This window comes from Triticum dicoccoides, chromosome 7A (assembly GCF_002162155.2).
Source record: "Triticum dicoccoides isolate Atlit2015 ecotype Zavitan chromosome 7A, WEW_v2.0, whole genome shotgun sequence".
Lineage (NCBI taxonomy): Eukaryota > Viridiplantae > Streptophyta > Magnoliopsida > Poales > Poaceae > Triticum > Triticum dicoccoides.
Window position 1 is genome coordinate 643,018,780 of NC_041392.1, and position 72,089 is coordinate 643,090,868.

The 72,089-nt window shown below is 46.5% G+C and overlaps 2 protein-coding genes across 2 annotated transcripts; both read left to right on the forward strand.

The window, feature by feature from the left end:
- Window positions 1–10,581: 10,581 nt before the first annotated feature.
- Window positions 10,582–11,472, forward strand: LOC119334424 (germin-like protein 5-1). The gene is made up of 2 exons (XM_037606995.1): window positions 10,582–10,735; window positions 10,820–11,472. The coding sequence occupies exons 1-2, from the start codon at window positions 10,618–10,620 to the stop codon at window positions 11,350–11,352; spliced, it is 651 nt and encodes a 216-aa protein (XP_037462892.1). The 5' UTR covers window positions 10,582–10,617; the 3' UTR covers window positions 11,353–11,472.
- Window positions 11,473–20,299: 8,827 nt separating this feature from the next.
- On the forward strand, window positions 20,300–21,187 carry LOC119333695 (germin-like protein 5-1). Its single transcript, XM_037606508.1, has 2 exons — window positions 20,300–20,450; window positions 20,535–21,187. Exons 1-2 carry the CDS (start codon window positions 20,333–20,335, stop codon window positions 21,065–21,067), a joined length of 651 nt encoding a protein of 216 aa, XP_037462405.1. The 5' UTR covers window positions 20,300–20,332; the 3' UTR covers window positions 21,068–21,187.
- The last annotated feature ends 50,902 nt before the right edge of the window (window positions 21,188–72,089 follow it).

The following is a 72,089-nucleotide window of genomic DNA, read 5'->3' on the forward strand; positions in this document are numbered from 1 at the left end:
TTCAGATAATAGACTTCTGAATTTTTAATTTTGGTATAGAAAACAGAAACATATCTGCTTCTACGGATCCTAAAAATAAAGGTGCACCTCCTTCAGTCCTGCTAACAATACCATACATATGCAGATATGCTCTCTGTTTTCTAAATTTTGGTACATAAACTAATCACATTGATAATTAATAAGATAGCATTAGCCATTTTAGCCATTGTACTTTGGCCCGGTTGATAAATAATAAATTGTTTTATACGCTTTACAGTCAAAAGTTTAAATTCCACATAGATTGCTACAACTGTTTTTGGAGATAGTTTTTTTGGACAATGCAAGGCAGATGTTCTACGGATTTCATTGCGATTGGTTTTTCGGAGATAGTTACTCAGTCATAAACTATTTTCAATGTAGTGCCATTTTCAAGGTACTATTTTGTTTTATTCGCCATAAAGATGGGCTTATAACTCATGTAATGTTTCAATCATGACTTTTGTTTTGCTTTTTGGTAGAACATGTGTTTAGTTTATCACTTGTATCACCTTTACTCTTTTTGCATTAGTTTTTTTGAAATATTTCTAAATATCATACGAAATTGCATACATTTGAAGTAATATAATTAAATGCACATATGTCTTAGTCATATGAAAAATTTCCAAATTTAGGGCCACATTTTGCATTTCGCCCTGGGCCCCCAAATTTTTGGAGACGGCCCTGATGCGGACGGTTTGAGGGTGGCATTTAGATGCCCTTACACAATATATAACTTCAAGGGCATTCCTATTTTTTTTTCTTACAATACATTTTACATTTTAAATATTACTACTACAACTTTGTACCTTTTTTTTTAGGGTAACTACAACATGGTGGGTTGGGATGAACAGTCCGCTGCTCTACTCAAAGGCAAGTCGCGTGGCCCACACAAACATCTCCTTCCAGCTCGTCCCACGCAATTCCTCGTCGGAGCCGCCGCGGAGCGACCAGCACTGCGTGTTCCGTGCCAGCGCCTTGTACCTGGGCAGCCAGAGCTCGCGGTCTCGGTCTCGGCCGCCCACAAGGCGCCTCAGCTCCGTGCAGGTGCTCTCCACCCTCAAGAGGTCCTTCCCGTCCGGGAGCCTCGCCAGGATCGCCAGCATGGCGTCGCTCGGGAGGGACATGAGTGTGGGGGCTCGTCCCGGCACCACGCCGTGCTCGCGGCATAGGTCCGAGAGGAGGCGCCGGCAGAGCCCGTCGATGACCGTCCTCCAGAGCGTGGAGGCCGTCCCGAGCAGCTGGCGCCCCGTGTCGTCCAGACCGCCAGATAGGAGCGACGCGGCGGAGAGCACGTCGAGGCACGCCCAGTACGTGCCGCCGGTCCTCCGGACAGAGCTTACTTGCACGTAGAAGAGGAAACACTGCCCGTCGGTGCATATCCTCAGCGCGGCACCGTCCATGTCGTGCCGGGGCAGCAGTTGCGGCGCAGTGTACTCCAAGGACAGGGTCGAGGCCGTCGCGCCTGCCTCCGTCGGAAGCCGGCAACGCGACGGGTCCCCGCGGCGGCGTACGATGAAGCCCGCCTCGAGGAAGGCGGCGTGGACCACGATCACTAGACGGCCCAGGAAGGGCTCCGCGTCCCACCGGCGGGCGTCGACTACTCTGTGGAGGGGAGAGATACTTGACGACATGGCTATACCTACACCTACGAGGTGAGCCGTGAGCGTGGTCAGGTGATTTCCTTGATTGTTTTGCGGAAACAGTAGACGAGTGTGGTGAGTTTTCGATGGCAAAGCCGCGTTGATTTTTTTTTTTTGTCTTTTTGATTGATTGACGAAGTACATTGCAATGGGACACCTCAAGTCCCCATCTGACATCCTGGGAATTGCATTTCCGATTGCCGCAAATTCCTTGCTTTTCCCGCAGTGGAGATTACGACCGACGATCCTGTCGATGCCGATTCCTACTTAGGCTCAAGGACATGGACAGCCCGGGTGAATGGGAAAATCATAAAAAAAAAATGAAAAACAATTCAGTATTTTCTGTGTGTGTGTGGAAAACATTAACAAATGTTTGGAGTGCTTGCAAAGTTTCATCTTGGAATTACATTCGTAAAAGTCACGGCAAAAAGATAAGATTGATGCTACTTTTGAAAGCATTTTGGAGCGCTGATTTTATCCTTTTGCCACGACTTCCACAAATGTGATATGATGATGAAAATTTCACTCAGCACATTTCTAAATGTTTGCCAGAAAAACAAGAATATTTTGAATGCTCTTTGGTTTTATTTTTTGATTTTACTACTCATGCTAAGAGCATTTGAGCTGGAGCTCATATTAGGATTTTTGCTTAAACCACCACTCCCTTCCATATCTGTAACATACGCACACGCTCTATCCTTCACTAGCGAAATAGGCCGCCCCAAGACATGTCCCAAGATTGGTTTTGGAAACTTTCTAGAAGGTCTCCTCAGGGTATTTTGGTTGGGTTCTTCTGCTTTTCGTGTTTCACAGGCTTTTGTCCAGTTCGGCCAGTTTTTTTTTTTTGCTTTTTCCATTTTAATTTTGCGGACTTTTTTCAAAATTGTGATGTTTTTTAAATTTCTGATTTTAATTTCAAATTTAGGAAATTTTCACAAATCTAAAATTGTGAAATTTTGTCGAATTCTTGAACTCCTTTTCGATTCCGCAAATATTTTTTTTGAAGTCCATGATCTTTTTTAAAAAGATTTTTTTTGCCGAATTCTATGATTTTTTTCATATTTATGAACATTTTCACAAAATTCAAGAAAAAAGTAAGTTTCTTTCTTGTCAAAATTCAACCATGGACCAAACAAATGGACTCGCTACCAATTAAAGGACATATTTGCTCTTCTGAAGAAAAAAAGTCCACAAAATTAAATGGCGCCTAGCTGAGACGGGTGTGAGCGCTTGGTAACAAATGGCCTTTAAACGGTGCCTGAATAGGCGTTGGGTGGGAGCACTCCCTACTTGATTGGCGTTGTCTCTGCGCTGTGTTCCTTGGATCAGGGCGGTCGAGGCCATCGCTATCTCTGTATCGCTCTCGCGAGGGAAGATTGGATCCGGGGATGGCAAGTTCTAGCTCGCAAGGACGGCGGGGGAAGGAAACCGCAGACGAGTTGTTGGCACGGCTGAACCTACAGGAGGAGGAGGATGATGACTTTGTTTGGGAAGAAGAGCTGCCGGACTTGGGAGAGCCGGCGAAGTGGCTAGCTATAGCCCGAGTGCATACACCGAAAACTTTTAGCCCTAATGCTCTGTACGGGGACATGCGTGCGGTGTGGAATCCCGCGAGGACTGTGGTTTGGAGGAAGATCAAGGATAATCTGTTCACGGTCCAATTTGTTTGTCTTGGTGATTGGAACAAAGCAATGGTGGAGGGACCCTGGTTGTTCAGAGATCATGTTGTAATCTTAAAGGAGTATGATGGTTTTAAGAAGCCTGAAAGTGTCGTCCTAAACAAGCTGTCAGTCTGGGCTCAAATACATCTTTTGCCGGATAACTTTCTGATAGAACGGGCAGTCAGGGGATTGGCTTCCCGCATCGGGGAAGTGGAGGAGGTCCAGTTGAAACTCCCGGCGGGCTTCTTTGGGGAGTTCGTCAGGGTCAGAGTGAAAATTGATATAAACGCCAAGATTAAACGCTTTGTTACAGGAACGAAGGGAGAGGATAGGGTAAGGTACCAGGTGAAGTATGAGAAACTTCCAATCTTCTGTTATAATTGTGGTGAATTTGGCCACTGGCATGAGGAATGTGGAGATGGAGTTCATGATGAATCCACCTTTGGATGGGGGGAGTTTGTTCTGGCTGGTAACGGGAATTTTAGGCCGGGTGGCCGGGGGAGTTTTGGCACCCAGCGAGGCAGGGGAGGCCCTGGAAGGACGGGGGGCCAAGGCAGAGGGAGGGAACCCTATAATCCCAATCAGAGTTGGCGCTTCAATGCGCAACAACATAACTAGAACTTTGCCAGGGCGCCAACAGAGGAAGGGACAGAGCCGGGAGTTCAGGTTGTGACAGTAGAAAAGCCCAGAGATTATCCAGAAGTGGCAGATGAAACGGGGAATAGCCGGGACAAGTCGAAGGAGGGCGTTCTTGCTTCATACAAGCGCCCGTCAGTGGAGAACAGCTCGAGGCCTAGCTCGTCCTCGCATGCGGCAGGTGTAGAAGGTGGCCCAGTGGACAACTCCCTGACGATGGTGGTCACCTCTTCGGCGGTGCCCCCATTACCACCAGTGTATGTTTCACCCCGGAAACAGAATAAGAGGCACAAACAACTGCAAGATATGGGAGATGAAGATGAGCAGGGTAGACATGAAGGCCTTGTTAATCAACCACATACAACATTATCGGCGGGCTCCTTCGAGGAGCGCCGCCGGGCACAATGAATGCTTTGTGCTGGAACTGCCGCAGTTTGGGCAACCCCGCGACAGTTCATGAAGTCCGTGATCTCACGGCAAAATTTGCCCCGGCGGTGTTGTGCCTGGTAGAAACACAATTACCTAGTGCACACGCTGAAATTTTAGCACAATCTTTTGGTTTTGATAAATCGTTTGCTGTTGGTAGCTCTGGTAGGAGTGGTGGCCTTGTAATCTTCTGGAATGATGCAATAAAGTTAGAGATTAATGGTTACTCGCGATATCATATTGATGCAATTGTAGGAGGGTTGGGGCCTACACCTTGGAGGTTGACGTGCGTATATGGAGAAGCACAAGTAGCTCATCGTCAGAGGACTTGGGACACTCTATGTTCTATGGCTGGTGCTTCCAATATCCATGGGTAGCACTTGGTGACTTTAACGAAGTTCTCACTCAAGCTGAACATGAAGGAGTTAATTTGAGGGGGCAGGGCCAAATGGATGGATTCTGTAATGCACTGGATATATGTGGCCTAGCGGACCTGGGCTATACTGGACGTAGGTGGACTTTTGAAAAAAGAGTTGCAGGAGGGACTTTCACAAGGGTGCGCTTGGATAGAGCTGTTGCTAATGCCGACTGGAGCTTAATATTTCCACTTGCAGAGGTCGAAAATGCTACAGCAGCGAGTTTGGATCATGGTCCAATTATTCTTAAGCTTATGCAACAGGAAGCCGGTAATAAGCCACCAAGAATGTTCAGATATGAAGTGATGTGGGAACGACACCAAGACCTTATTCCTTCATTGGAGAGAAGTTGGAGTAGCAGTCTGAGCTGCTCTTCTGTAGGCGATGTCCAGCAGAAGTTACAGAGTTTGGGAGAACACTTGTCCAACTGGGACAGATTGACTTTTGGAAGTGTGAAGCGTGAGATAAAACAACTGGTTCGGCAACTTGAAGCTCTAAAGAATATACCAGGCCGAACTGGCCCAAGCCATTTGGAGATTAAGGTGACAGACCGACTGGTGGAGTTGTACCAGAGAGAGGAAATCCTCCAAAGACAACGATCGAGGGTGGATTGGCTCACATATGGCGATAAAAACACTAAATATTTTCAGCAGCGGGCCTCGATGCGAAGAAGGAAGAATAAGATCACATCCCTGACTAGGGAAGACGGACAAATGGTTGTAGAAGCAAGCGAACTGGAAGCGATGACATCTGAATTTTATTCAAACCTGTACACGTCGGAAGGCTGTACAAATATGCAGGCAGTATTAGACTCGGTACCCGAGAAGGTGACAGATGAAATGCGTACGATGTTGGATGCCAAGTACACTGAGGAGGAAGTAAAAAAGGCTTTGTACCAGATGTTCCCTACGAAGTCGCCGGGGCCAGATGGGTTCCCAGCGCACTTCTTCCAGAAGCATTGGGGCGTTTGTGGAACCGAGGTGACTGCTGCTGTTCTTAAAATTATTGAAGGACGTGAGAGTGCAGAAAGCATTAATCAGACTTACCTGGTTCTTATACCAAAGGTAAAAAATCCATCTTTGCTCTCACAGTTCCGCCCGATAAGCCTTTGCAACGTGTTTTATAAAATTGCTTCCAAAGTTATAGCTAACCGTTTGAAGCTAGTTTTTCTGGAGATTATTTCTTCAGAACAGTCTGCCTTTGTGCCGGGACGTTTGATCACAGACAACATCATTGTGGCATATGAATGTTTACATTTTATGAAACGGAATAGAGCAGTTAAGCATCGTCATTGTGCTCTCAAGTTAGATATGATGAAGGCGTACGACAGGGTGGAATGGGATTACCTGAGAGCCATCATGTTAAAGTTGGGTTTTTCTTCAAGATGGGTGAACATTGTTATGGATCTGGTGAGCTCAGTATCTTATTCTGTGTTATTCAATGGGAAGAAGCTACAGGAGTTTAAACCTAGCAGAGGTATCCGTCAGGGAGATCCAATCTCCCCTTACCTGTTTTTGTTGGCAGCGGAGGGCCTTTCTGGCCTCTTGAAAAATTTAAGTGAGTCATCTCAACTTGGGGGGATCCAAGTGGCGCCTTCGGCACCACCTGTTAATCACCTTTTATTCGCAGATGATAGCCTGCTGTTCTTCAAAGCATCTGGTGGAGGGGCGACAGAGGTGTCAAACCTATTGGAAACATATTGCCAAGCGTCAGGACAGAGAATAAATGCAGCAAAATCGTCTATTTTCTTTAGCAAGAGATGCCCATATAATCTCAAGGAAGAGATAAAAGGTATTCTGAATGTCCCCAATGAAACACTTAATGACAAGTATCTTGGCATGCCCTCAGATGTGGGAAGTTCGAAGTTTGGAGCTTTTAAATATCTAAAAGACAGATTATGGAGCAAAGTTAAAGGGTGGATTGAGAAAACTTTATCTATGGCGGGCAAGGAAGTGCTGGTTAAATCAGTTGCACAAGCAGTACCGGTATATTTTATGTCTTGTTTTAAATTGCCAAGGGGACTGTGCGAGCATCTTAATAAACTCATTCGGCAATTCTGGTGGGGAAGTAAAGATGGGAAAAGAAAACCGACATGGGTATCTTGGAAGGCTATGACCCAACCAAAATTCATGGGAGGCCTTGGTTTTAGAGATTTCGAGATTTTTAATCTTGCACTCCTGACAAGACAATGGTGGCGAATTTTGCAACACCCGACATCTTTTTGTGCCCGGATTTTGAAAGCAGCTTACTTTCCAAATGGCACAATTCTTACAGCTGAGCTGGGGAGCAGGCCGTCGCAAGTATGGCGAGCAGTTTTAGAAGGAAGGGATGTGCTTTGTCAAGGCATTATCAGGAGGATTGGGGATGGATCAGCTACGAGGATATGGGCCGACAACTGGATCCCAAGGTACGCTACTATGCGACCTTTGGCATGCCTCTCGGCCAACCCACCGACTCTGGTGAGTGAACTAATCGATAACACATTAGCCACATGGAATAGAGCAGCACTGGACCAGACTTTCTTGGCAGCAGATACTAATGCTATACTGTTTATCCCCTTGTGCACCTCACGGATGGATGATTTCTGGGCATGGAGCTTAGAAAGGAATGGTAATTTCACAGTCCGTTCAGCGTACCGAATGTTAGCAGATACTAAAAGGCGAAGGGAGGATTGGCTTGAGGGTAATGCAGGCATGTCTAACTATGAAGCGGAAGCCAAATCTTGGACATCGCTTTGGTCTGTCCAAGTGCCGGGGAAGGTTAGAAATTTCCTTTGGAGGCTTGCTAAACATTCCATTACCACCGAAGATGTTCGACACACAAGGCATATGTCCGATGATGACAAATGTCAGCTATGTGGGATGCAGGATAGCTGGCGGCATTCACTGATGCAGTGCTCTGTTGCCCGGTGTGTCTGGGCCCTTGTGGATGATGACGTTGCTGATTATATTTAGGCTTCTACAGAGCAAGATGCTAAGCGCTGGTTATTCTGTATGTTTAATGATTTACCACATGCTAGCATGGTCAAGCTGGTCGTGACTTTGTGGGCATTATGGACGGCAAGGCGTAAAGCTATCCATGAGGGAGTCCTGCAGAGCCCTCATGCTACACATGCTTTTGTAACTAGCTTCATCTCTGAACTAGATTCTCTGAAGACCCCAGCGCATGTTGCACAAAATGTGGCTGCGACTAGCTCGGGAGCAAGGCGTACTAGTACATGGCTGGCCCCTGCTGTGGGAGTTGCGAAGATACAAGTTGATGGAGGCCAGGCGAGGAACGGTAGGAGCGGTGCAGCTGCGGCACTCTGCCGAGACCATAATGGCGTCTATCTGGGGTCGTCGGCTATGGCCTTTTCAGATATTTCTGACCCAGGGACGCTAGAGGCGCTAGCTTGTCGAGAAGCGCTGAACCTAGCTTTGGATTTATCAGTTGAACACATTATCATCGCATGTGATAACAAGACTGTGGTGGCGGATATCAATAACGGAACTGAAGGCCCATACAGTGCCATTATCAAGGAGATTCGTGCCAGGGCGAGGAGTTTCAGAAGCTATGAGTTTATTTTTGAAGGTCGGGCGAGGAACATTGATGCCCATAATTTAGCTAAATTTTCGTCTTCTTTAGATGTTGGTCGCCATTTGTGGCTGGGAGTACCCCATGACCAGTTTGTTATTCCTGTAAACCGTTCGGCATCGCCATAATAAAGCTTTGGTTTACCACTCAAAAAAAAAACTTGATTACATTTTTTTAGAAGCCCTACTTAGTTCCTGAATGTACTTTCTTGTCCTACGCTTGGTTTTATGGCTATAACGCACACTCAACTGTGCTTTCTTTCCTAGACTAAAAAAATCTTTTCTTATTTCCTTTTCTTTTCTGTTTGTTTTCTTTTTATTTTTCTCTTCTATTTTTTCATTTTTAGTTTTATTTTGTTTTTAAAACGTTCCCTTTTTTGTACAGTGTCTACTTATGTGTTTGTATTTTACTTCTCTTTTTGAACGTAAACGCTGTTTAAATTGTATGAACATAAATTCAGGCATTAAGGAATTCTTTGCTTTCAGTCTGTGAACATTATTTTTACAAATGTATGAACATTTGAATACATGAATATAGATTTTTTTTTTCATTGATCATATTTTTAAATATCATATATGAACATATATATCGACATACCTTTTCTACAGTATATACCTTTTCGCCATTGATGGGCCACCCACCCGTCAATAGTGACATAGTCACCGCTGATGGATAATAACCAATGGGCCTTTTTTTTCTTAAGAAACACACCCAGACGGCATCGTAGAACTGATAATTGTCTAGGAAAATGACCAATTCAATGAAAAGATAATTGGGCGTGGAGCGACTAGTAAAAATTAAAATAACAATGAAAATTGTACTAGTCTTCTTTTTCCCCTGATTGATTGCTTTACTATGGTTGTTTGCGTATTATGATCTTGATTTCGTTTTCTCGATTACTTCTATCTTGAGCTACTCTTTCACTTTAATTAACAGGACTGAGGCAAACTTTGCCGACCCATTTCGTAAATGAAAAATTCATATGCAAAAAGTCACCTTGTCCATACCTATCTCTACATGGCACATTGCTTGGATTCATGCCCGTACATGCACAGGTGCAAGTGGAGCCGCTGCACAGGGCCCCTCAAAATCTAGGGCCCCCAATTTTTGTGCAAATACTAAATCCTAAGATTATGGCAAGTAGACAATGAACTGCAGGCTCGTGTCTGCAGCAACCTATAAATTGGGGTGTTTTCTACTGCTTGTTCCATTGATCCATCAATCCATCCATCGTCCCCTTAGGAAATCAAGAGGTTGGAATCTTGCTGCTTGGTCGCCGCAGTCCCTGGAGGTGAGCAATCAGAGCGCCTCTGAAAAATCAGAATATAGAGGCTGATGTTGATGATAATGTTGACAACATTCAGGTTGAGAATACTAATCCAAGATTTTGTATCAAAAAATGCTCATAGGATGGCACGCTTTGGCTAAAAGAGTAAAAGATGGACTTGTAGCTCAAAATTGTAAGATTTTCCTTTTTAAGTATGTATAGTTCCTTCAGAAATCTGTAATACCGCAGTGACTAATAAAAATAATAATGTTTTAATTACCTACTTGACTTTCTTATACATGGGGCCTAAATTGTGATTTCGCTCCGGGGCCTCAATTTCCGGGGTACGGCCCTGCTTGGATTAATTCATAAGTGGAGTAAGCATTAGAGTAGAAGCGAAAAATAAACACACTAAGCGTAGAGTATAATGCCATACTACATTTTTTTAAGATTACACGACATATTTGATACCCTTTGGAATAGAACAACCGTGCTACAAAGAACTGCTCCCACTTTCCTCAACAGCAAAGAAAAACAAATGATATCACACCACACAAGCCCATGCCCCCACTTGGTTTTTTCTTGTAAACACACGTTGGGCCTATCATGTTTTTTTTAATATGGGCCAATCAAGTCGGTGAGACGTCGTCTTTAGCGGCCTATTGCGCAAACGTCCCTGAGAACCTAAAATTCGACTTGCAATTGTAAAAGCTAATTAATGAGTTGAATATTCTCCAAAACTTAAGGATTTTAAATCTTTTTTCATATAAGTTTCCCTCCTATAAATTGTAGGCCATAAATGTGCGAATATCACATTGGTATGATATAATATACTACCAAAATATTGCCTGCGCATGCATGAAAGCCCATTAACGTCCCTGCATCATACTACTAGTATATAAGTGGAGGCCTCTCTAGTCTACAGTCTACACCCTGCACTCGTCGCTCCTTGCACATTTCGCTGATCCAGAAGGCTCGCCATGGCTGCTGCGACATTGCTCTTGGCGCTCGCCGTCGTCGCTCTCGGCTCCAGCCATGTTGTGGCTTTCGACCCTAACCCTCTCCAGGACTTCTGCGTCGCCGACCCCACGTCCAAAGGTACGGAAAACAAACGCCGTGCTTGTGGCAGCTCTTCAATTTCCATGTGATCATCCATGGTGATATGCGCGTACGTACCTGCAGTGCACGAGAACGGGGTGGCGTGCAAGGACCCGGCGGCGGTGGTGGCGGAGGACTTCCTCTTCGGCGGCCTGGACAAGCCGGGCGGCAAGACGAGCAAGCGCTTCGGGTTCACGGCGAACCAGGTGCAGATCCCGGGCCTGAACACGCTGGGCGAGTCCCACGTCCGCCTCGACGTCGTGCCGGGCGGCGTCTTCCCGGTGCACTACCACCCGAGGGCGGCGGAGACGGCGCTGGTGCTGGAGGGCTCCGTCTACTTCGGCTTCGTCTCCTCCTACCCGGACAACAAGCTCTATGCCAAGGTGCTCCGCAAGGGCGACGTCTTCGCCGTGCCGCAGGGGCTCGTGCACTTCCTCTACAACAACGGCACCGCGCCGGCCACGCTCTACGCCTCCCTCAGCAGCCAGAACCCGGGGCTGGTGCTCCTCGGCAACTCGCTCTTCGCCGGGGCGCTCCCCGACGACCTCGTCGCCAAGACGCTCCTCACGGACCAGCACACCGTGCAGACCATCAAGGCTAACTTCCGGCGGCCTTGATGCATGGCCACGCCGTGCTTTTACCCATCTGTAATCTTTGTATTTTCTGGGGGCGGGCACGGTAATTTGCATGGCAACCGTTGCTTTGCAATAAACATGAAATACTTGGAGCAATATCAATTCGATCGCATATACAAGGCGTTACCATTTGATTTAATTTTCTAACACCGTTACGATTTGATTTGAACAAATCTTCACATTCATTTTGATTCTAAAAAGGAAAGTAATATATATTATTCACTGAAAAAGAAGTATATGTATGCTCGATATGAAAATCTTTAGAAATTACTAGCAAAAGAGCCTGTGCGTTGCAACGGGAGAAAAAAAATCATAATTTCCATTGACGATGACCACATTTTTTTGACATCTCATCGCATGATTTTGAAAATTTGTTCACAAATGCATGAAAATGTTTCTTTTTTTCTAAATTTATTCACAAATCAAAGCAATGTGCACATTTTCCAAATAATAAAGTGGTTGTCAAAAAACTTGGTAATTCAAAGAATTATTCCGAACTTCAAGAAACATATTTTAAAAAAACATACCATAATATTTCAATCCATCCCAGCAGTTAATTCTTCAAAGTTCACGCGGGTATACCTTTGATCATTCATGAACATTTTTATGAATTTGGGAATATTTTAAACATTGTGACATTTTTTACTATTTATGAACTTTAAAAAAAATTGTGAACATTATTATATATTGCGGATGGTTTTTAAGCATTTTATTTTGAATCAGTGAACAATTCTAGAATAGAAGAACCTTTTTTTTTTGAAATCCACGAACATTTTCTGAATCAGCAAACACTTTATGAATCAGTAAACTCTATTGTAATTCACAAACTGTTTCGCTAATCCCGTTTTACAAGCTCACTGTTTATTTCCCAAGGCGGCTGATGGCAATCATTTGAGAAAGTATATAAACTGTTGGTAATCAGTTTAACTGAGCAAGGTGGGACAATTGACGAAAAAAGACGCATCATATACAAGCCTACGCTAGCTGAGAAGATTTTTTATTCCGTTGAAAGCTGAGACGTGTCTGCTGGCCCATAAGGCCTAGCTGGACGACTGGTTTTTTGTTTAGAAAAAAAAACTGAAACAACTTATGGGAGGGCATAGGAAACGGGAGGAGCTTGATCGCCTGCTCGATCCCTTGCGGGAGAAGGTAGGATTCTTAAAAAAAAAACTGAAACAACCTTTTTTTGAGAAACAAAACTGAAACAACCTAAGGGGCTTGATCACAACGAATGTGTGAAGGCCCAACTGGAGGAACGCAGGCCCAACTCTGGTGATATGAACCTTTTTAATAGCCGATACACAACTTTGCTCTACAAATTAGTACCACCTCATGTATTTTACGTAACGTAGGATCAGATGCGGGACGAAATCAAGAATATCACCTTCCTTTAATAGTAGGTGTAGATAGATATACTCATGTAAAAAAAACTTGTCGGCACTGTATATGTATGCTTGCTCGATATGAAATGGGCGCTGTATGTACTGTCAGCGCGCCCATCTACCAGCGTCTGCCACGGTCGCACCGACCGCCTCGCCCGCCACAACCTCCACGCCCATCGCCACTATCGGGCCCACCAGCGGCCAACCGCTTCTTGAGCTTCTCCTCCTTGGAGGCCTTCGCTTTAACGTGGCGATTTGGCCGCATTTCTGAGCTGATCTTCCAGGCGAGCATGATGCTCGGATCCTCTGGCACCTCCGTCGGCTCCATCGCCGACAGGTTCTCCAACGGTTCCATGCGTCAGTGGCGGAAGGAAGGAGAGGGTGGGAGAAATGAGCCGGAATTGGGCGGAGAGCGACGGGGAATGGAAGAATAGAGTGGGGGATTTTGGCGCGGAAACAGTGCGGGATGCTACAAAAGTGTGGGCTCCACTTTCCTTTTGGGTGGGCCAGGGGGAGAGCGACGTTCCGCGTGTCTGGACTCCCGCAAAGCCCCTCTCCCCCTCACGTGTGTCTTCGGTTTGCGGGAGAAATCGCGTTCGGACCGCTCCGCGGACCAATACAGGACCAAGTTGGATGGATTTCACGGTCCGAACAGCGCTGTCCGGACGGTTGCGGAAGGTTCGAGGGTCGGCATTGGAGACGCCCTAACCATTGAACCACAGGTTGCTTCGCACTATTTAGGCTTATATGAGAATAAGGACATGGAGTTTCTTAGCTCAGTCGGCCAAATGAACAATAAGATCGAAAATATATGAAAAAATAAAAAAAAACTGTATTTTTTGGAAATATTAAGAAATGTTTTGAGTGCTTACAAATTTTTATCTTGGAACTACACTCATGGAGGTCTTCGAAGATGCTACTTTTAAAAACATTTTGGAGCGTTGATTTTATCTTTTTTGCCGTGGCTTCCCAAAATGTGATATGATGATGAAAATTTCCAAACACTCAAAACATTTCTTAATGTTCGTAAAAAAACATCATATATTGAAGTTTTTTAAAAAAAAAATTGTATTAGAGCACAAGCTCAGATTAGGACTTTCGCCTAAGCCGCCACTTCCTTCCTTATCTGTAACTTGTGCGCAAGCTCGATCCCATCACTAGCGAACTGGGCCGCCCCAAAACATGTACTCCGAGCAATGGTTTTCAAAACTTTCTAGAAGGTCTCCACGGGGTTTTTTGGTTGGGTTCTTCTACTTTTCGTGTTTCACAGGTTTTTTGTCCAGTACGGTCATGTTTTCTTCTTTATTTTTATTTTCATTGACTCCTTAAATTCGTTATGTTTTTTAAATCATGAAAAATTTCAAGTTCACAAACTTTTTAAATTTTTTGAATACTTTCCGTTCTATTAAAAAAATTAAGAACTTTTCTCAAATCTAAAATTGTGAAATTTTTGAATTTCTTGAACTCTTTTTCAATTCCACAAAAGAAAATTGAAATCCATGACCTTTTTAAAAAATTATGGTTTTTTGCCAAATCTGTGAACTTTTTTCATATTAATGATTTTTTTTCAACTTCGTGAAAAAACCAAATCATTTTTTTCCAAAAGCCAACCTTGAACCGAACCGTTCAACCGAGCGCTCGAGCGAGCGAGACCGGGTGGCTCCTGTAAGGAGTGAGTGAAGAGTGTTAATGGGCCGACCTAGCTGAAACAACCTTGAGCGCTTGGCGCTCCAGTGCCTGACGCGTCAATTAGAAGCACAAGATCTCCCGAAATCACTAGTTAAAGAGTACTTGTTACAAAAATCACTCGCACCTTCCCAGGTTGCGATAAGTGACGTGCTCCATGTGTGCCACTTGTTGCCACCTGGGAGTTTTCCTTTTTTTCCTAGATTCATTTATTCAAAATGTTTTATCTCTTAAACCATGCGTCCAACTCTCGAACTGTTTTCATCGTTGGATTTCTCGCGTCGAGATCTTCAAAACTAGATCTCATGTTGATAAGTTTTGACGAACTTTTTTTTCACAAAAAAAAAACCTGACGAGAAAACCGAATCGGGAGCACGGGTTTTTTCCCTTTCCGAAAAAGGCACGCCCGTGACTTTCACGAAAGCACAACCATACCTTTCGCGGAAGCAAAACCGTGCCTTCTGTGGAAGAAAAAAAAATAGAAAACGAGTTTTTTTCGTTTCCGATAGGCACGGTGTGACTCTCGCAAAAGCACAACCGTGCCTCTCGCAGAATCAAAACTGTGCCTCTCACGGAAGAAAAAAACAAAAAATGTGTTTTTTCTCTCCGAAAGGTACGACCGTGACTCTCGCGAAAGCACAATCGTGCCTCCCGTGGAAGGGGAAAACAGAAAACGCGTTTTTTTTTATTTCCGAGAGGCACAACCGTGACTCTCGCGAAAGCACAACCGTGCCTCTCACGGAAGCAAAACCGTGCGTCCCGCGGAAGGAAAAAGAAAACGGAAAACACATTTTTTTCATTTCCGAAAGGCACGGCCGTAACTCTCGCGAAAGCACAACCGTGCCTCTCGCGGAAGAAAACCCGTGACTCTCGCGGAAGCAAAAAAAGAAAAGGAGAATGCGGTTTTTTTCGTTTCCGAAAGGCACAGCCGTGACTCTCGCGAAAGCACAACCATGCCTCTCGCGGAAGAAAAAAAACAAAAAGAACACGTTTTTTTCGTTTCTGAAAGGCACGGCCTGACTGTCGCGAAAGCACAACCGTGCCTTTCGCGGAAGCAAAATCGTGACTCTCGTGAAAAAATGAAAAAAGAAAATGCGTTATTTTCGCACAATTTTTTTGACCCAAAAGTTAAGGAAGACCGGTGGAAACCGAAAAAACGTTTAAAAAACCAAAAACGTGTGCCGAAAAATAAAAAAATAAAATCCGGAGGGAGCGCCCAAAGCGCGACACGTGGCGGGCGGTGATGACCCATAAACATAGGGGATCAATCGTAGTCCTTTCGATAAGTAAGAGTGTCGAATCCAACGAGGAACAGAAGAAAATGAAAAGTAGTTTTTAGCAAGGTAATATCTGCAAGCGCTGAAATTGTAAATAACAAATCGCTTGGTACCAGGATAATTTGTGACGAGCACGTAACGGTAACGGCAAATAATATGTAGCAAGATAGCCCAATCCTTTTATGGTAAAGGACAGGCCAAAACGGTTTCTTATAATAAGCAAAGTGTTCTTTAGGGCACATGAGAATTTCATCTAGTCAATTTCATCATGTTCGCTTGATTTGTATTCACTACTTTGATAATTTGATATGTGGGATCGGTGCTTAGCTGTTGTTCTTACTTGAACAAACCTCCTACTTATGGTTAACCCCCCCTCGTAAGCATCCGCAACTACGAGAAAAGTATTAAGATAAAATCTAACCATAACATTAAACTTTTGGATCCAAATCAGTCCTTTACGATGTAGCGCATAAACTAGGGTTTAAGCTTCTGTCACTCTAGCAACCCATCATCTAATAAGTACTTCACAATGCATTTTCTTAGGCTCAAATATGATGAAGTGTCATGTAGTCGACGTTCACATAACACCAGTAAGGGAATCACAACATACATATTATGAAAATATCAAACACAAATCAAGTTCACACGATTACTTGGAACATGATTTCTCGCGTGACCTCAAAAACAAAAGTAACTACTCACAAGTGATAAACATCAGAGGGGTATTAAATAGCATAACGAATCTGAACATATAATCTTCCACCAAATAAATCATATAGTGATAAACTACAAGATGTAATCAACACTACTAGTCACCCATAGGTACCAATCTGAGGTTTCGATACGATGATTAAACACAAGTAATGAACTAGGGTTTGAGAGGAGATGGTGCTGGTGAAAATGTTGATGAAAATTGGCCTCCCCAAGATGAGAGGGTTGTTGTTGATGATGATGATGACGATGATTTTTCCCTCCGGGAGGAAGGTTCCTCCGGCGGAATCGCTCCGCCAGAGGGCAAAAGTGCTCCTGCCCAAGTTCCGCCTCGAGATGGCGGTGCTCCATCCCGAAAGTCCCCTCCTTATTTTTTCTAGGTCAAAATGATTTATATACCAGAAGATGGGCACCGGAGATGGCCGAGGAGGGCACAACCCACCAGGGTGCGCCTGGGCTACCTAGCGTGCCCAGGTGGGTTGTGCCCACCTGGTGGGCCCCTATGGTAGTTATTCACTCCAATAATTCTTATTTATTTCATAAAAATTCCCCGTGAAGTTTCAGCTCATTTGGAGTTGTGCATAATAGGTAGTCTGACTTAACTTTTTCAGGTCCAGATTTCCACCTGCCGGAATTCTTCCTCTTTGTGTGAACCTTACATATTATAAAAGAAAATGCATTAGAATTACTCCAAAAGGCATTATGGTGCATAAAAAACATTATAAATAATAGTAGGTAAACATGATGCAAAATGGATGTATCAGATGACTGAAAGCGCACTAAGTAGCACTAATCGTTGCGAGGCTTCCGAAGGAGCGCTAGTTAACTGTTGCTCTCAAAGACCTCCTCCTGAGCGCCTTCGTCACCAGGTAGAGGAGACAACGTTCATGCACCCCGGCTAAATGGGTTGGCCCAACTACTAGGCGAGCGATCGCTCCGGACGTACCACTTCTCCCAATTCCTTGGTTGGTCGTTCGGCTGTTGACCACTCACTGTTGACGGGTCCACCATTTACTTTTCAAGAAAATGTGAAATTTCAAAAAGAAGGAATTAAATTAAGTTTCATACAAAATTGATAAGGGTCATGAATTGGAAAACAATTCACAAGCTCAAGGAAAGTTCATGGATTTGAAAAGGTTCATGATTTCAATTTTTTTTTGAGAATTTGAAAAAAGTTCATTGATTTTGAAAACAAGTCTGTGAATTTAAAAAAATTAAAGGATTCTTAAAAAATCACAATTTTATAAAATTTGTGAATTTTTAAAAAGTTCACGAATTTGAGAGATAGTTGAAGAATTTTTTTAAATGCACAAATTTGAAAAAGGTCCATGCATTTGAAAAATGAAGAAAAATAAAAAAAACAATATAAAATCAAACAAAGTAGTTTTGGAAAAACCAAAAGACAAGAACAACGAACAGATGCTTCCCAAAACTGGGCTAGGAAGCTTCTGGAAGGTCCCCAAAAGCGGGAAATAGAAGGTCCCCAAAACCGGGAAAAGGAAGCTTCCCACTGGTGCCTTATACGGGTCGGCCCATGGAGGATCTATCGAGGGAAGGTGTGGTAGCAAAGGGCCTTTAACCGACACCTGAAGCCGCGACGACTATTCCTCGCCTTAAGTGAGTCGAGAGGAAACTATCGCGTCCAAGTAAACAGTGTTGCTGAAGCAATAGCGATTATTTCTCGCCTTAAGCGAGTCGAGAGGAAACTCCCGCGTCCAATTAGACGGTGTTGGACTGGCCCATTTTAGCACGTGCAGATTGAAAAACAGGGGAAGAAAAGGAACGTTGCCCAGGAATCAAACTCTGGTAGCGATGGGGAACATACGCGCAGCTAACCACTGCGCCAGCTTCCAGTTACGGGTCAGGTGTACGATCACGACTTACTAGAGGCGGTCGAGCCGGTTTTTTCTTTGCTTTTTCGTTTTGTTTTCTTTTATTATTATTTTCTTCTCCGGTTATTCTTATTTTCGTTTTATCTTTGTTTCTTTTTTCATCCTATATATATTTAAAATATTTTAAAGTATGAACAAAATAAAAAAAGGAAATTTAAAAAGAAAAAGAAAAGGCTGGGGCCTCCCGCGCTCATGGGCTGGCCCAGCTCGCGCGCTCAACGAGAGAAACCTCTCGTCTCGCATAACGCGAGAAATAGGGACGCCCGCCTAAAGCTGTACTTTCTTGTCCTACATTGGGTATGGCCTTAACGCGTACCCTCGACTGTCCTTGGCCCAGCCCATTTTTGTTTTTTTTCTATTTCTTTCTTTCCTTTTCTTTTTAATTATATCCTCTAGTTTTATTACTTTTTTGTTTCCATTTTTTCAACTTTCCTTATTTTTAATTTTACTTATTTTTATACAGTTTCTATTTATGTGTTTGTCTTCTACTTCTCCTTTTGCATGCAAACTTTGTTTAAATTGTATGACCGTAAATTCAGGCGTTCAGGAGTTTTCTCCTTTGAGTCTTTGAACTCTTTTTTCAAAAATGTATGAACATTTCGTAGATGAATATATGATTTTTTACATGACCATGTTTTTAAATAGAGGATTGTCTTTTATTTTACATATATGAACATATATATCGACATACAGTATTCTTTCCTTTTCTACAGTATATGCTTGTTCACGTTTGATGGGCCGCACACCCATCAGTTGTGACGTACTTACCACTGATGGATAATAACCAATGGGCCTTTTTTCTGAAGAAAGACGCCCAAAGGGCATCATAGAACTAAAATTATCTAGGAAAACGACCAGTACAATGAGAAGATAACTGTATGTGAAACGACTAGTAAAAATTAAAATTACAATGAAAATCATACTAGTCTTCTTCTTCCTCTATGGTTGTTTGTGTATTATGTCTTGATTTAGTTTTCTATCATGAGCTACTCTTTCACTTTAATTAACAGGACTGAGGCAAGCTTTGCCCGCCCATTTCGTAAATGAAAAATTCATATGCAAAAAGTCACCTTGTCCATCGCTATCTCTACATGGTACAGCACGTGGATTAATTCATAAGTAAAGCAAGCATTAGAGTAGAAGCGAAAAATAAACACATTGAGTAGAGTATAAAGCCATACTTCATTTTTAAAAAGATTATACAACATATTTGATACGCTTTGGAATAGAACAACCGTGCTACAAGGAACTGCTCTCACTTCCCTCAACAACAACAAAAAATCTATATCTATATTTATATCTATACCAATATAAAAAGACCCAAAGGGCAGATTCAATTAATCTCGGCCATCAAATCATATCAATCCAACGTTCTAGACTGCTTCGATGTCGAGCGCTCAACACGTTTAGTGTGCAAATAATTTCATGCCAAAAATAGTGCTAATTACATAATAACACGCAAATAATATCCTACTTAATATCCGCATGCACTTAATATACTTTCAAATTAACATCATTGCATGTACACATTGACTAGTAGTTAAAAACAACAAAAACAATTTTAAATATGTTTTATTAATAAAAAATTGAAGGGGTGTTTTATTAATAAGTGATATCACACCACACAAGCCCATGCCCCACTTGTAAGCACACGTTGGGCCCATCAAGCTGGTGAAACATCGTCTTAGCGGCCTATTGTGCAAAACGTCCCTGAGAACCTAAAATTCGACTTGCAATTGTAAAAGCTAATTAATGAGTTGAATATTCTCCAAAACTTAAGGATTTTAAATCTTTCTTCATATAAGTTTCCCTCCTATAAATTGAAGGCCATAAATGTGCGAATATCGCATTGGTATGATATAATATACTACCAAAATATTGCCTGCGCATGCATGGAAGCCCATTAACGTCCCTGCATCATACTACTAGTATATAAGTGGAGGCCTCTCTAGTCTACAGTCTACACCCTGCACTCGTCGCTCCTTGCACATTTCGCTGATCCAGAAGGCTCGCCATGGCTGCTGCGACATTGCTCTTGGCGCTCGCCGTCGTCGCTCTCGGCTCCGGCCATGTTGTGGCTTTCGACCCTAACCCTCTCCAGGACTTCTGCGTCGCCGACCCCACGTCCAAAGGTACGGAAAACAAACGCCGTGCTTGTGGCAGCTCTTCAATTTCCATGTGATCATCCATGGTGATATGCGCGTACGTACCTGCAGTGCACGAGAACGGGGTGGCGTGCAAGGACCCGGCGGCGGTGGTGGCGGAGGACTTCCTCTTCGGCGGCCTGGACAAGCCGGGCGGCAAGACGAGCAAGCGCTTCGGGTTCACGGCGAACCAGGTGCAGATCCCGGGCCTGAACACGCTGGGCGAGTCCCACGTCCGCCTCGACGTCGTGCCGGGCGGCGTCTTCCCGGTGCACTACCACCCGAGGGCGGCGGAGACGGCGCTGGTGCTGGAGGGCTCCGTCTACTTCGGCTTCGTCTCCTCCTACCCGGACAACAAGCTCTACGCCAAGGTGCTCCGCAAGGGCGACGTCTTCGCCGTGCCGCAGGGGCTCGTGCACTTCCTCTACAACAACGGCACCGCGCCGGCCACGCTCTACGCCTCCCTCAGCAGCCAGAACCCGGGGCTGGTGCTCCTCGGCAACTCGCTCTTCGCCGGGGCGCTCCCCGACGACCTCGTCGCCAAGACGCTCCTCACGGACCAGCACACCGTGCAGACCATCAAGGCTAACTTCCGGCGGCCTTGATGCATGGCCACGCCGTGCTTTTACCCATCTGTAATCTTTGTATTTTCTGGGGGCGGGCACGGTAATTTGCATGGCAACCGTTGCTTTGCAATAAACATGAAATACTTGGAGCAATATCAATTCGATCGCACATACAAGGCGTTACCATTTGATTTAATTTTTTAACACCATTACGATTTGATTTAAACAAATCTTCACATTCATTTTGATTCTAAAAAGGAAAGTAATATATATTATTCACTGAAAAAGAAGTATATGTATGCTCGATATGAAAATCTGTAGAACTTATATACTCATGTAAAAAAACTTTGTGTGTATTTCTAAAGGATTATTAAAACTAATTAAGTAGTACTTATCTTGTATTTCTTTCAACATGCAAACCATGTATAGGAAAGATGTATCTCAGCATGTAACAATCCATTTTCATTCTTTTTTTTCGGTAAAATCTATTTTCATTCTTTTTTCCCGGTGAAATCCATTTCATTCTCTCTTTTCAGTGAAATCCATTACCATTTTGTTACACTAATTATATTTTATAAATATCTTATAACTATATAATAAAGCATATGTATGTTCATTAAATATTCTCATATCAAGTTCCATATAACTAAATCAGCCCAAATTCATTTGGCAGTACGGGGACTAGCAGCGAACTTTGTTATCGCATGTAAGCCGAAAGCGAAGAGGAGAGTGATGGCTTGGTATAAGCCCGGGTCGGGATATATTGAACTTAATGTAGATGCCGGGTTTGATCATGACAATCTGAATGGTACGGCTGGTGCAATTCTCGGAGATGATAATGGCAAATTTATAGCTGCAGAAAATGAAAGACTGAATTTTGCTATGACTCATTTACTGCTGAAGTAACTGCTGTGAGATTTGGGTTAAATTTAGCACAACCAGTGGGATGTAGCAAGATTGAGGTTGTCTTCGACAATGAAGAATTTGTTAATGATCTGAAGGAAGGCTTCTCCAGCTCAATGGCAAGTGCTATATTCCATGATTATTATTACATGTCGCTAGACTCTTATCACGTCTTCTTTGATTTATGTATTAGATATAGTAATCAGGTAGCCCATGAATTGGCCAAGTTGGCCAAGTTCTCTCCTCCTTGTATCTCGATGGATTCACCTCCGGATGAGATTATTCCTTTTCTTGTAAATGATACAATTGTGATTGAATAAAGGAGATGATTTGTCAAAGAAATCTTGTTGAATATATTGTAACTAAATTCATGCAACAAAGTGTCGGGTATCATCAGCATATATTGTAACTAAACAAGATTATATGTCCTAAAAAGGATTATTATGTGGTGCCAGAATTAATTATTGTGCATATAATACTTTGACTGGTTTATGAGATTGCATTGCTCGTGTCGCCTGAGCCAACATGATGGATACTTTTTTTTTGCGGGTGCTAACATGATGGATACATCATCATAGTCATGTACTCCCTCCGTTTCTAAATATAAGGTCTTTTAGAGATTTCAATACAGACTATATACGGATGTATATAGATATATTTTAAAGTGTATATTCACTCACTTTGCAGAGGAAGTAGTTCATATTATAATCTAAGGTCTTATATTAGGAACAAAGGGAGTATAACAAAGACTAGGGGTCGGTGCGCCCTTTGCCGTCTTGTGTGTTGCCATCTAGGCAAACGTCCATTCCATTACCTTCTTTGATGATGGTTGTGACATTCATTTTTTAAGATAGTAAAACTGAACCACTTCAGCCCTCTCATGTAATTAGCGATTTCATCCGTTAGATCTTGATGTTTGAACTTTTTTGGCCGTCTGATCGATTTCATCTCACGAACTGGGCCACATATCGTAAAGGGTTGCTTCTCTGGAAGAAAAATCCGAAGTCTGTGGTTAACTGGGCCTATGCCCCTTCCGTATTCCGGCCCAACGCCTCCCTGTTCATGATGTGCGGGGAACAACCATGGTTTTAAATAGCGCAATACAACTCCGTTATAGCAATGCTATAGCATTTAGAAAATGTCCTGCGCTAAAGGATTTTGGTCCAAACATATGAACAAACATTTTAAATAGCGTGCTATAGTTTTTAGAAGAGCTAAAAAGTAAATAGGATACAGAAGTAACCAGCGATGCTCGATGGTGCCAGGGTATTTGTTTGGCCAGTTTACTCTTCCGCCAAAGAGCTACGTGTGGTTGGAGGGGCTTATGGTTGAACACATAAGGTAAACTCTCTTTGTCTTATTCTCCTCAACAACACATGTTGTTATGCGGTTTGACCGATAAAGATCTTCGTAGAATATGTAGGAGCCAATATAAGCATCCAGGTTCCACTATTGGTTATTGACTGGAGACGTGTCTCGGTCATGTCTACATAGTTCTCGAACCCGTAGGGTCCGCACGCTTAACGTTCGGTGACGATCGATATTATGAGTTTATGTGTTTTGATGTACCGAAGGTAGTTCGGAGTCCCGAATATTATCACGGACATGACGAGGAGTCTCGAAATGGTCGAGACATAAAGATCGATATATTGGATGACTATATTTGTGAAGGAAATATGCCCTAGAGGCAATAATAAAGTTATTATTTATTTCCTCATATCATGATAAATGTTTATTATTCATGCTAGAATTGTATTAACCGAAAACATAATGCATGTGTGAATACATAGACAAACATAGTGTCACTACATTAAAAAAAAGACACATCCGTGACATTTTGGGCCGAACGAATTTTTTTCCTGTCATACATATGACACTTCTATGACGATAATTGTGACAAAACTCGGTATCATCATAGATGTGGTGGGCTCCTACTTCTATGACAAAAACTCATGACAGAAAATGGGCTTTTCGTCCTGGGCGAGCCGGAGACGCAGCTGCATGACATTCTTTGGGCCGTCCATGACGGAAAAAACTGTGGTAGAAGCGAGGGCGAGGAAAATTTCGGCGAGTTCCCGGTTACGGTGGGAGGTCGAGGGCCGAGCGATGCGCGTTTCTCTCGTACATGTACGCGCGTGTGTGCGAGGCGTTGGCTCTAACTGAACCCGAGCGAGGCGTTGGGCTCTAACTGAACCCGAGCGATTGCATTGCAGGCTACGCATTACTGAACCCGAGCGATCGATCGATGGCTGTTAACTGAACCCGATCGAGCGATTCCTTCGCTACTGCTGCTAACTGAAGCCGATCGATGCTGCCTCTGGGATGAACAGTGAGCATTGTGGGAGGGTTTGGATGAACAGTGAGCGGTGGCGTTGCCTCTGGATGAACAGGACCCCGTGGTGTGGTGGAGGGCTGGATGAACAGTAGATGGTGGGGGGGGGGTGCCTGTGGAGGGGTGGTTGAACATGACCCCGTGGTGTGGAGGGCTGGATGAACAGTAGATGGTGGAGGGGTGCCCATGGAGGGGTGGTTGAACAGTAGCCGGTGGAGTAGCGCGCGGTGGAGGCTGGATGAACAGGAGCCCGTGGAGGCTGGAGGAGGTCGACGGTAGCCCGTGGAGGCTGGAGGAGGTCGATGGTGGAGATGAACAGTATCCCGTGGAGTCCCATTTTGCGGTACGCCACACCCCTCCCGATGAACAGTACCCTCGTTTCGACCGTAACGCTCCAACACAAGTCCGTTTCGTCCGTTTTGCGGTACGCCACACCCCTCCCGATCAACAGGACCCCCATTTCGACTGTAGGAGGTCCGTTTCGTCTGTTTTGCGGTACGCCACACCCTCCCGATCAACAGGACCCCTGTTTCGACCGTAGGAGGTCTGTTTCCTCCGTTTTGCGGTACACCAGACCCCTCCCGATCAACAGGACCCCGTTCCAAATGTAGGTGGTCCGTTTCCTCCGTTGTGCGGTATGCCAGGCCTCGTTTCCATCGCCTGTTCCGTCCGAGCCCTCCCGATGAACATGACCACGCATTCCGTTCCGACCCAGCCGGTTGGCTCCGACGCGTTCCGTTGCCTCCCGATGAACACGACGCATTCCGTTGCCTCTTCATGAACACGACGCATTCCGTTGCCTCCCCATGAACCCCAACGACGACGCTGTTTCTCCATTCCGACACAGCCATGTACACGAGCCCTGGCCGTACGTACGCGCGAGTAGGCGTTCGAGACCCCGCCCGTATGTACAAATACGTGGCCGTATTTTCTTTCTTGCACCCTGGCCGCTGTACGTACGTGTACATGCTACGTGCGCGCCTCTACTACGACACGTACGCGCCTCTACTACGACACGTGCGCGCCTCTACATCCACCAGTATATATGTACGTACACGTTCGCGACCAGAATGATAACGCTACATACGCTTCGACCAGGTGGGTCCCGACTGTCAGGCACTTCCTTGCCTGCGAAGATGTAGCTGGTGGGTCCCAGCAGTCAGGGGGGCGAATCATTTTGTTTTGCCCAGACGCACTTCCTTGCGTGCGAAGATGTAGCTGGTGGGTCCCAGCAGTCAGGGGGAAACGTTTTTTTTCGCAAAATACGGTGGCCTGTCCGGTGGGTTCCCGCTGTCAGGTGGAGGAATAATTATTTTGCACGTAATAAGGAGGCACTTCCTTGCTGCGGCCGTGGACCCAGCTGTTAGCCTCTCCACGTACAGTCCACGTCCGATTGAAGCCGTTCCTTGACCACGTTGACCATGCCGCGCCGAGAGCACCAGGGCAGTGGACGATGGCGAGGCCTAGGAAGGGGACGACGCGGAGTCGGGGAAGACGCGGCAGTGGATGCCCACGCGTAGAGGAGCACGAGGGTTCACTGGTTTGCTGCGATGTGAGGCTGCCGTCGCCGCAGAATAACAGGGGGTGTGGGTGAGTAGAGGGATGACCTGGCCAACGGTGGGAGTAGTAGGGGGCGGTGAGGCCTCCGCCGCATCGCAGACGGCCACGGGAGGCAGGAGCACGAGGCACGACCGGCGCTGGTTTGGGCGGCTGGAGCAAGAAGACCACAGGTTGAAGAAGCACTATAGCCGTTGGATGGACATCGTACGGTCACTGGAGCTAGAATCATGCATATTGACTAAGTTGACAAAGCCCTCCGTCCCCGTCAACTTAGTAGGCCCACAAGTCAGCCTGTCAGTATACTGGGTCCCAGCTAACAAGGGAAGTATTCATTTTTTTGTGCGTAATAAGGAGGCACTTCCTTGCATGCGAAGACATAGCTGGTGGGTTCGAGCTGTCAGCGGTGGTAACGTTTTTTTCGCGAAATACAGAGGCCCTTTCGGTGGGTCCCTGATGTCAGGTGGAGGAATCATTATTTTGCGCGTAATAAGGAGGCATTTCCTTGCATGTGGCCGTGGACCCAGCTGTCGGCCTCTCCATGTACAGTCCACTTCAGATGCATGTCGGTTGTTGACCATGTTGACCAGGTCGCGCCGAGAGCACCAGGGCGATGGACGACGGCGAGGCCTAGGAAGGGAACGACACGGAGGCAGGGAAGACTCGGCAGTTGCTTCCCACGTGGAGGGGAGTACGACTGTACGAGGGTTTACTGGTTCGTCTGCCGTCGCCGGAGAATAACAGCAGGTGTGGGTGAGTAGAGGGATGGCTAGGCCAGCGATGGGAGTACGGTGGGGCGGTGAGGCCTACGCGGCAGCACAGCCGGCCGCGGGGAGGAGCAGGCAGTCCCGCCGGCGCTTGTTTGAGCAGCTGGAGCAGGAAGAGCAGAGATTGAAGAAGCACGACGGCCGTTCGATGGACATCCAACAGTCACTGCTTGTGCGTCAACCTTTTTTTAGGAAAGCCTCAAATCTGTGGAAAACAGCATACAGCCCATCTGCCATTATTTCTAATAATTTACAGCTCATTTGCTAATTCTTAAGGTTTTTTGAGCCCATATTCTTTTTGTTAGCATTACAGCCCATATTGTGGCCACGGTTAAAAAATTATATGAAATTTTGCATATTTCGGTGCGGTCCGAACTGTTTTTCATCCCGAAATTTCGACTCACATTCAAACTGATTTTAAAAATAAATGTATATCAATATAAAATCCAACAAATTCTCCACGCATAAAAATTAATGTAGTTTAAAATGTTGAAATGAAAAAAAGATATTTGAAACTAATTGCCGGTTTGATGTGTTTTAAAAATGTGCATCCCATTTCTCATTACTGATAGGTCATTTTCTCGGCCAGCCGAATGAAGCTCTCCTCGTCTTAAAAAATTTGCAGCCCAACAGGCCTGACAAAGCGACTTACTTGGCAAATCACAAAAAACTGGGCTGTAGCCGTGGACCCAGCTGTCAGCCTCTCCACGTACAGTACTCTTCCGATGGAAGTCGGTCGTTGACCACATTGACCACGCCGCGCCGAGAGCACCAAGGCGGTGGATGACGGCGAGGCCTAGGAAGGGGACGACACGGAGCCGAGGAAGACTCGGCAGTGGATGCCCACGCGGGGAGGAGTACGAGGGTTCACTGGTTCGGCTGCGGCGTGAGGCTGCCATCGCCGCAGAATAACAGGGGGTGTGGGTGAGTAGAGGGATACCCTGGGCCAGCGGTGGGAGTAGTAGGGGGCGGTGAGGCCTCCGGGGCATCACAGCCGACCACGAGAGGCAGGAGCATGCGACACGACCAGCGCTGCTTTGGGCGGCTAGAGCAAGAAGACCAGAGGTTGAAAAAGCACTATGGCCGTTGGATGGACATCGTACGGTCACTAGAGCTAGAATCGTTCATATTGACTAAGTTGACAAAGCCCTCCGTCCTTGTCAACTTAGTAGGCCCACAAGTCAGCCATCCACTATGGTGGGTCCCAGCTAGCAGGGGGTATTCATTTTTTGGTGCGTAATAAGGAGACACTTCCTTGCGTGCGAAGATATAGCTGGTGGGTCCGACCTGTCAGCGGGTGGAACGATTTTTTCATGAAATACAGAAGCCCTTCCCACGTACAATGCACGTACAGTGCGTAATAAGGAGGAACTTTCCTTGCGTGCAATCATGGACCTCGTGGGTCCCAGCCGTCAGGCTCTCCACGTACAGTCCTCTTCCGATGACTCTCGTATGTTGACCACGCCGCGCCAAGTGCACCGAGGCGGTGGACGACGGCGAGGCCCAGACTGGAATGATCTGGAGATGGGGAAGATGCGGCAATGGAGTCACAGGCGGAGAGAAGTGGGAAACTTGACTGGTTCGGGTGCGGGGTGGGCCTACACTCGGTAGAGAATAACAGGAGGTGCGGAGTGGAGGGACGGCCTGGCCGTCGGCGGGGTAGCGTTTCGCTGAGGAGCGCAAAACAACGCCGCTGGACGCCGAAGGCTGGAGCAGGCGGTTCCGGCAGCACTGGGGGAAGAAGACGAGAGATTGAAGAAGAATGCCGGCCATTGGATGTAAATCCAACGCCTTCTTAGGCTTCGACCTACTGGCCTACATGTCAGCCAGTCCATTTGTTTTTTAGTCCATTTGGTGGGCTGGGTGAAACAATGATGTAGCATCTATGCAGCCCGTTTAAATCCCATTTGCATTTTTCTCGAAATCCGTAGACTTGCTGGGCTGGGTGAAAAATATCATGTTGGGCTAGACGGAGAAATGTTATAAAAACATAAACACATGATTGCACGTCAGTAAAATCTTTGCAAGCTTATGTACGCAATCACTAGGAGTTAACTTGCCAAGTTATATATAAACTATTATTATTATTATTTTGTAAGAACTTTCAACTTATGAAATAAAATATCATTTTAATTTGATGAGTTAATAGTACGTGTGGTATTATTATTTTTAGGCTAGACGTGGGACAGTTGAGTTGGTTCTAGGGGAAAGTACTAGGAGAAAACTCAGTTTATATCGAAAAAGAAAGTGGGAGAAAATTCAGAGATCTGCTGGGTCAACCTAAGGAGGGGAATATGTTGGGAGGAAGGAGATTTAAAGCACGACAGCCGAGTGAACTAGGTTTTTTACTGACAAGTGAACTAGTTTACATACATAAGCAAATATCCACTAAAAAGAGAAATCAGGTTAATGGGTTCTTAAAAGAAATATTTCGGACAAAACAGATAATTACGACACATAGGCTAATGCATGAAACACTCAGATGATAAAGGTGCTTATAAACAAATAAAGTACAACATCTAGACCTTCCTGGCACACTTGATCATGACGCTGCGGCTGTCCGTGTACTCGTCGGTTACGGGAAGCAGACACGCCCTCATGTCCAAGATCTGCCTGTACATGTCGTAGCATGCGTATGCTTCCTTGGCCGCGTAGGTTATGTAGGCTAGATTCAGAGGTACCTCCCACATGTTTAGGTCGTCTTCTTTCATGTTGGTGTATCAGGGGTCGATGATGGTCTTAGCGAGGTCAACCACGGAGTCCTTCTCCTGCCCGTTGCTGATGATCTTGTATTGCTTCTGGATGTCGACAAGCTTGTTGCACCAGATGGCTGAATCATCGCGTTCTTCCTTCTCTCCACCGTAGCGAAGGTGCAGTCGGCGCTGCCGATGAAACGGGCGAATGCTCCAGAACCTGGTGCAGCCATAGGAGTGAGGCGAGGCAGAGCTTCACCGAGTCCGTATTGTTGGTGTACATCACATTCAACTTGGTGCAGCCATAGGACTGAACGGCGAACTCAAAGGGGAACTCCTTGCTGAAGTCCATATCCAGCAGGCTCACCCCTCGGATCGCCATTGGAGTCTCTTCGAGTGAACGAGTGTGTAGGAGGCGGCAACAGTTTGTTTCTCAGATCTTGGGGAACTAGATTCAACAGTAAGCTGAGTGTGTACAGGCAACAACAGTTACTACCCCTCCCTCGTCCGCTGCATGCCCGACAGAAGATGCACCCTCGGCCACACGCCGGTTCACGAGCGGGTCTGTATTGGTACTGTAATAACAAGAGTTAGTGGTCACTTTACTTAAATTTAATTAGCTTTAATAGAAACTTATACTTAAAACAAGCAATGCATTCGCTTGTTCTATCAATGCCACAGGATCAACATGCACAACAATTAGAATTATTATTCTTAGGACGCACACGATCAACACATTTGTCGCACTTTCACAAAGATAATACTACCAAGTTTGAACTGTTTGTTATGGTTGTTGTCCTCTGCATCATCATGCCATGTTTCCCAGCTTGCAAGATTCAGAACCAACAAATAAGACCCAAATAATAAGTACAACAAAGATGCCTACACATCTCATTGATTCCCAGCTTGCAAGATTCAGAACCAACAAATAAGATCCAAATAATAAGTACAACAAAGATGCCTACACATCTCATTGATTCCCAGCTTGCAAGATTCAGAACCAACAAATAAGATTCAAATAATAATTACAACAAAGATGCCTACACATCTCACTAATTCCCAGCTTGCAAGATTCAGAACCAACCCATTAGAGCCTTTTGATAAAGTGAATATCGGGATTAAATCCATCTTGGCTAGCCATGTCATACAATCGAAGAACTTGGCGAATGCTCTTGACCGTCACAACATCTGTAGTTGAGTATTCCTATTTGCACAACATGTTTGCACAGCACAAACAAGGAGACGAGAGAGCATGATTTCGCTTTAATAGCGGCCTCCTTGAACTCAACCTCCAGCTCTACTTGGATGAGGTCTTCCTAGAGTTCCATGATTCAATTCATGCGCCTTTTTCTGCAGTTCACCTGAAATGAAGCAAAGATTGCATCATTCAGCTAGCAAGAAGTACTTGCTCTTATGAGCTGGCAGGTTCTTCTTTAGTAGTTGCACTAAAATTGAGGAACATTAAGGTTGGCTGTCTGGCTCATGTAAGGTGCAACTATAATTTTCTTATCCTTTTGTGCAGTTCCACTAAAATAAAGTGCCATTGTGGTGAAAGTGATGGCTCCATCTTGCAAAGGCTAATAAAATGTTGCACGAGATTACCAGCAGAACTTGACGGAGATTTTGGAAACTCCAATCACCATTTTGTGCAGTTCCACCAAAATTGAGAGATGTTGCCCACGTGACATTTTAGTTGAACTGCACAAGACACTCAAAAAAAGTGTTTTGTGCAGTTCACCAAAAGGTCACAATAGCAACAAGGTGAAATGGATATTCCTATCTGCACAAAAAGATAGAAAGTAAACAGTTGCTGGTCAATAAGAATATAAGAAACATATACAAAAGGAAAAGAAGCATCTTAATTATGTTCATGGCAATCACGCAGGGACAGTAGAAAATTTAAAATGTCAGTAATGCTTCATTTTACCAGAAGCATTACGATCAACAATGAGATTCCTCAAATATGGGATTACTTTAATGGTGGCATTGCTTGTTTACCAGACACAGTAAATCAACAGCAGCTAAAGAGTTGGTTTAAGGGCATGGGACCGTGGGGACACCAGGACACTCAATAGTGTAAAGGAGCAACTTACTTATCATACTGGGGAAAACAGCAGGAGTGCCATTTGTAACACAGTTTAATTGCATCTTATCACTTGAGGCATTAGATTAACAATAACACTGGTTAGACATGTCCCTAAGGTAACAGTGTGATCGCTTCATTTTACATGAGCCCTTACATTAACAACATCAAAATGTTGGTATAAGGACATGCGACAGTGGACGCATCAGCACAATGTACCTACAAGGAGGCATAAAGTGGTGATGCCGAGTTTATTCATGCTATGTGAGGGCAGCAAACCTAATCCTAGAGACCTTGTACTATGTGAGGGCAGCAAATCTAATCCTGGAGACCTTTTACTATGTGAGGGCAGCAAATCTAATCCTGGAGACTTTTTACTATGTGAGGGCAGCAAATCTAATCCTGGAGACCTTTTACTATGTGAGGGTAGCAAATCTAATCTTGGAGACCTTTTACTATGTGATGGCAGCAAATCTAATCCTGGACATACTCTGTTGACTTGTCCACCAGCCGCCACTTTCTATCCTTTTTTCAACCAATAATAGATCTGTTCCTTATCCAGTTTGTACTGCGTTTTCCCATTATTTCCCTTTTCAACCAAGAGACCGGTTGGGTATCCGGTCTCTACTACTTTCACCATATTATTTCCTCTTTGAATCAAGTCCTAGATTCATGCTACAACTTTCCCCCCTTTCTTCGTTGTTTGAACAAAGCCCTAGATTCGAATGCATGAAGTAGCTTTACCTCTAATAATACTAAAAATTTAGGTGGCTTTGGAAGAGCTGATGGGAGTAGAAAAAGATGCACATGCAGACACATGGGGAGCTGGGGCAGTAGAGCAAGGCCACTTTTGAAGAACTAATACCTGAGGGTCACCGGGATGTCGGCGGCGGCAGGTCGGATCTGCGGACAATACAGCAGGGAGCAAGAAGGGTCGGAGGACCACCCGAGCCGGCGCTGTGTCGGAGAGAACGGCACGGGCAGAGGATCGGGCCCCTCCGGCAGCTGTGGGTTTCCTCCCTCGGCAACGATGACCGCGTGAACGATGCACCTTTTAGTCCTCTACACACACCGGCCGAAGGGATCCGGCCGAATCTGTGACCAGCGGTGAGCAGAGAGAAAATGTCGCTACCGCTGTCTTGTTTATATCTGGAGAGGATGAGAGAATGAAGAGAGCAACCCTAGTAAAGCAAGCGCTCAGGCCCCTGCATCCATATATAGTGGAGTGATTATCTTTTTTTCTCTCCACAACAAGCATTTCAATTTGTGTACGTGGCATTAAAGAAAAGAAACTCTCTATTTAAGGTGACTACTGTACGACTCCTACTTACTACTAGTAGTACTACAGTATTGTTCACTTGTGCCCCCCGCCCCTCCATTCATTGAACAACCCCACGGGTGAATAAACATATAGTAAGTACTGTATTTATATAGAACAAACAAGCTCGGACTATTTTCGCGTAGTTAAAAGTTGAGGGCGGGGCTTTTCCCGGGCAGTACGCGCGGCAGTTTTCGGGTAGGCGGTTTGACAGAGAGGCGAGGAGGGTGAGCGAGTGGGGCTATGCGATTTGACAGCGCGTTACTGCTGGAAAGACTTGTGATATGACCACTCACTATAGTCATGAATTACTGGCGCTCCCACCGGGGTGATGCCCCCTTTCCATTCCGTGCTCTAATCTGGTGCATGACACGTCGACCCGGATGCTGGCTCTCCCACATGTTGGAGTAGTAAGAAGGAGCAAAGAATGATGCGGTATATACTAGTACTATACTACTCCCTCCGTTCCTAAATATAAGTCTTTGGAGAGATTTCACTATGGACCACATATGGAGAAAAATGAGTGAATCTACACATAAAATGCATCTATATACATCCGTATGTGGTCCACAGTGAAATATCTACGAATACTTATATTTAGGAATGGAGGGAGTACTACTCAGGCTGGAGGAGTGCGAACCACGGCAGCCCAGTGAACCAGCAGTGCGAACCACGGTAGCCCAGTGAACCAGCAGTAGAAAACAATGGGGTGATATGGCCATAAAAACAATGTGCTACGGTCCACACTGTAGCATGTACAGTAACACTCCTCTTTGTTTGGATCCCTGAGTTAGAGCTAGTTTGGGTTGAAATAGCCTCAAATTATCGAAACAAGAGGGGTTAGTTTGAGCTAGTTTGCTCTAATCCAACTAAAAAAACTAGCCCGATGGAGAGGTTCTAATTGGGTTAGTTACCCTCGGGCCCACTAAAAGAGAACTAAAAAAATCTCCCCTGCCCGCACCAGATCGCTCCCCCCTCTCGCACGACTCCTCTCTGTTCCCCATAGGGCCGCTCGCCCTCTCTCTCCTCCGACCGCCCTCTCCTTCCGCCCTCTGCCGCCCTACTCCGGCTGCCCTCTCCCTCCGGCCTTCGAAGGTCGCCCCGCTCCCCCTTCACCAGTCATTTTTCTCCATCTATCGTGCGCGGCGATGGCACATCTACCAGGGAGGTCGCGAGAGGGGTGAGTTTGTTCATTCCTTCTCTGTCTCACGGCCATATCATTGATCTTGCTTGCTCTAGCGCTAATTCTGATTTGGAAAAGTAGATCCTGATCAAACTTGGTATAGATTTGTGGTGCACGCATGGAATTGTTTGATGCTGCTTGAGGAGGTAATAAATCTTTCTAGAGGCCCAAAGATTCAGGTCACCTTTCTAGGTATTTCAATTTCAGGCTTGCATTATTTCTAGAGGCCCAAAGATTCACTTCACCTTTCTAGGTATTTCAATTTCAGGCTTGCATTATTTCTAGAGGCCCAAAGATTCAGTTCACGTTTTAGGTATTTCAGTTTCAGGCTTGCATTATTTCTAGAGGCCCAAAGATTCAGTTCACCTTTCTAGGTATTTCACTTTCAGGCTTGCATTATTTCTAGAGGCCCAAAGGTTCAGTTCACCTTTCTAGGTATTTCAGTTTCAGGCTTGCATTATTTCTAGAGGCCCAAAGATTCAGTTCACCTTTCTAGGTATTTTAGTTACAGGCTTGCATTATTTCTAGAGGCCCAAAGATTAAGTTCCCAGTCGGCGGCAAGCGGCCCTGCTACCCATGCCGGTGTCGACCTCAACTCTCAAGGGCTAGCGTCGGAGGGGTTCCCGGGGCTTGGGCTCTACAGAGCCTTCCTCTAGAGCGACAATGGCGAGCTCCTCCCTCGGTGCATGAGGGGCTCCGGGCTCCCTCCCTATCGTGAATGACTTCCATGATGAGTTAGCTCATTCTTTGTTTCATGAAGTGTTTTTTTATTTTGTGAAGCTTGATTGACGACTTGTATGTTTAAGTGGGATATCTCATTTGTATGGACAAAGTAAAAATTATCATGTTTTGCATGCTTGATTTGTATAGATGGTTCGTTTATGTCAATTGTGAATGGGAGGAGGCCACAGAAGAGCCGGCCACACCAAGAGGGTGCTTGGATCCAAGGGACTTATTTTAGTCTGACTAAAAATACTCTCTTTAAGAGGCTAAAGTTCCAAGCACCCCTGACTAAAGAGGGGCTAAAACTAGTCTTGAGACTAAATTTTTTTAGTCAGGGGTACCCCTACTAAAATGTGGATTAGTCCTCTCTCTCCTCATTTAACTCCTCTCCTTTAACATAGGCGAGTTCTGGATTGGAGGGTTTGGAGGATAATAAATGCTCATTAACTTGATTTTAGTCTCTTTAGTATTTGGATCCAAGCATGGGTGAGGCTAGCAAGCTTTAGTCCCACTACTTTTAGTCATGGAACTAAAACGTATCCAAGCACCCTCCAAATCCGGCAGGAAATAGGGTCCAAAGTAGTCAAATGATTGAGATAGAGCATTTATTGTCAATCTAACCCTGCCATCCATACACCTCTTTGGTTTAGAGTTAGTTCAGGGTTAGAATCTAACTTTAACCTCTAACTGAGTTAGAGTTCTCCTTGTCTCGGTTCATCGCCATCATACTTTCCCCATTCCTGTATTTTCAGTATCCTGCAAATCAAAGAGGCCCTTTATTTGGGGGAAAATCAAAGAGGCCTTAGACTGGTTTCGGTCCGGTCATTTTTTATAAATGTGTTATGTCCAAAATTTAATGAACGTGCTCCGGTTTCCACGAAAATAATCCGGTTTCATGTAGTAATTCATTCATTTATTTATTCTTCTGTGGGGGGTTTGCATGTAATTCGTGTGTAAAGTACCCTGGCATATGCTCCGAGTCGTGCATGCACTACGACCCAGATTCTCTATGTCCCACATGTCGGTGAATGGGAGCACGTGGAAATAGCCTAGGAGTACATATAGGAGGATGAATGCGTGAAATAATATGTACTGTGAAGCGTAGCCGCGGTTCGAAAAGGAGACCTAAAGTGATGACAGCTATACGTCGCACGCACCCAACTAGTGGTACTAGACATACGACTAGTTGTTCCCTCAAAAAAAAGAGGCACGAGTGCCCAGTACTCCTATTCTATAAACACGAGTCCCATCTGACAACATCGTCTGTGCTACAGCTAGCTCTCCTCCCTCGTTTCTCTCTTCTAATTCTAAACTCGGCCGACGCCCAGTGGGCGGGGTGGGTTTGCTCAACTACGACCCCACCTCAAAGTGAAAACGTTACGACTAGAATAAAAATGCCATATACTCCCCCCGTTCATAAATATAAGCCTTTTTAAATACTATTTCAAATGGAATACATCATACAGATGTATGTAGACATAGTTTAGAGTGTAGATTCACTCATTTTGCTCCGTATGTAGTAATCACTTGCTGGAATCTTTAGAAAGACTTATATTTGGGAATAGAGGGAGTACTATACTAATAAAACATTAAGGCCACGAGGTGATGCAGTGCTGGTTACAGGAGGCAAGAAGAAGAGATACATCCATCGATGACGTCCACCTCTTCGACTCAGGGCGCCGGCCCACCGAACGGCGCCTAAGTAGTAGCGGCTTTCGTGGCCAGGTCGATGTGCTTCTGAACAATGGCGTCCAAAGATTCCAGCCGCTGGAAGAAGGCCAACGTCTTTCTGTCCTCGCTTGCCTTGTAGTGGCCTACGTAGACGATTTCCTCGTAGACGTGGATGTGCAGGTCGACGGTTTCTTGCATGGCGAGGCGCTGCGTGGCGAGCGCGGCCTCGAGGTGCACATTCTTCGTCGCGACCTCCGGCACCTGCAGGGCCACCAGGGCTTGAAAGAGTTCATCACCATGGAGGCCGATGAGGGTGGCAGGCAATGAGGAGCCTGGGCGCGCGGGCTGGAGCAGTACGGCAAGGTCGTTCGCGCGCTTCTTGACGGCGGTGAACTTGCGGATGGAGTTGACCATCATGTCATCCATGCAAGAGGCGAAGCCGGCGTCGGCGAGAGCTACGATGCCTGTAGTCGCCAGCACCGTCTGGAAACGCTGCGCTGTGCGGGGCCGCAGGCCGGCACCTTGGATGATTTTGCACAGCCGACTGCCGCTCGCGACCATCGCCTCCATAGGTGCTTGTGGCTTCTGGTCACTTGGTCTTGGATTGGAGTGAGCAGTGTTGCGCAGAGACTTGGGAGTAGATGGATTGGAGTGGTGGGGCGCCTTTATTATATGAGAGTCCAAAATCTGTTGCATTCACATCGTGCTGGCTCTATTCTGCTTCTCCAATTAATTCCCTCTGCATGTAATTGAGGATGCATCATTGACCGTTCAACGTCTCGGGAACTGCTACCCTCTCCCTCCTTGGCATTCAAGCACCTATGGACCCGTCGACGATGAGGTGCCTATGGTGACTTCGTAAATTTCAAGATGATAGTGCCGTGCGTGTGTGCATTCATAAGGGTGAGTGTATGTGCGTGTATATGAGCGCTTGCATCTGTACTGTGTAAAAAACGTAAATGCGTGTCAAAAAGAGACTAGTCAGTATACTCAATATTGTGCACCTCGGAGAGGAAAACGATAGAACTAGTACGTATTTATTTACGGTGCAGATTCACTCATTTTGCTCCATATGTACTCCGTCTCGGTGTAGTCTAGTCACTTGTTGAAATCTCTAGAAGGTCAAATACTCCTTTCTGGTTTACAGGGCTATACTAGCAAGTAGTTGTACGTACTAGTACAATAGTGGGCTCACATAGCAATTTTGTCTCATGCAAGAGCCTGGCTATATGCGTGCTCCAATGTTCGCAACTGCAACGTTTGGTTTGCGCTTGGCTCTTCGCCTCTTCGAGAAGACAAACAATGATGTTACTACTACTGCTTCTACAGTGTCGAATCCGCTGCTACATGTCCATCCACCGCGAGCGGGACAGATAGCTTGTTGTAGAAGTACTACTAAGCAAAAGCCTGTCCTCGTTTGCGAGCAACCGCGTGCATGGGTGAGGGAGAAGGCATGTAGTAAAATCAAGCTTCTCCTCGTTGTACGAGTTAACGTGACACATCATAGCAGTGGCCCCACATGCTTGCCTCTAAACTTGGCTGAAAGACCCGCAGTGTACAATATATTTGCTGTAACCTCTAACATTTACCCACCACAAATTAAAATATATGTGGCCGTATGCATCGTTCTGATGCAGAGGCCGGGGAGTCCCCCCTTTTTGAAAAAAACAAATTAAAATATATATTCCTGTCTTGACCAGATGAGCGTGCAAACTACAATCACCAGGGTGTCAGGTAGGGATAGAAGACTATTTTATTTTTTTTTAAAAACTTCGAGACGTCCACATAGCATGGAGCCGACCCCAACGATTTTAAGCTTACAGGCACGGTACATGCTATCCTAGACTACTCTACACATGAAACTGCCGCACGAGCGTCCGGGCTGCGCTTGGCTCTTCGCCTCTTCGGGAAGTCGAACAATGATGGAGTACTACTGCACTGGAGGAGTACTACAGTACGCTTCTGGCCATCTGACAGCGATTGAACTGCTGCATGTCCACCGCGTGCGGGAGGGAGAGCATGTAGTGAAAGCTTCTCCTAGTCTTGCCAGCCACCACGCTCATGGGCGAGGGAGGGACGCTCCTGCCTTTGCGTGTATGACAGGTGGGCCCGACAGGTGTGTGGCCAACCTGTCATACAGCCAAAGGCAGGTGCAGTTAAGTCCGCGAGGGAGAGGATAATCAAACTTCTCGTTGATGTATGAGTTGACGCGACACATCAAAGCACCGCACTCAATATATTTCAATAATTTGTGTTTACCGATGCATTAATTACAACACAAGCATACATGCCGTGACTCTCCTTTTGATACTTGCATGTGTTGATTTAATGCACATTGAAGTAGTATAAAATATGTGACGGTAAAGCTTTGTAATACCCCGGCCCAAGTCAAGAGATGGTTGTGCACGAGGAGGGCGAGATCATGCAGACCAAACTGGACCCGACAATGGAGCTCTCTAAGGTCTCGATGGACCTCACCGTGCTCCACTACCCCTTGTGCCTCCGCCCCTTAATGCCTCCAGTGTATGAGGTTCGAATACACCTCGTCTATTCGGCTGATTGAGCAAGGTGCAGGTTTCTTGATTGATGTGATGTTTGATTGATTTCTGCAGTGCAAGGGAGGGCACTGGCCTGCACGGACTGCCGCATCGAGCGCCCCGAGAACCAGCGGCAGTGCCAGAAGTGTGAGCGCGGCGGTGGCTTCGACGTGCGGAACACGGCGGTGGACTCCGTCCTTCCGTCGGTGAGGTTGGAGTGCCCGCACGAAGGCTGTGGGCTCTACTGTTGGAAATATGCCCTAGAGGCAATAATAAAATGGCTATTATTATATTTCCTTGTTCATGATAATTGTCTATTGTTCATGCTATAATTGTGTTATCCGGAAATCGTAATACATGTGTGAATACATAGACCACAACATGTCCCTAGTGAGCCTCTAGTTGACTAGCTCGTTGATCAACAGATGATCATGGTTTCTTGACTATGGACATTGGATGTCATTGATAACAGGATCACATCATTAGGAGAATGATGTGATGGACAAGACCCAATCCTAAGCATAGCACAAGATCGTGTAGTTCGTCTGCTAGAGCTTTTCTAATGTCAAGTATCATTTCCTTAGACCATGAGATTGTGCAACTCCCGGATACCGTATGAGTGCTTTGAGTGTGCCAAACGTCAAAACGTAACTGGGTGGCTATAAAGGTGCACTACAGGTATCTCCGAAAGTGTCTGTTGGGTTGGCACGAATCGAGACTGGGATTTGTCACTCCGTATGACGGAGAGGTATCTCTGGGCCCACTCGGTAATGCATCATCATAATGAGCTCAATGTGACCAGGTGGTTGATCACGGGATCATGCATTACGGTACGAGTAAACGAGATTGAACGAGGTATTGGGATACCATTGATCGAATCTCGGGCAAGTAACGTACCGATTAACAAAGGGAATTGTATACGGGATTACTTGAATCCTCGAGGAGTTCCAGAATTTTCCGGAGGTGAAGATTTATATATGGGAAGTTGTCATACGGTCACCGGAAAGGTTCGGGGGCATATCGGTATTGTACCGAGGCCACCGGAGGGGTTCCGGGGGGCCACCGGGAGGGGCCACCTCTCTCGGAGGGCCTTATGGGCCGTAGAGGAAAGGGAACTAGCCCTTGGAGGGCTGGGCGCATCCCCCCTTGGGCCCATGTGCCTAGGGTTGGGGGGGAAACCCTAGAGGGGGCACCCCCCTTGCTTGGGGGGCAAGCCCCCTCCCCTTGGCCGCCGCCCCCCTCTAGATCTCATCTAGAGGGGGCCGGCCCCCTTCCCCCTTCCCCTATAAATAGAGGGGCGAGGGGAGGGCTGCACACCACATCCACGGCGCAGCCCCTCCCCTCCCCAACACCTCTCCTCCTCCGTTAAGAGCTTGGCGAAGCCCTGTCGGAGTACTGCCACTCCATCACCACCACGCCGTCGTGCTGCTGTTGGAGCTCTCTTCCTCAACCTCTCCCTCCTCCTTGCTGGATCAAGGTGCGGGAGACGTCTCCGCTCCATAAGTGTGTTGAACACAGAGGTGCCGTCCGTTCGGCGCTAGGATCATCGGTGATTTGGATCACGACGAGCATGACTCCATCAACCCCGTTCTCTTGAATGCTTCCGCTCGCGATCTACAAGGGTATGTAGATGCACTCCTCTCTCTCTCGTTGCTAGATGACTCCATAGATTGATCTTGGTGATGCATAGAAAATTTTAAATTTTTGCTACGATCCCCAACAGTGGCATCATGAGCTAGGTCTATGCGTAGTTTCTATGCACGAGTAGAACACAAGTTGTTGTGGGCATCGATTTTGTCAATTTACTTGCCGTTACTAGTCTTATCTTGATTCGGCGGCATCGTGGGATGAAGCGTCCCGGACCAACCTTACACGTACACTTACGTGAGACAGGTTCCACCAACTGACATGCACTAGTTGCATAAGGTGGCTAGCGGGTGTCTGTGTCTCTCCCACTTTAGTCGGATCGGATTCGATGAAAAGGGTCCTTATGAAGGGTAAATAGAAATTGGCATATCACGTTGTGGTTTTGGCGTAGGAAAGAAACGTTCTTGCTAAGAAACCTATAGTAGCCACGTAAAAATTTGCAACAACAATTAGAGCACGTCTAACTTGTTTTTGCAGCATATGCTGTGTGATGTGATATGGCCAAAAGGATGTGATGAATGATATATGTGATGTATGAGATTGATCATGTTCTTGTAATAGGAATCACGACTTGCATGTCGATGAGTATGACAACCGGCAGGAGCCATAGGAGTTGTCTTAATTTATTTATGACCTGTGTGTCAACATAAACGTCATGTAATTACTTTACTTTATTGCTAAACCATTAGCCATAGTAGTAGAAGTAATAGTTGATGAGACAACTTCATGAAGACACGATGATGGATATCATGGTGTCATGCCGGTGACGATGATAATCATGGCGCCCCGAAGATGGAGATCAAAAGGAGCAAAATGATATTGGCCATATCATGTCACTATTTGATTGCATGTGATGTTTATCATGTTTTACATCTTATTTGCTTAGAACGACGATAGCTTAAATAAGATAATCCCTCACAATAATTTCAAGAAAGTGTCCCCCCTAACTGTGCACCGTTGCGAAGGTTCGTTGTTTCGAAGCACCACGTGATGATCGGGTGTGATAGATCCTAACGTTCGAATACAACGGGTGTAAGCTAGATTTACACACGCAATACACTTAGGTTGACTTGACGAGCCTAGCATGTACAGACATGGCCTCGGAACACGGAAAACCGAAAGGTCAAACATGAGTCGTATAGAAGATACGATCAACATGAAGATGTTCACCGACGATGACTAGTCCGTCTCACGTGATGATCGGACACGGCCTAGTTGACTCGGATCATCTATCACTTAGATGACTAGAGGGATGTCAGTCTGAGTAGGAGTTCATTAAATAATTTTATTAGATGAACTTAATTATCATGAACTTAGTCTAAAATCTTTACAATACATCTTGTAGATCAAATGGCCCACGCTAATGTTGCCCTCAACTTCAATGCGTTCCTAGAGAAAACCAAGCTGAAAGACGATGGTAGCAACTATACGGACTAGGTCCGGAACTTGAGGATCATCCTCATAGCTGCCAAGAAAGCATATGTCCTTGAAGCACCGCTAGGTGAACCACCAGCCCCAGCAAACCAAGACGTTATGAACGCTTAGCAGACCCATGTTGATGATTACTCCCAGGTTCAGTGCGACATGCTTTACAGCTTAGAACCAGGGCTCCAAAAGTGTCAGGACCCCGATTCTAAGTCACATCGATCTAGCCGGTAACACCTCATATCACTTTGCGGCCTCACGCACGGCATTCCCACGGGTGTCGCCTTACCATGGCCCGGGACCGTTTGTGCCTTTTGGCTCACGTATATGATAGTGTCACTAGCATCCATATGACAGAGAATCCGGGCCGACATGGCTAGTCATGAACCCAAAGCGGCACTAACCTATGGGGACAGGCATACATGAATCACATCGAGCATGTCGGTTAGCAGCGTGTGAATCCGGGCTGTAGCACTGGGCTAACAGGACTCCGGGAACCCGGGCTGTAGCAGGCTAGGCAGGACTCCGGATGTCACCGCGTGACATTTCCCCGAAGGGACAGACACGGGAACAAAGTGAAACACATGCCGGCCAGTCAAGTGTCCTGAGCAGTAGTGCTGGGCTAGCAGGACTCCGGTGAACCGGGCTGTAGCAGACTACTATGGCTCATGGAAGCACTAGACTACATTTCCCCATAAGAGAGTGTAGGATCGAAAGTATGTCTAGAGGGGGGGGGGTGATTAGACTACTTGACCAAAAAAAACTTAACCTTTTCCTAATTTTAGTTCTTGGCAGATTTTAGCTATTGTAGGACAAGTCAACCAATCATCACACAAATCAAGCAAGCATGCAAAGAGTATATTGGCAGCGGAATGTAAAGCATGCAACTTGCAAGAATGTAAGGGGAAGGGTTTGGAGAATTCAAACGCAATTGGAGACACGGATGTTTTTCCCGTGGTTCGGATAGGTGGTGCTATCCTACATCCACGTTGATGGAGACTTCAACCCAGAAAGGGTAACGGTTACGCGAGTCCACACAGGGCTCCACCCACAAAGGGTAACGGTTGCGCGAGTCCACAAAGGGCTCCACCCACGAAGGGTCCACGAAGAAGCAACCACCCACAAAGGGTCCACGAAGAAGCAACCTTGTCTATCCCACCATGGCCATCGCCCACACAGGACTTGTCTCACTAGCGGTAGATCTTCACGAAGTAGGCGATCTCCTTGCCCTTACAAACTCCTTGGTTCAACTCCACAATCTTGTCGGAGGCTCCGAAGTGACACCTAGCCAATCTAGGAGACACCACTCTCCAAGAAGTAACAAATGGTGTGTAGGTAATGAACTCCTTACTCTTGTGCTTCAAATGATAGTCTCCCCAACACTCAACTTTCTCTCGTAGGATTTGGATTTGGTGGAAAGAAGATTTGAGTGGAAAGCAACTTGGGAAGGCTAGAGATCAAGATTCATATGATAGGAATGGAATATCTTGGTCTCAACACATGACTAGGTGGTTCTCTCTCAGAACATATGAGTTGGAATTGTGTATGTGTTCTGATTGCTCTCTCCACGAATGAAGAGGAGGTGGAGGGGTATATATAGCCTCCACACAAAATCCAATCATTACACACAGTTTTCCAATCTTGGTGGGACCGAATCAACAAACTCGGTCGGACTGGAAAGGTAAACCTAGTGACCGTTAGAGATTTTTGGTGGGACTGACATGCAACTCAGTAGGACTGATATGGTTAGGGTTTGGGCATAACATAATCTCGGTGAGACCGATTACACAAACTCGGTGGGACCGAATTTGGTAATTAGCTAACCAGAGAGTTGGTCAGGCAAACTCAGTGGGACAGATTTGCTCTTTCGGTGAGACCGAAAAGTTACAAAAAGGAAACACTGAATTTACATTGCAATCTCGGTGGGACCGATTCGCTCTTTCGGTGAGACCGAAAAGTTACGAAAGGGAAACAGAGAGTTTGCAACCCCATCTCGGTGAGACCGAGATCCCTATCGGTAGAACCGATTTGCTAGGGTTTGGCAGTGGCTTATGACAAATGAAACTCGGTGGCGCCGGATAGGAAGAATCGGTAGGACCGAGTTTGGCTTAGGGTTTTGGTCATATGTGGATATGGGAAAGTAGTCGAGGGTTTTGGAGCATATCACTAAGAACATGAAGCAAGAGGCTCATTAAGCAACACCTCATCCCTCCTTGATAGTATTGGCTTTTTCTAAAGACTCAATGTGATCTTGGATCACTAAAATGTAAAATGAAGAGTCTTGAGCTTTTGAGCTTGAGCCAATCCTTTGTCCTTAGCATTTTGAGGGTTCCACTTTCACATCCATGCCATGCCAATCATTGAGCTTTCCTGAAATAATCATCTTGGAATAGCATTAGCTCAATGAGCTATATGTTGTTATGAATTACCAAAACCACCTAGGGATAGTTGCACTTTCAATCTTCCCCTTTTTGGTAATTGATGACAACATATAGATCAAAGCTTCGACAAATGATAATAAGCATGAAATATATCGTCGCTTTGAGAAGTATGTGACAAGTAAGAGCTCCCCCTAAATTTGTGCATATTTAAAATTTTCTTTGGACTGCAAATGCACAAAGAGTTAGAGTCATGGGTTACTCTTCCATGTCACATACATCTTGGTGGAGCGCTTAAAATGATAAGAATGAAATACATGCACTCATCACCAAGAATAGTGAATGATCACATAAGATAGATAAGATAATATCATTCATCAAGCATTAAGTGTAGCTTATGATCAAACACATGATCATCAATGTCTCACAAATAATGACGTAGTATCTCAAGCACTCAAAAGCAAACAAAGTTCGAAAAACCACCAAATAAAGCAAGAGAGAAAAAGGCAACACACACTCTCTCGAAGCCTATGATCTATACATTTTTCTCCCCCTTTGGCAACAAGTTACCAAAAAGTTCCTAGAAAATGCATAGTACTAGATCGACGCTCAGGCTTGATCTTCAGGTGGTGGTGGAGTCTGGATCACTCCAAGGACGAAGGCTTCTGTAGACGCTGGAGTTGGAGCTGAAGTAGATGCTAGAGCTGGTGGAACTGAGGCTGTGGCTGGAGCTAAGGCAGTTGCTCTTGTGTCAGGAACTGGCACTGCAGACGACCTCGGACCTCTTGGCACTCTGGCAAAGGCATCAGTTGTAGTCCTGCCTCTCCTCTCCTGCATGTCATCTTGGAGCTGCTCCACTGCAGTCTGAATCTTTGTTACCTTGACATCCAAGTCATGGAACTTTTGTTCCATGATTCTCTCTAGGCTTGCCTGGTTCTGAGTTAGGGTGGCTAGTCCTTTCTCAATCCGCAGGGTGGATGCAATCAGGTAACCAAGCTACTCTTGTTTGGTTTTCAAGAAGTACTCAGATGCCTCCTCTTGAGTTGGCATCTTGGCAGCTTTCTCCTTCCTTGCCTTCTCCTTCTTTGCTTGTGCTTGGGCAGACGATGGCTCATTCTCAGTCATGACAACTTGATTGTCCTCAAAATCTGGATGGATGGGTAGGTGTTCCTTGTCCAATAAATATATGCCCGTGCCCATCTTAGAGTTGATGAGCTCCTGAATTTGAGGTGCATATCCACAGCTCCTCTTCCGATCTGCTGCAGTCCTCTTGATAGTTTCTACTATGAGGCTCATGACCTTGAACTTCTGTGGCACATCAAAGACATGAAGCAAGTTGATTGCATGGCCTCTGATCATCTTGTGATCTCCAGACTTGGGCAAGAGAGTGTGCCTCAATATCCAATTTATAGTTGGCAGCCCTGACAGAAGGTAATGCACAGACCCAAATTTGAAGGTGTCAAAAGCTTCATTGGGAATTTCCTTGTACATGTTGGACATTGAGTTATGATCCATCTTTTTCTTGGCATAAATGTCCAAGTCATCTGCTTGCTCCTCTGGGGCATTGATCAACTTTGCCCATTCCTCAATAGTAGATTGGTACCTCGTACCTTCAGACATCCAAGTCATCCTTCCATCTGGATAAAAATGTGCCGTGGAGTAGAATTGCATAATGAGCTCCTCATTCCACTTTGTGAGCTTCTGCCCAACAAAGTCTACAACTCCACAAGCACTAAAGCTGTCATACACTCCAGGGTAGTGTTCCTCATTGTCCTTGATGTATTGCCAGTCAACCAATCTCATATCACAGACTATTGGCTTCTTATCAAGCAACACTATCTCATAGAAATCTTGCTACTCCTTGGTGTGAAATCTGTAGTCCACAGCAGTCCTCCTCCTTGAAGCATACGGGTCTGCTTCTCTCCACTTCCTCGGCCCTGAGTCTCTCCCGAGCTTCATATCCTCAGCCACAGGATGAGCATCGTTGTGGTCTGGGATCTTGGGCTTGAGCTTTCTAAGAACTTGCTCTTCATCCTCTTCTTCAGCAACAGTCTCAGGCACCGGGGCCTTGTTCTTCTCAGCTGCAGGTATGTTCCTTGTATTCCTCTTTGGTTTTGGCTTGGAGGCAGCTTTGGGTGCTTCTTTGGGCTTAGATGCAGCAGCCCCTGATTTGATAGCATCACCCATCATCTTGGGTGCCTTAGGTGCTGGTGCAGCTACCTCTTCTTCCTCTTCCTCTTCCATGATGGAAGCCTTTCCAAGCACTCTGGCCACGGTCTTCTTGACCCTTTCCTTCCTCTTCTTGCCTTCAGCAGCAACTGGCTCTTTGGGTGCAGGCTTTTTAGTTGAAGCTCTTGCCTTTGACATGGGCTGCCTGCCTGCTGGCCTTTTGATTTTCAAACCTGGCTTTGTGCCTTGAGCTGGCTCAACTCTCTTTGATGTGGCCTCTTCCTCTACCAGATAATCTTCATCTTCAGAATCAGAAGTTCTCTTCTTCCTCTGTCTGGTGGCAGCTTTTGGCAAATTGCTAGGAGTACTCCTGCTGCCATCATCTGAAGAACTTGAGGGACTAGTGCCCTCACTCATCTGCACCTGCTCTTCTGACATGTTCTGGCTGTCACTCTGGTCTGACATGATGAACAAGCTGACTGCTGAGCCTGTGAACAGATTATAGATGAGGTAGAATAGATGAGCATCACAAAATGCAGAGATTTTTGCAAAAGAATGATCCAAAAACTTAGTTTTAGTTTCCCACTAAAATCATCTCGGATCTACCGATTTTTAAACTCGGTGATACCGAAGCAGTTTTGGCACCTAAACTGGTGAACTCTGTCAGACTGAGTCACAGTTCGGTGGCACCGAGACTGCTAGGGTTTCACAGAGTTCCAAAATCGGTCACACCGATAAGTAATTCTCGGTCAGACCGAGTCCCACTTGTGCAATGGCATAAGCCAAATCGATGGGACCGAGTTTTTCAACTCGGTGGGTCCGAGATGGTTTCGGCGGAAACCTAACCCTAAAATTTTCGAATCAAACCTAATCTACGAGCGTATTGACTGGATAGGAGTGTTTCAATCGTGGCAAGAATCATGATAATCACAATGTGCTAAGAATCGGATTGGAGAATAGCACAAAGATCGAGTCCATACCCTAGTTCGGCGGAGACTCGCTACGACGGCAACAGCGGGGCAGAATTCCCGTTGACGGTGACAGAGACCAGCGACTGGAGGCGGCTCGCGGCGAGAAGACGATCCGGAGACCACGTTGGCAGAGCAGGCTATCGCGCAGGCGAAGGGGTTCAGAGAAATTTCCAAATTTTGCCCGTGACTATATATAGCCCGACCCTGTCGGTGTGACCGAGTGGAACAACTCGGTGGCACCGAGATTCATAACTGTAAGCAGTTACTGAAACTCGGTGTGACCGAAAAGTTCAAATCGGTTGCACCGAGATCGAAAACCTAGATCAACTTAATGATCTCGATAGGACCGAAAGTGGGGTATCGGTCAGACCGAGAATCATAAAGAGGTTTTGGAAGTTTAAGTCTATGACGAATCGGGGACTCCGAGCGCTCCTCACACAGAGTGGTTCGAATCTGACTTGATCAAATTTTGTGATGTAGCATGAAAAGAGTTTGAGACGAGAAAAGCATAGATAGCTAGAGGAGGTTCTTAGGCATTCTTGCCCATCCACTTGGCCGAAAGAAATAAAATCGAACAATCAAAACAACAAGTGGATGTCCTCGAATGAGTAAAATATGCAACCAGCATGCTCACACAATAAGATGGCAAATGAAATATGTGACAAGGCATGCACAACCAATTCTAGCATCTATCAAGCAATTTGCGATGACTAGGTCATCTATATATGAGTATATTGACTTAGGAGTCAAGTGAGAACACTTGATCATAGGTCATACTCATCGTTTAAGCTCAAGTGGGTTTACCACTTTTACATAAAGCATTGTTGTGTTCACATCTTTAGAGTTGCTTTAGCTCAAGTCTTAGAGTAAAGCTCCCCCTAGATGTGATATCCCCCCTAAGAGGGATGAACTAACCTTGGGTTTTGTCGATGATGACTTCATGTAGATGTTGAAGATGTGGACGCTCAATGTTGATGTAGATCACTTGGAGCTATCCATTTGAGTGAATTGCACTTTCAATACCTACATGGGTTAGTCCCACAAGGAACAAACAAGGATATCCATAGACATAGAGTGATGCACACACAAGATGATGTCCATGAAAACTTTTAGGTTACCTTGTCCCTTGTCTTACCAACAAGAGGGTTTGTGACTCCTTGAACTAGTGCAAGATGTGGAAGTTGATTGCACTTGTTCTTGCCAAGATGATAAGAGTGAAGTATGTTGGCGGAGTCACCCTCAAGAACTCTCTAGTTCTTCTTCTTTTGGATCCACACCATCTTGATGGGAATCCTTGGAGTTGTAGTCATACTTGATGAAGTGGAACTTGAAGTAGTCTTGGGAATCCACTTGACTAAGGTCTTAGGAGCTTCTTCAAATGCATCAATTTCCTCTTGAAGCTTGTCCTTGCCTTTTTGCTTGTAGTCTTGTGGTGGAAGATCATCTTGAGCTTGTGTCCCCTTGAAAGAAGTATCATACTTCTCTTGTTGAGGAACAAACTTTGTCTTGGGGTATTGATCTTCTTCCCACTCAACTCCATTGGCATTGAACTTTCGTTCAAAACCAACACCTTGATTCTTCCGGTGCATTCCTTGCTTGCGCACAATTTCCTCGAATTGCTTACTCCTGGCAAGGCTTTTGTACACTCCTTTCTCTATAATTCCCTTCAATAAACTATTTTCTTGCTCAAGTGTAACTTGGCTAAGAGAATCATTAGTGGAATCAAGAGAACTACTAGAAGCAACAATATTGGATTTAGCATGATCATTGTTACTGCTAGAGGAAGAATCTTTCTTGTTCTTGTTACTAGACTTGACTTGAGGCATGTAAGTGGATAAGAGTAAACGCTTGGCAATGTGAGAAGAACTTTCCTTGCGGAGATCATCATTGATTGCTTTTAAGAACTCATGCTCTTGCTCAAGATTGAGCTTTTCAAAGCGTAATTTCTCATGAGCTCTTAAAAGTTCTCGATGATCTTCGAAGATAGTTTCATGAGCTAACTTAAGAGTGTTTAATTCTTTAGTTAGAGCCTCAATCTTCTCCTTATCATTGTCATTCGTTTTATCTTGATTAGCATGATTAATTGGTCTTTCATCATAGTATTCATCACTAGAGTTGTCAACAAGCAAATCATCACCTAACAAGTCATCTTCATCACTATTGAAATCAACATACTCGGGATGTGTTACCTTAGGACCTTTGGCCATGAAGCATCTTCCAACTCCTTCATTTGGTGAGTCAAATATGTCGTAGGAGTTGGTTGACACAAGTGCTAGACCGGCAACACCTTCATCTTGAGTATCTTCGGAGTCGGAGTGATAACTTCTCTCGGAGTGGCTGTCGGAGTCGGAGCCGGATAGCCATTCACCAACATGAGCTTGATGTCTTCGTCTTGTGTAGCTCCTTGATGATTTTTCCTTCCTTTCCTAATCCTTGCTTCTCCGTGAGTATCTTCGTTCATAACGATCATCTCTACTCCTTCTCTCTCTTGGTGGTGATTCTTTGCTTCTTCTTATTGGAGAATCTTCTCTTCTCTTGTAGGGAGCCGTACACTCATTGGAATAGTGTCCGGGTCTTCCACAACTGTAGCAGTTTCGCTCTCGACTAGAAGATCTTTTGTCATTGTAGGACCTTGACTTGAAGCTTCTATCTTTGCTTCTACTCTTGTAGAACTTGTTGAAGTTCTTCACCATTAAGCTCAATTCTTCATTGAAGTCTTGTTTCTCACTTGATGATGTGGGGGCTTCACATGAGGCTTTATAGGCACCACTTGACTTGTTGTGAAGTTCCTCTTTATCCTTAAGTGACATCTCGTGAGCAACAATTCTTCCAATCACCTCCGTTGGCTTGAGATCTTTGTAATTGGGCATCATTTGGATCAATGTGCACACGGTATCATATTTTCCATCCAAGGCTCTTAGGATCTTCTTGATGATGAATCTATCGGTCATCTCTTCACTTCCTAAGCCGGCAATCTCATTTGTGATGAGAGCAAGCCTAGAGTACATTTCAGCGACACCTTCACCATCCTTCATCTTGAACTTGTCAAGTTGACTTTGAAGCACATCCAACTTGGATTCCTTGACGGAGTCGGTACCTTCATGCATATCAATCAAAGTGTCCCAAATTTCCTTTGCATTCTCAAGATGGCTGATTTTGTTGAATTCTTCGGGGCACAATCCGTTGAAGAGAATATCACAAGCTTGAGCATTATATTGCAACATCTTCAACTCATCCGCGGTAGCTTCACGGTTTGGTTCTTTCCCATCAAAGAAGTCACCTTGCAAACCAACACACACAATAGCCCAAACGGCGGGGTTATGTCCAAGAATATGCATTTTCATTTTATGCTTCCAACTAGAAATAAGAGTACCATCAAAGTAAGGACCTCTACGGTGATAATTTCCCTCGCTAGACGCCATACTCTCCTAGGTTGTGAAACCAAGGCTATGACTACCAAAAGCTATGGAGATCAAAGAAAATGGAGACCAAAGATCTGATACCACTTGTAGGATCGAAAGTATGTCTAGAGGGGGGGGGTGATTAGACTACTTGACCAAATAAAAACATAACCTTTTCCCAATTTTAGTTCTTGGCAGATTTTAGCTATTGTAGGACAAGTCAAGAAATCATCACACAATTCAAGCAAGCATGAAAAGAGTATATTGGCAACGGAATGTAAAGCATGCAACTTGCAAGAATGTAAGGGGAAGGGTTTGGAGAATTCAAACGCAATTGGAGACACGGATGTTTTTCCCGTGGTTCGGATAGGTGGTGCTATCCTACATCCACGTTGATGGAGACTTCAACCTACAAAGGGTAACGGTTGCGCGAGTCCACACAGGGCTCCACCCACAAAGGGTAACGGTTGCGCGAGTCCACAAGGGCTCCACCCACGAAGGGTCCACGAAGAAGCAACCACCCACAAAGGGTCCACGAAGAAGCAACCTTGTCTATCCCACCATGGCCATCGCCCACACAGGACTTGCCTCACTAGCGGTAGATCTTCACGAAGTAGGCGATCTCCTTGCCCTTACAAACTCCTTGGTTCAACTCCACAATCTTGTCGGAGGCTCCCAAGTGACACCTAGCCAATCTAGGAGACACCACTCTCCAAGAAGTAACAAATGGTGTGTAGGTAATGAACTCCTTGCTCTTGTGCTTCAAATGATAGTCTCCCCAACACTCAACTCTCTCTCGTAGGATTTGGATTTGGTGGAAAGAAGATTTGAGTGGAAAGCAACTTGGGAAGGCTAGAGATCAAGATTCATATGATAGGAATGGAATATCTTGGTCTCAACACATGAGTAGGTGGTTCTCTCTCAGAACATATGAGTTGGAATTGTGTATGTGTTCTGATTGCTCTCTCCATGAATGAAGAGGAGGTGGAGGGGTATATATAGCCTCCACACAAAATCCAAATGTTACACACAGTTTTCCAATCTCGGTGGGACCGAATCAACAAACTCGGTCGGACCGGAAAGGTAAACCTAGTGACTGTTAGAGGGACTGACATGCAACTCGGTAGGACTGATATGGTTAGGGTTTGGGCAAAACGTAATCTCGGTGAGACCGATTACACAAACTCGGTGGGACCGAATTTGGTAATTAGCTAACCAGAGAGTTGATCAGGCAAACTCGGTGGGACCGATTTGCTCTTTCGGTGAGACCGAAAAGTTACAAAAAGGAAACACTGAATTTACATTGCAATCTCAGTGGGACCGATTCGCTCTTTTGGTGAGACCGAAAAGTTACGAAAGGGAAACAGAGAGTTTGCAACCCCATCTCGGTGAGACCGAGATCCCTATCGGTAGAACCGATTTGCTAGGGTTTGGCAGTGGCTATGACAAATGAAACTCGGTGGCGCCGGATAGGAAGAATCGGTAGGACCGAGTTTGGCTTAGGGTTTTGGTCATATGTGGATATGGGAAAGTAGTCGAGGGTTTTGGAGCATATCACTAAGCACATGAAGCAAGAGGCTCATTAAGCAACACCTCATCCCTCCTTGATAGTATTGGCTTTTCCTAAAGACTCAATGTGATCTTGGATCACTAAAATGTAAAATGAAGAGTCTTGAGCTTTTGAGCTTGAGCCAATCCTGTGTCCTTAGCATTTTGAGGGTTCCACTTTCACATCCATGCCATGCCAATCATTGAGCTTTCCTGAAATAATCATCTTGGAATAGCATTAGCTCAATGAGCTATATGTTGTTATGAATTACCAAAACCACCTAGGGATAGTTGCACTTTCAGAGAGGCTGCCAAGGATAAAGAACTAGATTTTCGGATCCCACACATACCAAGCATTTCAATCATACACACAATATGCTCGGTATGTGTAAATACAACATGGCATCACAACATAACTCTACAACTCAAGTATTTATTCATTAGGCTCCGAGGAGCGAGATATTACAAACATGGGTCTCATGACCCAACATTCAGAGCATACAAACCAAAGCACATGCGGAAGCTTAACATGTCTGAGTACAGACATCTATAAATGAAAAAGGCTGAGAAGCCTGACTATCTACCAGATCCTGCCGAGGGCACAAGATCGAAGCTGAGGTATCAGGCTAAACGTCGAAGTCCATGCGGAACTACTAGCGAGACTGAAATCTCTCTGCAAAACATAAATTAAGCAAACGTGAGTACAAAGGTACTCAGCAAGACTTACATCAAAACTAGCTATATATGCATCGGTATCAACAAGGGGGGTGGTGGAGTTTAACTGCAGCAAGCCAGCTTTGACTTAGTAGCTAACCTGAACTACAACTGCAAGCAACTCTTTTGAGGTGGCGCACACGAGTCCACATATTCACCATTCAATACACCACTATGGATCCGCCCCCGTCTCCCTACGAGAAGGCCATCCATAGCACTCACACTTATCTTGCGAGTTTTAGAGTATCCACTTTCACTTGTCTATGAATTATGCAAGGGGTCCAAGTTTCCATATCCGAGGAATCCGGCTATTCGAATAGATAATGATAACCCTGCAGGGGTGTACTTCTTCACACACGCTCTCGCCACTTATCGCCCTGTACACGTCATGTACCTCGGCAACCTTCAAGCGGAAACCGGGCGAGGGAGTCGGCCACGACCTGACTAACCATCAAGTCTCTAGTCTAGGTTTATCGCCTATTCGGGTTCCATCCGCAAGGAGATCCGGCCGGGGTGTCGCTCACGGCCCCAAACGATGTGTGCAGGGTTCCCAAGCCCACCATCCGGGTGCCACTTGGTACACCGTGCCACTGTGCTTAGTCTGTCCCAAGCCCACCTGTACCGGGTGCCACCTGGTAGACTACTAACACTACCTACAAACACCAGAAACTAGTTGCAACTCCTGGACAAAGATCGAGTTGATTAATAAGCCGAGAGGGGCCGAGTTACCGGAACCCAATGTGTGGTAGTAACTGTTCATGGATCACAAACACAGGACTCAGTTCCTGAGGACGGCTGCAATGAGACAACCCACCATGTACTCCTACATGGCCTCTCACCGCTACCTTTACCAAATCGTGTTCACACACTTAGCTCTCAACGGTAGGACATGTTCACCACGTTCCAATTCATTCCCGATGAATCAGACCGGACTCAACTCTAAGCAGTAGCAGGCATGAAAACAAGCATGAATGAGTAGGCACATCAGGGCTCAAACAATTCCTACTCATGCTAGTGGGTTTCATCTATTTACTGTGGCAATGACAGATCATGCAGAGGAAAGGGGTTCAGCTACCGCAGCATGTAATAGTTGAAACAGTGTTGTCCTAATGCAGTAAAAAAGAGCAGGAGCGAGAGAGTGGGATTGTATCAGAATGAACAAGGGTTTTTTGCTTGCCTGGCACTTCTGAAGATAGTATAGCTCTTCATCGGTGTCATCGATCTCATCGTCGGAACCGCGTTTACCGAGGGGGAACAAATACCAGCAACTGAGAAAGAACTCAATCAACACATGACGATATGTAACAATATGATGCATGCTATGACATGGCAATATGAAGGTGTTTTGGGCTAATGCAAGCTAGAACATATTGAAATGAGTCCATTTGAACCAAAGATTCAAATGCAAACCCATTTTATGAAGTCATATTAGTGCATTAACTTATTTCACCTAAACAGCAAGGTTAAAGTGTTCTAACATGCATGAGACTAGTACAGATGGAAAGATTGGATTTTTCTGATAATTTTTCATATATAATTTATCTTATTTGGAGTTATAGATAATTTTCTATGATTTTTAGAAGTTTTGGGCATTTTCTGGAATTTTCTAATTACTTTAAATCCAGAAAATCAATTACTGCATCAGCATTGCGTCTGGGTGATGTCAGCAGGGTCAACAAGCCGGTCCAGGTCAAACCTGACCAGTGGGGCCCACTAGTTAGTGACCCAGAACAGGCTAGTGACATAGACAGGTGGGGTCCGGTCAACAGGTGACGTGGCCAGGTCAAACTGACATGTGGGGCCCTTGTGGTTTGTTAAAACTAAACCAGGTTAGTTAGAGAGTGGGGCCCATCCGTCAGTGAGCTAGGGGTTAGTTTAGTGGGGTCATTAATGGCTAATGATAGCGCCACGTTGGCTTCGCCGGAGTTCCACCGGCGGCAACCAAAACGCGGCGGAGGGCTTCGAGATTTCGCTACGGAGGCCGGTTTGGCGCGCGGGAAGCATCTACAGGGAGCTAGCAGGGTGGCGCATCCAACGGTGGAGGCGGTTGGAGCTGGGGTGGCCTGCAGAGGCACCGGCGATGAGCGAGGCGGCGGCCGGAGCTCGGGTTGATGCGGGCGCGGGGCTGCAGGGTACGGTGAGGCCAGCTAAGGGGATCTACGGCCTCCTGGTACATCTAGGAGCTCGCTAGGCTCGTCGGCTTGAGTGGAGCGGCACGGCAGTGCCATGCCCGGCGTCCATGGTGGACGGCGGCGCTCGGTATGGTGGCTTGCACGGCTATAGCGTGGGAAAACCATGGGGAGAGAGGGGAAACATAGAAGAGCTCACAGGGTGGCTAGCGGGGAAGACGGTGAAGTCGGGGAAGCTCTGGACACGCCGAATTGGAGCCGGCGATCTTCGGTGCTCGTCGGTGAAGACGACGACGGTGGCGACGAAGCAGGGCCTCCGGGCATCACGTATCTCGGTGGAGAGGGCAAGGAAGACGTGGCGGAGCTCCTAGGCTCAGCGGCAGGGCGAGGGGTGGTCGGTGGCCTTGGGTACAACAAACGGCAGCGATGGTGGCGTTCGGTGGTGCTGCGGGGAAGAGTAGAGGAGGGGGAAAAGGGGTCCAGGGAGAGTGGGGAGCGAGAGAGGAAGCTCCAGGGCGTCTCCATGGCGTCGCTAGAAGGCACAGGGGGTGAAGCAGGCCGGGAGGAGGCATGGCGCCTCGCGCGCGCGTGCGCTGTCCCGCCTCTGCCTACTAGCAAAGGTTGGGGCTGACTGGCAGGGGCCAACTGGGCTGGGCCGGCTTGCGGCCCGCAGGTAAGGCCAGGTAAGTGCTTTGCCTTTCTATTTTCTGTTTGTTCTGTTTTCTATTCTGTAATTGTTTTGAATTTGGTTTGCTAACCAAATATTTTGTAGCTTCTGAGATTTATTGTAGAAGTAATATGGATTATTCCAAAGCTCCACAAAATGTTTCAGAATAATTGGAGCTACCAAATATTTTAGAGGAATTAATAGCTCCAATCCAAAAATAATATGAGTTAATTCAAAAACCATAAATGCCTTGGAAAAATGTGCATGCCCTTTGGTAAAGGTTTTAACCTTTTCCCATAAATAATGAACATTTTTGAAGGGAATTTTGGGTTCATTGAAAATATTTTTATTTAACCTAGTTGAATTTATTTGGTGCTAGGGTTTGAACATCCCCAATTCAAATTTCATAAATTTAAACATGATGCATAGATGATCTCAGATGCAACTAAATACAAGCAGTTCTAGGGTTGTGACAACTCACCCCCACTAAACAAGAATCTCGGCCCGAGATTCAAGACATGAGGTAAGAAGGAAGGGGGTCACAAAACTATCACAGTCTTCTCGATCCAACCGCCCTTCCCGAGGATGCTGATTCATTGCATCATCTTGATCTTGACGTCTTTGCTTTCGGGATCTTCATCCAGCATGATGACGGCAGAAAGAAATTCCACAGGAATTGATATCCTCGAAGATCGAGCACTCAAGATCAACTCATGGAGTGAGATATAAAACATCTCTTGAGCTGAGGCACGAAACACACATCAGGGGTGATGGAAAGAAGCAGATGATAAAGGTTCAAATTTGGTAGGCAACAATTCCACGCTTAAGTAGGATGGTGCATGGTTTCAAAGTAGCAAGGAGATAATTTCCATGATACCATAACAAGACATCTTAAGGAAGGTGACTCACAGAAATATTCCCTTAAGTGGCAAAAAGAATTACTTTTGATTCGGAGATCATTGAAACTCTTTATACCAGCCTAAGGCAATCACAATCGATCATTTGAAGGAGTTCAAAAGAATGACATACTTGGACTAGAAAGGATGATGTGGACTCCCTTGTTGAAGACAACACAATGGATGATTTTGCTTATCATCGGAAATGGATGGGACCCATGGTAAGTCCACTTTTGAAGATGATCCTGAACAACAACTACTGAGGTGCAAGCTGGGAACAAAATGCAAATGTTGGGAATGATTCTGGCAACTGGGGAAGAACTCAATAGTCGAGAGTGAGTCCACTATTTGAAAAGGTTATAACATAATCGAGGAAACTGGAAGCAAATCCCAGTTAACGCCAACGGTAAAACCTAGTTCTTGCGCGTGCTCTCAAGAACTTGAGCATCTCCAAATTCATCAAGGTTTTACCAATATCCGTGTCAGGGATCCTGGCAACACAACATACCACCATGATGAATGGTGATGGACGATGCAGATGCAAAGGAAGATAACACTTTCTCAGATTTCACCTTAGCGAGGCCAAGGAAACAAAATCTGGATGATCGATCGAGAGACATTTAGCACTCCGCTTCTAATGTTCTCCTTGATGTGCTAGGATAACCCATTTATTGATATGGTTTGGTATCTAGGACATCAAGTAAAAGGTCGGACTTCGGGAGCACAAGAATCCGTAAGGATTAACTATGGAGGTAAATCCTACGAAATCCTCATGGGGAGGTGGCCAACTTTCTTCAATCGAGATACTACAATGTGTTGGCCACGACATCCACTTTACCGGTTATCGAGGGACCAATATTATAGTTCTTGGAAAATGCTCCAACCATCATATCTGCCTGAGATTCAGATCTGGTTGGTGTCAGGATATTCCAGACTCATCGAGTCTAGAAAAGAAAATGAAAGTTTGCAACACAAATCGATGAGACGACGTTGCGAGATTCTCGGGGAATGAACTGCGATAGCAAGCTCCAAAACATGAGCTGGTTCTGCTACAACATGTGAACACGTTGTCCCAGACAAGTATGACCACATAGTAGTCTTATAATAAAACACTACCTAGTTCTGGTGGGGAACCATCATTGAGGATATCGAAATCTTGTGCATGACCTAGGATAGCACAACAACTCCTTTTCCTGGAACAGGTCAATCAGTGGCTTAGTGTGCTATGGAATTCATATGGAATGAAGATGATCAGTGTATCAGACCATGGAATACTTTGCACGTGCATGACTTACTTGGGATGATTCCAGAGGAAGCAAAACTAACTTTCTCGAACTCACGGCGGCAACTTGCACCAAATGCACGTGAATCAGAGGAAGTCACTTCTTTCATCCAACATATGCTTCATGAGCTAGCATGAAGAGATGCTTTCAAAAGTTTCCAACACTCGCTTAATGTTCGACAAAATCATGGAGAGGACATGGATGTTGTCGATGGGCTCAACAACAATTCATCCAGGTTTCCATATAAATGGAATTCCATAATTAAGTGGACACGGTGATAGCATTGGTCAGACCCAAAGAATATAATGATGTATGCTCGAGGAATCAACCACGAGTAAGACAACATTACGAATATCATTGGTTTTGATTTGATTTGACGATAGCCCACACTCAAATCAAAGTTTGGGTAAGACAATAGCACCGACAATTGATCATGAGGATCAATTGATGAAGATATCATCTTTCTTCAACACACACACACGCAAAATATCCCTTTGGAATGAACTGAGTCGGACAAGCTTTTATTTTTCAACTCTCCAAGTTGTTGTTTAGCTTAACCAACTTGCTCAGGGTATCCGACACGGATTCTTGGAGAAAGGACGGTTTGGAGGAAAACCAACATGATCATGAACTCAACATAGCGGGCAGGTGACAACCTGGTAATACTTCCAAGAAGATATTCGGAACATCACGAACCACCGATATGTTACTAAGCTCAAGAACAATCTTGCTTTTCAGGGCAGGACAATGTGATCAAGAGAGTGATGGATTGACACACTCCTAACTCATTGGTCGAGAGTGCACCAGAAACAATGATTAGGTAGCACAATCTACCTTAGAATGATGATTCAATAACCAACATGCTAAGAATGAAGTTATTGTCCTTTAACTACCAAGCAATGGGGTTGCTTGGAGTATTGATTTCACACATCACGATTCACTTGTCGACATTCCGGTTGCAACAACACGGAAGCCGAGAAATGAATAATGATGGAGAGAGTATCACTACATCAAGAATTCATGAGAGATGCTGCAATTCCTATGACAATCCTGACATGAAGGGGGTAATACTCCAAGGTAGAACAGAACACAAACTGGATTGTCATTTTGATCTATGGAATACAACTACTTTGACCAGTCCAAGAAATGGATGAGGTGCTGGAGTTTGTTTCTCCTAGTCATTCCAGAATAGAATGGCTCGATGGACCACAAGAATAATATACATTGATAACACGAATGCATGACATAAACTTGGCTATCAACTGATAGAAAAGGATCGGAATACAACTACAGAGGGACAACTCAAAGGAACATATATCTTTCTGAGTTGTGGATGCATAGGTTAGTATGTCGAACAAGTTCAACATATTCCTTCCGGATAACCCATGCTGAGAGGTAGGACTGGCAGAGTCACAATTATGAATGGAGAACTCCTCAGGAGTACTCTAATGGTGATCTTTTGGTTCAAAGAACTTCTGCCTTAATGGTTCATGGTATTTGGAAGAAGGAAATACCATGGACCTCGAGGACTATCGCAAAGGTTACTAATATCCTAAAGGAACTAGCAACAATATCAAAACGAAGTGAACATAGTGATTCTTGGGTCAAGAACACAGGAGTAGAATACCTACTACTAAATGGCATCACAGGATGCTTTCGAGAATGATGGCCAGAATCATCACACGGGGAACACAAAACATAGCTAGATTACTAGGTAATCTTCTAAGACACCTAGGATCATAATAATAACTCCAACATATATGTCGAGGCAATAAATTACCTCAACGCATCGGATAGTATGGTTAGACTGGCCCAAAAGACATCGAACATAGGAGAAAGGGATTTGCAAATGCATCAGATTGTTTAGAAACCTGGGATGACTCGGACAGCATAACGGCTGTAAATGCTCAAAAAGATTACACACATCCTGCAAAATGGTGGCATAACCACTCAATATCACAAGATCAAGGTTCTGAGATCAACGATCAACATACAGAAGTAGTAGGAGCTGAACTGAGGCTTAAAATCAACAATCCTAGGCAACTACTGTTTAGTAACACGTCATCCTGAGAGATAGAAGAGAAGCCTAGCTCTTAACCCCGTAGAAAAGATAAGATGACTCAGATTAGAAGGTCGTGAGGATAAGGAGTAAAAAGAGCCTTACGTTCCCTTCCACAATCAATTCCCTTATATAACTAAAGCATTTATAGACACAACTTCAACCAGTTTGGCTTGGTAAACCTACAGGCAGTCAGGCTCTGATACCAACGCTATCAGGACCCCGATTCTAAGTCACATCGATCTAGCCAGTAACACCTCATATCACTTTGCGGCCTCACGCACGGTATTCCCACGGGTGTCGCCTTACCATGGCCCGGGACCGTTTGCGCCTTTTGGCTCACGTATATGATTGTCACTAGCATCCATATGACAGAGAATCCGGGCTGACATGGCTAGTCGTGAACCCAAAGTGGCACTAACCTATGGGGACATGCATACATGAATCACATCGAGCATGTCGGTCAGCAGCGTGTGAATCCGGGCTGTAGCACTGGGCTAACAGGACTCCGGGAACCCGGGCTGTAGCAGGCTAGGCAGGACTCCGGATGTCACCGTGTGACATTTCCCCGAAGGGACAGACACAGGAACAAAGTGAAACACATGCCGGCCAGTCAAGTGTCCTGAGCAGTAGTGCTGGGCTAGCAGGACTCCGGTGAACCGGGCTGTAGCGGACTACTATGGCTCATGGAAGCACTAGACTAAATTTCCCCATAAGAGAGGCTGCCAAGCATAAACAACTAGATTGTCGGATCCCACACATACCAAGCATTTCAATCATACACACAATATGCTCGGTATGTGTAAATACAGCATGGCATCACAACATAACTCTACAACTCAAGTATTTATTCATTAGGCTCCGAGGAGTGAGATATTACAAACATGGGTCTCATGACCCAACATTCAGAGCATACAAACCAAAGCACATGCGGAAGCTTAACATGTCTGAGTACAGACATCTATAAATGAAAAAGGCTGATAAGCCTGACTATCTACTAGATCCTGCCAAGGGCACAAGATCGAAGCTGAGGTATCAGGCTAAACGTCGAAGTCCACGCGGAACTACTAGCGAGACTGAAATCTCTCTGCAAAACATAAATTAAGCAAACGTGAGTACAAAGGTACTCAGCAAGACTTACATCAAAACTAGATATATATGCATCGGTATCAACAAGGGGGGTGGTGGAGTTTAACTGCAGCAAGCCAGCTTTGACTTAGTAGCTAACCTGAACTACGACTGCAAGCAACTCTTTTGAGGTGGCACACACGAGTCCGCATATTCACCATTCAATACACCACTATGGATCCGCTCGCGTCTCCCTACGAGAAGGCCATCCATAGCACTCACACTTATCTTGCGAGTTTTAGAGTATCCACTTTCACTTGTGTATGAACTATGCAAGGGGTCCAAGTTTCCATATCCGAGGAATCCGGCTATTCGAATAGATAATGATAAGCCTGCAGGGGTGTACTTCTTCACACACGCTCTCGCCACTTATCGCCCTGTACATGTCATGTACCTCGGCAACCTTCAAGCGGAAACCGGGCGAGGGAGTCGGCCACGACCTGACTAACCAACAAGTCTCTAGTCTAGGTTTATCGCCTATTCAGGTTCCATCCGCAAGGAGATCCGGCCGGGGTGTCGCTCGCGGCCCCAAACAATGTGTGCAGGGTTCCCAAGCCCACCATCCGGGTGCCACTTGGTACACCGTGCCACTGTGCCTAGTCTGTCCCAAGCCCACCTGTACCGGGTGCCACTTGGTAGACTACTAACACTACCTACAAACACCAGAAACTAGTTGCAACTCCTGGACAGAGATCGAGTTGATTAATAAGCCGAGAGGGGCCGAGTTACCGGAACCCAATGTGTGGTAGTAACTGTTCATGGATCACAAACACAGGACTCAGTTCCTGAGGACGGCTGCAATGAGACAACCCACCATGTACTCCTACATGGCCTCTCACCGCTACCTTTACCAAATCGTGTTCACACACTTAGCTCTCAACTGTAGAACATGTTCACCATGTTCCAATTCATTCCTGATGAATCAGACCAGACTCAACTCTAAGCAGTAGCAGTCATGACAACAAGCATGAATGAGTAGGCACATCAGGGCTCAAACAATTCCTACTTATGCTAGTGGGTTTCATCTATTTATTGTGGCAATGACAGGTCATGCAGAGGAAAGGGGTTCAGCTACCGTAGCATGTAACAGTTGAAACGGTGTTGTCCTAATGCAGTAAGAAAGAGGAGAAGCGAGAGAGTGGGATTGTATCGGAATGAACAAGGGGGTTTTGCTTGCCTGGCACTTCTGAAGATAGTATAGCTCTTCATCGGTGTCATCGATCTCATCGTCGGAACCGCGTTTACTGAGGGGGCACAAATACCGGCAACTGAGAAAGAACTCAATCAACATATGACAATATGCAACAATATGATGCATGCTATGACATGGCAATATGAAGGTGTTTTGGGCTAATGCAAGCTAGAACATATTGAAATGAGTCCATTTGAAACAAAGATTCAAATGCAAACCCATTTTATGAAGTCATATTAGTGCATTAACTTATTTCACCTAAACAGCAAGGTTAAAGTGTTCTAACATGCATGAGACTAGTACAGATGGAAAGATTGGATTTTTCTGATAGTTTTTCATATATAATTTATCTTATTTGGAGTTATAGATAATTTTTATGATTTTTAGAAGTTTTGGTCATTTTCTGGAATTTTCTAATTACTTTAAATCCAGAAAATCAAATACTGCATCAGCATTGCGTCTGGGTGACGTCAGTAGGGTCAATAGGCCGATCCAGGTCAAACCTAACCAGTGGGGCCCACTAGTCAGTGACCCAGAATAAGCTAGTGACATAGACAGGTGGGGTCCGGTCAACAGGTGACGTGGCCAGGTCAAACTGACATGTGGGGCCCTTGTGGTTAGTTAAAACTAAACAGAAACTAAACCAGGTTAACTAGAGAGTGGGGTCCATCCGTAAGTGAGCTAGGGGTTAGATTAGTGGGGTCATTAATGGCTAATGATAGCGCCACGTTGGCTTCGCCGGAGTTCCGCCGGCGGCAACCAAAACGCGGTGGAGGGCTTCGGGATTTCGCCACGGGGGCCGGTTTGGCGCGCGGGAAGCATCTACGGGGAGCTAGCAGGGTGGCACATCCAACGGTGGAGGCGGTCGGAGCTGGGGTGGCTTGCAGAGGCACCGGTGATGAGTGAGGCGGCGGCCGGAGCTCGGGTTGATGCGGGCGCGGGGCTGCAGCGTATGGCGAGGCCAGCTAAGGGGATCTACAGCCTCCTGGTACATCTAGGAGCTCGCTAGGCTCGTCGGCTTGAGTGGAGCGGCACGGCAGCGCCATGCCCGGCGTCCATGGCGGACGGCGGCGCTCGGTACAGTGCTACAGCGCGGGAAAACCGCGAGGAGAGAGGGGAAACGTAGGAGAGCTCATAGGGTGGCTAGTCTGGACGCGCCGAATCGGAGCCGGCGATCTTCGGTGCCCGTCGGTAAAGACGACCACGATGGCGATGAAGCAGGGCCTCCGGGCGTCGCGTATCTTGGTGGAGAGGGCAAGGCAGACGTGGTGGAGCTCCTAGGCTCAGCGGCAGGGCGAGGGGTGGTCAGTGGCCTTGGGTACGGCAAACGGGGAAAGGGGTCCAGGGAGAGTGGGGAGCAGGAGAGGAGGCTCCAGGGCGTCTCCGTGGCGTTGCTAGAAGGGACGGGGGGTGAAGCAGGCAGGGAGGAGGCGTGGCGCCTCGCGCGCGCGCGTGCGCTGTCCTGCCTCGGCCTACTGGCAGAGGTTGGGGATGACTGGCAGGGGCCAGCTGGGCTGGGCCGGCTTTGTGGGCCGCAGGTAAGGCCAGGTAAGTGCTCTGCCTTTCTATTTTCTGTTAGTTTTGTTTTCTATTCTGTAATTGTTTTGAATTTGGTTTGCTAACCAAATATTTTGTAGCTTCTGAGATTTATTGTAGAAGCAATATGGATTATTCCAAAGCTCCACAAAATGTTTCAGAATAATTGGAGCTACCAAATATTTTATAGGAATTAATAGCTCCAATCCAAAAATAATATGAGTTAATTCAAAAACCATAAATGCCTTGGAAAAATGTGCATGCCCTCTGGTAAAGGTTTTAACCTTTTCCCATAAATAATGAACATTTTTTAAGGGAATTTTGGGTTCATTGAAAATATTTTTATCTAACCTAGTTGAATTTATTTGGTGCTAGGGTTTGAACATCCCCAATTCAAATTTCATAAATTTAAACATGATGCATAGATGATCTCAGATGCAACTAAATACAAGCAGTTCTAGGGTTGTGACAAAAAGCATTTCGAGCAGCACGGAGCATATGAGATGTTCCAAGAGCTGAAAATGGTGTCCCAAGCTCATGCCCAGGTCGAGAGATATGAAGTCTCCGACAAGTTCTACAGTTGTAAGATGGAGGAGAATAGTTCCGTCAGCGAGCACATACTCAAAATGTCTGGGTTGCACAACCGCTTGTCTCAGCTAGGAGTTAATCTCCCTGATGACGCGGTCGTTGACAGAATCCTTTAGTCGCTTCCACCGAGCTACAAGAGCTTTGTGATGAACTTCAATATGCAGGGGATGGAGAAAACCATTCCTGAGGTATATTCGATGCTGAAATCAGCGGAGGTGGAAAGCAAAAAGGAACATCAAGTGTTGATGGTGAATAAAACCACTAAGTTCAAGAAAGGCAAGGGTAAAAAGGGTTTCAAGAAAGACGGCAAGGGAGTTGCCGCGCCTAGCAAGCAAGCTGCCGGGAAGAAGCCAAAGAATGGACCCAAGCCTGAGACTGAGTGTTTTTATTGCAAGGGAAGTGGTCATTGGAAGCGGAACTGCCCCAAGTACTTAGCGGACAAGAAGGCCGGCAACACCAAAGGTATATGTGATATACATGTTATTGATGTGTACCTTACCAGCACTCGTAGTAGCTCCTGGGTATTTGATACCGGTGCGGTTGCTCATATTTGTAACTCAAAACAGGAGCTGCGGAATAAGCGGAGACTGGCGAAGGACGAGGTGACGATGCGCGTCGGGAATGGTTCCAAGGTCGATGTGATCGCCGTCGGCACGCTACCTCTACATTTACCTACGGGATTAGTTTTAAACCTCAATAATTGTTATTTAGTGCCAGCTTTGAGCATGAACATTGTATCAGGATCTCGTTTAATACGAGATGGCTACTCATTTAAATCCGAGAATAATGGTTGTTCTATTTATATGGGAGATATGTTTTATGGTCATGCCCCGCTGGTCAATGGTTTATTCTTAATGAATCTCGAACGTAATGTTACACATATTCATAGTGTGAATACCAAAAGATGTAAGGTTGATAATGATAGTCCCACATACTTATGGCACTGCCGCCTTGGTCACATTGGTGTCAAACGCATGAAGAAGCTCCATCCAGATGGACTCTTGGAGTCTCTTCATTACGAATCATTTGACACGTGTGAACCATGCCTCATGGGTAAAATGACCAAGACTCCATTCTCCAGAACAATGGAGCGAGCAACCAACTTATTGGAAATCATACATACTGATGTGTGCGGTCCAATGAGCGTTGAGGCTCACAGTGGCTATCTTTATGTCCTCACCCTCACTGATGACTTAAGTAGATATGGGTATGTCTACTTAATGAAACACAAGTCTGAGACCTTTGAAAGGTTCAAGGAATTTCAGAGTGAGGTTGAAAATCAACGTGACAGGAAAATAAAGTTCTTATGATCAGATAGTGGAGGAGAATATTTGAGTCACGAATTTGGCACACACTTAAGGAAATGTGGAATCATTTCACAACTCACGCCGCCTGGAACACCTCAGTGAAATGGTGTGTCTGAACATCGTAATCGCACTCTATTGGATATGGTGCGATCTATGATGTCTCTTACCGATCTACCGCTCTCATTTTGGGGCTATGCTTTAGAGACTGCCGCATTCACTTTAAATAGGGCTCCATCGAAATCCGTTGAGACGACACCGCATGAATTATGGTTTGGGAAGAAACCCAAGCTGTCATTTCTAAAAGTTTGGGGATGCGATGCTTATGTCAAGAAACTTCAACCTGAAAAGCTCGAACCCAAGTCGGAAAAATGCGTCTTCATAGGATACCCTAAGGAAACCATTGGGTATACCTTCTACCTCAGATCCGAAGGCAAGATCTTTGTTGCCAAGAACAGATCCTTTCTAGAGAAAGAGTTTCTCTCGAAAGAAGTAAGTGGGAGGAAAGTAGAACTTGATGAAGTACTGCCTCTTGAAGCATAAAGTAGCGCAGCTCAGGAAAATGTTCCTGTGGTGCCTGCACCGACTAGAGAGGAAGTTAATGATGATGATCAAGGTACTTTGGATCAAGCTGCAACTGAACTTCGCAGGTCCACGAGGACACGTTCCACACCAGAATGGTATGGCAACCCTGTCCTGGAAATCATGTTGTTAGACAACGGTGAACCTTCGAACTATGAAGAAGCGATGGCGGGCCCAAATTCCAACAAATGGCTTGAAGCCATGCAATCCGAGATAGGATCCATGTATGAAAACAAAGTGTGGACTTTGACAGACTTGCCCGATGATCGAGGAGCGATAGAAAATAAATGGAACTTTAAGATGAAGACGGACACAGATGGTAATGTTACCATCTATAAAGCTCGACTTGTTGCTAAAGGTTATCGACAAGTTCAAGGGGTTGACTACGATGAGACTTTCTCACCCGTAGTGAAGCTGAAGTCCGTCCGAATCATGTTAGCAATTGCCGCATTCTATGATTACGAGATATGGCAAATGGACGCCAAAACAACATTCCTTAACGGCTTTCTTAAGGAAGAATTGTATATGATGCATCCGGAAGGTTTTGTCGATCCTAAGAATGCTAACAAGGTATGCAAGCTCCAGCGCTCCATCTATGGGTTGGTGCAAGCATCTCGGAGTTGGAACATTCACTTTGATGAAATGATCAAAGCGTTTGGGTTTATGCGGACTTATGGACACTACTAGGGAAAACCTTATACACAGAAATTTAGCAGTAGCGAGGGTCAAAAAAGCACGCTGGTGCTAAGTAGCAGTAGCGCGCCTGCACAAACCATGCTGCAAATAAAGTTCTAGTAGTAGCGCGTCTTGTTCTAAACACGTTACTACTAAAATTCCCACGGCTTAGCCGATAGGCTACACATAGTAGTAGCGACCTATAATGAACCGCGCTACCGCTACTTTCTTTGTAGCAGCGCGTTTTAGTCTAAACTCGCTACTGCTAGAGGATATAAAATTAAATGGAAAGCAAATAGAAAGGTAATTGAAAATGAAAGAAATAGAACAAGGTGAAAGGAAAAAAATAAAATGTGAAGAAAACTAAATGAAAAAGGGGAAAAAAGAGAATGGTGTAGCAGTAGCGTGTATTCCAGAACGCGCTGTAGCTAACATAGCAGTAGTGCCCTTTCTAGAACGCGCTACTGGTACTTCTGACTTAACCACGGGGTTCGTCCTTCCCCACGGCCACTTCATCCCCCAAATCCAACTCCACTCTCACCGCCGCCGTCGCCCGTCGGCCGCCGCGCGCTCTCCGCACACCCTCTACGCCGCCCCCGCCCCCGACCTCAACGCCGCCCCGGACGCCGCCCCCGCCCCCGACCTCAATGCCGCCCCGGAGTCCCGACCACGACCTCGACGCCGCCTGCCCCTCCCTCGTCACAGGCACCCAAGGTGAGCACGCCTGCTCCTCCCTCTCCCCTACCTCTGCCTAGGGTTTCTACCTCCATCAAATTAGTTAGGGTTCATGTAAGGGTGGAAATGAATCGGATGCGGATGCAGCTCAAATGAGTTAGGGTTCATGTAAGGGTGGAAACGAATCAAATTTCTAAGATGAATCATAAAACGAGTAAAATTTGACCACTTGTTTCACTTTATAGTTGGATAATTGGAATATCCGCTACCACTTTCCACCCCTATAGGTTCATCAAATTAGATGGTAATTAGGGCAGTAGTTCCTAGGTACTAATTAGTTAGTAAGAACCAGGTACTTGTCGGCGTTCTGGGAACGGGGGTCCCAGACTTGCCTGCCTGCGGCCTGCGGTGTGGCTCAAAAGGGGGCCCAGCACGGCCCATCTTCATCAGCACAGACCCAAGACCCTCGCGAGGGGCCAAGCCTCGCGGGGCGAACGACACGGAGCTTCCTCAGGCACAGCCTCATCAGGCTAGCTCGCGAGGAGGTGGAGAGATCAAGGAGGGGTACCTCACGAGGTGCCCGTGACGCAAGCCATGACGACCAAAGGCGCTAGGCGGGCGCCAGCCGCACAGTGTCCTCCTTTCCTCTTTGGTGCAAAGGGAGCAAGCGCAGGCGAGAGCATCAAGCAAAGGCACCCATTTCGGTGCAACGAGACCAAGACCAGTCCAACAGCAGGGAGGAAGTCATTGTGGAGCCCAAGCCAGCGTCACCACCAGAGCCTTTGGCAGGCGAGGACCAACTTTAGTCAGGATAAGTGTACCAGATGTTCCCCTTCAAAATGGCCAATTGCTGGCGCCCTTCCCGCTCAATATTTGGGAAGAGGCCCAGGGCCTTTGCCTATAGATAGGACTAGCCACCCCCAGGGTAGGGGGGCAATCAAGAAGGGAGAATCTAGAAGCCAAGAGAGAAACTAGCTAGGATCGAAATCGGAGAGAGAATCGAGAAGAGAGAGAGAGAAGGGTGACTGAACTCCTCCTAGCAGTTCATCCCCTCAGCCAAGAACAGACCCTCACGAGGCTGTTCTTCCTTGTATTGCTCATCATCATCAGCCCAAGATGCAATCCACCAACACAACACACTAGAGTAGGGTATTACACTACAACGGTGGCCTGAACCAGTATAAACCCTGTGTCTCTTGTGTTGTTCTTTCCATAGCTTAGATCTTAGCGAGGTGGAGGGGTGCAGGTAGGTAGAAGGCGAAATCTCCGTGCGCACCCCAGTGTTCGAACCTCAAGGGTCTGCCGGAACCCGAAATCCGACATTTGGCGCGCCAGGTAGGGGTGCGCCGGAATTCGTCTTCCACCACCCCGTTCTCCTCCGACCATCGCGTCCATGTCCGACGCTCGTCGGGCCCGCGCCGAGCGCCGGGCCGCTCTCACTTCCCGCATCGCCCGGACGGCTCCCGTCGGCGGGTGTCCTTGCCTTTCCCCGTCACCTACCGTCAACGCCGCAACCGGACCAGCGGGGAACGAGCAGCAAGCATCGTCTCAGCATCCGTCCGTGCGGCAAGACGGCCGCACCGCTACTCCCTCGCTCACCCCAGCTGGTTCTTCGTCCCGCGCGCTCCGCGCACCCATGGAGGCTCGAGCTGCGCTCATCGCGGCAAACGATATCCTGCGCTACCGTCCCGTCGACGACGTCTATGAAGAATGGCTCGACCGCGTCGTCGAGCTCGTCCGCGCCGCAGGGGGCTCTCCTGCGCAGTCCGTTCCGCTGCACCGCACCCCGCCCCGCGCGGGCGACGAAGCTCCGGCGGCGCCCCAGCCGCCTCCTCCTCAAGAAGGCGCCATGGCTCCAAGGCGCGTGGCCCCTGGGCGGAACCCGCTCCGTCAGGTGCCAGCGCGGCAAGAGCAGAGCTGCCAAGAAGTCCCTCGCCCACGAGAAGCTGCCCGGGCGCTCCCTGCTCCAGCACGTCGCGACCATGCTCCTGCTCCCGCACGTCAAGACCCCGCGCTGCTCCCAGCTACAGCGCGTGGGGACATGCAAGACCAAGCTCTCCGCCACCCAAGGCCTCCCGTGGCCACAGCAGGCTGCCGTGCCTTCACCACCGAGCTACGCAGCGTCGCGTGGCCCGGCAAGTTCAAGCCAGACCTGCCTCCTCGTTACGACGGCACGGCCGACCCTGCGGAGTTCCTCCAGCTCTATGAGCTGGGCATCGAAGCTGCCAACGGAGACGAGAAGGTCATGGCGAACTGGTTTCCCATGGAGCTCAAGGACGGGGCCCGCACCTGGCTCCTGAACCTGGCTCCAGGCACGATCTCCTCCTGGGACGAGATGCGCACCCGCTTCATCGCCAACTTCCAAGGTACTCGTGACCGGCCACCCGCCGTGAGTGACATGCGCCGCATCAAGCAACAACCCAGAGAGACCCTGCAGAAGTACATCCAGCGCTTCAACAACGCACGCCTCAAGATTCCCAAGGTGACCGAGGAGGCCATCATCTCAGCCTTCTCCGACGACGTGCGTGATGACAAGATGAAGGAGGAGCTGGCGATGCATGAAGACCTGTGCACTTCCTTGGAGTTGTTCAACTTGGCAACCAAGTGCGCCAGGGCTGAGGAAGGGCGTCTCTCCCTCCTCAAGCTGCCTGCCGCAGACCCAAAAGAGAAGAAGCCCAAGGCCAAGGATGTGAAGCGCAAGGGGGCTGCCGTGCTCGCGGCAGAGCCAGACACCAAGCGGGGCAGAGATCAGCCCAAATCTTCCAAGGGCAGTCGGTACTGTGTGTACCATGACCTCCACACCCACAACACCAACGAATGTTAAGAGCTCCGAGCCGTGCAAGAAGGAAGGATCGGCCATCGCCCCGACCACGGTGACCGGGGCTACGGTCGAGGAGGAGGAAGGAATGCAGGGCGCTGGGAAGACTGCTGCCCACACCAAGGGTGGCGCGATCGACCTCGCGAGGATCGCCGGCAAGACCCGCCTCGCGAGGGAGACTGGAGGGATCAGCCTCGCGAGGATCGCTCGCAAGGCAATGCAGGCCTCCCTCCGCTGCCGCCGTAGCCAAGGAGAAACGAGGACCGCCATTAGGACGAGGGGGCTGGGGGCTTCCAGGAGCCGTGCGCAATCGCCTGCAACCTGGGCGGGGCTCAAGCCCCAGCCTCTCAACGCATCTTCAAGCAGTTCGCCCGAGAAGTGAATGCAGTCCTCCCCAAGCTCGAAGCCACGCGCCCTCTTAGGTGGTCGGCGTGCGCCATCATGTTCAGCTCAGCAGATCAGCTCAAGTGTGCGGCTATAGCCAGAGTCCTCCCGATGCTTTGTTCCCCAATCATCAGCAACGTGGTGGTCACCAGGACCCTCATCGATGGCGGGCCAGGGCTCAATGTCCTGTCCATGGAAACATTCAACAATCTCCAAGTGCCCTACAACCAGCTTCAGCCAACCAAGCCTTTCTCCGGAGTCACCGATGGCTCCACGGTCCCGATTGGGCAGGTCCGCCTCCCTGTCACCTTCGGGGCACGCTACAACTACCGCACCGAGCTCATCGACTTCGACGTCGCTCACATTCGCCTGCCGTACAACGCCATCCTTGGGTAACCAGCGCTGGCCAAGTTCATGGCCGTAACTCACCACGGCTACAACGTCCTCAAGATGCCAGGAAGTGGCGGAGTCATCATGGTGCCCTGTGAAGAGAAGGACGCGGTGTGTTCCCTGGAATGAGCCTTTCAGGCCGCATCACTGGAAGACCCGGATCGCGGAAGCAGGAGGCTTCCCGAGACCGCCCCCAAGAAGAAGAAGACATCGTCCGGCCCGGCCCCTCAGGAGGCAGGCCCCTCAGGGGCCGCGCCTGCCCTGGGGGAACCTCCTTCCATCGCATAGGAAAGCGCGCCCGGTGCCCTCCTCAGGCAGGGCTCGGGGGCTCTCCCCTGGAGGGCCACCGACCTGGCTAAGGTCACGAGGGAGGCGCTTGGGCACCACATGGAGGCGTGTTTCGAAGCATGTTTCCCTCAAGAAGGAGTAAGGCAAGGAGAGCCAGACCCTCAGAAGTTCGTCAGCAAGGCCATTCAGGAGCTACAGGAGTCAAGAGTCATGAAAGGCGGCCGCCGCCTACCAGCTGTGGCTCCCCATCCAGGCGAGGATGGTGGGCTGCGCGTCTGCATCGACATACGAGGTCTCAATCGAGTCGCCTCTCTGGAGCGCCTCTGGCCCTCGTGAGTGGGGCGCTGCGAAGGCCCCCCCCCCCACAGGTACGTTCGCATGCCTTACGGCTTGCCGAACGCGGCTGCCACGTACCAGCGCCTCATGAGGGGTATCATGGAGGCTCAA

Coding starts and splice junctions, on each gene's coding strand:
- LOC119334424 (XM_037606995.1), top strand. CDS start 10,618: ATGGCTGCTGCGACATTGCTCTTGGCGCTCGCCGTCGTCGCTCTCGGC. Junction 10,736..10,819: donor CGCCGACCCCACGTCCAAAG/GTACGGAAAACA, acceptor ACGTACCTGCAG/TGCACGAGAACGGGGTGGCG.
- LOC119333695 (XM_037606508.1), top strand. CDS start 20,333: ATGGCTGCTGCGACATTGCTCTTGGCGCTCGCCGTCGTCGCTCTCGGC. Junction 20,451..20,534: donor CGCCGACCCCACGTCCAAAG/GTACGGAAAACA, acceptor ACGTACCTGCAG/TGCACGAGAACGGGGTGGCG.